At 37.9% G+C, this 72089-nt stretch overlaps 1 protein-coding gene, 1 long non-coding RNA gene and 1 pseudogene across 5 annotated transcripts; 2 read left to right on the plus strand and 1 right to left on the minus strand.

Moving 5' to 3' along the window:
• Window positions 1-29937: 29937 nt before the first annotated feature.
• LOC145632091 (LEC14B homolog) lies at window positions 29938-45322 on the minus strand. Of its 3 annotated transcripts, none has more exons than XM_081684370.1 (10): window positions 45153-45322; window positions 44217-44587; window positions 43990-44109; window positions 39538-39615; window positions 37783-37965; window positions 35304-35381; window positions 33542-33717; window positions 33152-33310; window positions 32449-32509; window positions 29938-30294 (listed from the first exon to the last, which is right to left on the minus strand). In XM_081684370.1, the coding sequence occupies exons 2-10, from the start codon at window positions 44574-44576 to the stop codon at window positions 30106-30108; spliced, it is 1404 nt and encodes a 467-aa protein (XP_081540496.1). In that variant the 5' UTR covers window positions 44577-44587; window positions 45153-45322; the 3' UTR covers window positions 29938-30105. The 3 variants fall into 3 exon arrangements, with proteins under 3 accessions (XP_081540496.1, XP_081540495.1, XP_081540494.1); XM_081684369.1 differs by having other exon boundaries at window positions 44217-44806; window positions 45153-45321; XM_081684368.1 differs by having other exon boundaries at window positions 45218-45279.
• Window positions 41677-43672, plus strand: LOC145631257 (uncharacterized; annotated as a pseudogene).
• A 6400-nt stretch (window positions 45323-51722) lies between the features above and the next one.
• On the plus strand, window positions 51723-54761 carry LOC145630722 (uncharacterized). Of its 2 annotated transcripts, XR_014112210.1 has the most exons (7): window positions 51723-51853; window positions 52166-52234; window positions 52331-52425; window positions 52623-52697; window positions 52806-52941; window positions 53723-53871; window positions 54490-54761. It is a non-coding gene; the product is annotated as an uncharacterized LOC145630722 (long non-coding RNA). The 2 variants fall into 2 exon arrangements; XR_014112209.1 differs by having other exon boundaries at window positions 51727-52234.
• The last annotated feature ends 17328 nt before the right edge of the window (window positions 54762-72089 follow it).

Consider the following 72089-nt stretch of genomic DNA (forward strand, 5'->3'; position numbering starts at 1 on the left):
TATGTATACCAAGTCACATGCTTCTCCTTCACATTAGAATTCACCCTATCTTTCTCCTTCTCCGGATGCACTAAGTATAGATAGTACCCACCATCACTTCCAGGTGCATCTAAGAACTCAGGTGCATCAGCATCTCCCTTAAATTGTTTCCTTCCATGGTCTAAGCTACAACCATGTCTCCTAAACCAAATTTCACCCACCTCTTTGTATTTTAACTCATTCGTTATCTAGTTAAGAAACTCAAAATGACATACTTCCGTAACATTAGGATGTAGAGAAAGTCCAAAGAAATCACTACTTCCCCTTTCATATGTGGTTTTCTTTCTTTCTTTCTTTTTTTTTTTTTTTTTTGTCACAAATTACCCACCATAATACAACCCCATGTTTATAGCCTCCATCAGCTTAATCAAAGTGTATTTACCATTAAACCTGATTAATCAATGCAAAACATAAAAATAGCTTGCTTTAGGTACATTAATTCACATTGGGTCTGACAATTTATGGTTTTAAAATTAGGGTTTCACAGCAAAAACACATAAACAATTCTCAATTACATACTTAAACCAATAATTTATGTTACACTAGAGTAATTAAACGTCATCAAAAGCATAATCAACGAAATTAAATACTTAAAACTGGACATGCACGAAAAACAAAGACCTGCTTTTTTCCACCCAAATTAATCAAAAATTAAAAATTGGAGTTGTATGGGTACCTCTTTTTGTCGATAATGACGTAATTACTCCCCCTCTTCTTCCTTCGTCCCGACGTAGCTTGTTTTCTATGTTTACCCATGGCTGAATACCCAGTTAAAAATTGAAGCAAAACCTACCTAAAAAAGGAAAGCTTTCCTCTTTCAAACAAAAAAACAAAAATAAAACTTACTACTTGGTGGTTGAGGAATAAATAAGGTCTTCAATTAATTGGGGGAACAAGGAATAAATAAGGTATGGCAGAAAATTAGTGGAGAGTAGGAGAGAGAGAGAGATAGCGAGTTCAATTGAAGAAGAAAATGGGTTTTTTAAGTGAAAAAATTGGAGGGGAAAGGGGTGCAAATAGGAGAAATAAAGATCATGTGCAAGTCACGTACGAGTCAACGCCAGATTCCGGTGGTCAATGGCCTAAAAGTGGGGGTTGATCGTCCTTAACAAAAAAAATTTAATTAAGGTCTAACTTTGTCAAAAAAAAAATTAATTAGGGTCTAACCTTGTCAAAAAAAAATTTAAAAGGTTGTCCTAGATAAAAAAATCAATACTATATACTAAAAGACACACCAGCAATGACACGTGTTATCTCATGGTGTGTTCTTAATTATTATTATTTTTTTATATTAAAAAAATCTATTAATATATTAACTATTACTAAAACAAAAGTTCATGAAATCACCCTTGTCCTCGTGTCACTTTCTCAATAAAAAAATTTCCGCCTAATTGCAATGATTATGTCATCTTTCTTTTTTATTTATTTTATTTATTTTTTTTGGAAAGCTATCATATTTAACATTTTTAAAAGTTAAATATTGGAAGCTTCTACATTACAACTAAAATTATGAAACTGAAACAATTTTAAATAACACACTAATTAATGGACCTCCTACATTGAACTATGAATTAGACAACGTTGAACAGATACTATATCATAATTTTGATTTAAATAAAAAAATTTTAAATTACAAAATATACGTAATTTTTATTTATATTCATGTATAATAGCGATTTATAAACAAAAGTTGCTGACACCCATAAACCGTGTGTTTAGGGTAAAAATACCCTAGACACGTGGACCAATGAGAGGAGGCCCCGTGTCGAGTTCAGGATTGCCCACGTGGCCCAATATCCCCTTGACACATGGCCCCCTTGGATAAACCTCTGAAATGGCGGCCTTCAAGGGCCCAAATCCCAAGAAGCGCCGTAAAACGGCGCAGCCCACTAGGTCAAGTGACCTAGATAGGGGCACATTCTCCAATTACCCTATAAATAGGGAGATATTTCCCCACTTTAGGGACACATTCAATCATTTATTACACCTACATTCTCTCTCATTAGAGAAGCACCTGAGCTTGGAATCCAAGCAGATCCCCACCTAAATTTATGTACTCTTTATTCCCTTTCAAGTTACTAACTTGATCTTCGGAGGCGGAGCTCCAACCACCCTGAGTTTCCGTTATTTTGCAGGTACAACTCAGCCGGACCAGTCTTTGTGACGTAACTCTCCCGAGGGACAAAAACACCCAAAATATTTGGCGCCGTCTGTGGGGAGAGTACCTCAAAGATGGTTCAAGAGTCTGTACCACCCCCTAAGCATCTAGGCGATGACCCGGAAATTTTCACAGACCAGGAGGATGAAGATCCTCGGGTTGAAACCTATACACTCGATGATGGCTCTCTGATAACCAAGCGCATCCGGCCTAGAGACACTCTGGAGCGGGGTGCCACCCAGGCGGGTACAAATGGACCTCCTGGGCAGCCAGAAGGGGAAACCCACACGGCAGCTGGATCAGCTCCTGTCACCCGAGACAAACTCATGAGGTTCATGACAAGTTTCAAGGGTGAAATTAAAGATCTGATCACTAAGAGCCGGGCTGGCCCAAGTAGGGGTCAGTCGGTAAAGAAGACTCCTCTGGAAAAGGGGAAGTCGGTCAGAGATCGGCAGCCAACTCCTCATCCAAAGGATAAGGCAGCCGGGACCATTGATTAGTCCAAAATCCTTCGTCTAAGAGGAACACCAACAATCCGCGCCGGACTCAACAGCCGGTGGGAAGCAAAACATCAACTCTTGATGCTCGGGAGATCATCACCCGCAAGAGGAATCAACAGTTGTCTGAGTTGGTCTCTACGTCGAATTTTCCAGACAACTTCAACAACACTTCTGCAGGGAATGCACTTTCCTTGCATGAGAGCTAGACAGGCGGTAATACCGTCCACTCTGGCCCTCAGATGATTGGGACTGCACCGTATGTACCTTCTCAGGTCTACTGTCAGTATCCTCCTTATTTCATGCAGTCGGCCTTCTTCGGAGGTTAGGCGGCATACAACAATGTCCAGCCGCTGGACTGGCAGCTCCGTCTGCTCCGCCTGGGTGAACAACCTTCTACGTTCACCCGGGAGATAACCGAGGGGGCACAGCCGGCCAAGGTTAAAAATGTGTTAATAGGTACCTATGACGGTACCACCAACCCGGAAGATCACCTCATGGCATACACCAACCTCATGTACTTGCAAGGGTTGGATGATGCCACTTGGTGTCGATGCTTCCCGGCTACATTAAAGGGCATCGCCCAACAATGGTTTCGCAACCTGCCAGCCGGGTCCATCGATAGTTTCCGGAAGCTTGCCTTCCTGTTTGCTTCCAACTTCTCAATGAACATCCCTGCTAAGAAAACAAGTCTTGACTTGAGCACCATTAAGTAGGGGGAGAGAAAAGGGATGCGCTCCTATGTCAGGCGGTTCAATCTGATTAGAATTCAGATCCAAGGACTGTCTGATGAGGTAGCTTTTACAGACATTTTCAAGGGTCTGAGAGACGGGTCGACTTTTAAGTTCGACCTAGTCAGAAAATGGGCTTTCACTTTACAGGCGACCCTGAGGGAGGCGGAAAGCTATATTCAAGCAACCGACCTCTGCTCGCCATGTAATCAGTCGGACTCCAAGAATTCTGACAAATAGAAAGACAGCCGGCCTGCTCAGCCGGCCAAGAAGAAAGAAGAGAGCAAGAAAAGAAAGAAAGTCTGGACGGTTAGTGATTCTGACCAGCCGTCTCAGAAGAAGAAGAAAGAATTTAAATCGTACGTTCCTAAGTACGAGTTTAATAAGGACTACAACTCCATCCTCATGAAAATTAAGGATCGGTTGTCCCTAGAGAAGCCAAATCCAATGAAAAGTTCCATTCAATCAAGGAACAAAAACAAATTCTGCCAATACCATGAGGAAGTTGGACATGACACCAACGACTGCTTCAGCCTTCAACGGGCGTTGGACCGTCTGGATGACAAGGGGATGTTAAAGTCCTACATTTTCTATGTCCAAAGGGACTAATAAGAAGAATCCGGGGTAGTTGTCTAAGACACCCCAGCCTGCTAGTAGTTGGGACACTGACAAGGAGCCGATCTACACAATAGCAAGCAGGTTCTCATGCGGTGGCCCTACCATCCGGGGCACCAAGAGCCATCTTCGAAAGATGGACAAAGATGATGATGAGAAGGCGTCTGCTAGCTCCTCCTTCCCAGACGTCTTGATCATTGAGAAGGACAGGGGCAGCGTCCGCCGTTCGCATGACGACCCGGTCGTCATTGAATGTAAGGTTGCCAACCAGCTGGTTGGACGGATCCTTATTGACACCGGCAGCTCATCAGACATCATCAGCCTCCGGTGCCTGCAAAAGCTAAAATACAATGTCAGTAGCATGCATCCGGTTACCCACCCCTTGGTTGGTTTTGGGGGTGGAATGGTTTACCCAGTCGGAAGGGTTGATTTACCAATCCAGCTGGGTGAGAAAGGAAAAGGGCGACACCTGGTCGTCAAGTTCTTGGTCATTGAGGAGCTGACCGCCTACAACATTATTTGGGGCCGGCCAACCCTCAACGAAGCCAAGGTTGTAATCATCCCTTCCCTCATGCTCATCAAGTATGAGAGGGATGACGGCTCTGTTGGTTCCTTAAATGGGGATCAGAAGACGGGCCGGGAGTGCTATCTCTCAGTCGTCAAAGATACTATGACCCCAGACGGCCAGGAACCAATAGACCTTGACAATGTCAAGGATTCCGACCAAGCCCCAGCCCCACCACCAGCCGGAAAGAAAAGAAATGCACCGCTCCTAGTGGAGGTGAAAAAAGAAAAGAAATAGCAATCACTGACCGGGGAGCGGTCAGCAGAGCTCCGTCCCCAACCGGCTGGAGACCATATGGATATACCTCTGGACGACAGTCGTCCAGAGCGTACGGTTAAGGTTGGGACGGCTGCTCATGCTAAATTAGGTGCAGATCTGCACCTCCTACCGAAGGAATTCAAAGACATCTTTGCCTTTGAAGTGGAAGAGATAACAGGCGTCAGCCCGGATCTTGCTGTCCAAAAACTCGCCGTGGATCCTAAAAAGAAGCCCATCCGGCAAAAGAAACGAAATCACAGCAAGGAAAGAAGTCAGGCGGCAGCTGCCGAAGTTAAAAAGCTATTGGACGCTGTAGACACCCATTTGTGTCTCCACAAAACCAAACCCAGTGATGAGTGCCTTTCACGTTGAATCATAATCGAATGAAACGAAAGTGTGGAAAGGTCTAGTGTTGCGGAAAGTTTTATTTCTTTTCTTTTCTTTTCTCTTCTCCCTGTTTTTGAAAACTTTATTTTAAGGAAACAGTCAATCCAGTTTGGTTGGTCCATGATATGAGTCCAATAGTGGTGTAGTTGGATAGGGCTTGCAAAGACCTTTCCAACAACTCTCTCTCCTAAATACGCAACCGCTCCGTAGGTCCCCAGAAAGTAACGGCGCTCAGCAGAGTACTGTGCAGCTAATCCAGGGACTGTCCAACCACCCCATGGCCGGTATACTACCTCAGGTCCCTATAAAAATACCAATCGGGTAAGAACATGTATAAAACGTCGCAGAAGAGCAAGATAAGCACCAAAAATCGTACCGAGATGATCCGACTCCGGACACGTGCAGTAGACTGGTCCACATGGTGGCCGCCCCAAGAGGCGCTCACCGGATACCCCCTCGGCGATGGTCTCGCCGGCGCAATGGAAGGAAAGTACTCATAGAACCAGATCTACAAAAAGCTAAAGCATGAGTAAATGCTAACTAAGCATATAGGGCTAAACTTTACAGGGAATAATGTTTACCTCTACAACATTCCAGAAAGCAGACAAAGCGACATTCGTCCTAAGAGACCGGTGGCGACACGAGTCCCTCAGTGCGCGAACGAAGTCAGTATAGGCCAAGCTGGCCCAGTCATAAGTCCCGATCCGCCGGAGATCGCGAACAGCAGGGAGATAGTAAAGCAACGCCCTACTACCCCTATCAGGGGAGAATGTCCCTGACAACAACATCAGCACAAAGATGCGCACCCGCTGCTCTCGGGTGGTCGCATCGTCATCAAGAGTCGCTGCCAGCGTCGAGCGGCGAATCCCTCTAGCACTAAACTGAGTCGTCTCGACCTCAGCTCGTGCCCGAACAGCAATCGGCCCCAGTAGTTCCTCGACCTCTGGAGAAAAGACGTCGATACCGCCGTCGAATGGCAGCGGCACAGAAGAGAACTCTAGTCCTGTGATGAGACTGAAGTCTGTAGGAGTGACCATCATCTCACCCCATGGGAAATGAAAGGTGTTGGTAGTGTCCCAAAAGAACTCCACCAGAGCGCGTACTACGTGGTGACCCCCGCTTGAGGCAACCATAGCCTCGGAGGTCTCAAACAGGGCAACCAATCCGCAAGACTCCCATAGGAGTCTCGTCTCTCGATCTCTGGCGATATGCATCCTATACAAATCGCCTAGGCCATCGCAGCCAGAGCCGTGATGTCGTGTCCTTCCAGCCTCGGTTCCCCGTCTCACCCTCTCAGAAATATGGTGGACAGGGGCAAAGAACAAGGTCTGCTCATCCCACTCTGGGAACTGACAAAGTGAAGTGGACGGTGTAGTGTCGTCCTCCACGGGCTCATGCTCCCGTCTAGTGTTTCGGGACCGTGAACCTGAGCCTCGTTGTCTAGCCATGCTACATTGTGCAGAATCATCATAAATCAAGGTTCTATAGTATTTAAAGGTTTGCCTAGCCGCATGATACTATGTTCGCAAAAACAGAGTACGTAGTACTAAAACAGAGCACAACTTCGAATTGAGCATGACAACATATTTTCAAGCAATCAAACAAATTCTTGCAACACTATAGTGATTATTGTGACAACTTGAACAAGAATTGCTAGAAAAAACATCAAGAATGAGCCACATTGTTTTTCACGACCTTAGGAGGTCCAACAATGGCGGATTGCTCATTTCTTCGCCAAATTGAGTCAAACAAGTCTCAAATTACTCCCAAAGCAATATACAAACATAAACAAGCAATTTCATGGCATAAAGTTTGATAAACAAAGCAAATTGAGCATTATAAGTTTCGAATTCTCATGAAATTTGTGAATGAATATGCCAAAAATTCATAAAAACCGGTGTGAGTTGGAAGGAAACTTACATAGATCGGGAATATGGATGAAAAGAGCTTTGATTTGCAACAAATTTGAGCGAATTCGGTTGAGAAATGAATGAGCAACGATCAATTGAAGTTCCGACTTCTTTCGAGCAGCGTTCGCAACAAACCAGAGCACGAGATGAACTGAAAACGGGAATTTAAAGTGATTCTCGTGCTGGCGCCAGTCCCTAGGCATTGGCGTCACATTCTGTGCTTGGCGCCAGACGCCAATTTCAGCGCATGGCGCTAATGCCATAAAACTGGCGCTGATTGATTTTCAGCGACGCCAAAGCAGCCAGCCACCTTCTGGGGTTGTGCTAGTCTTCTACAATATATTTTGGGTTCCTTGGTACGCCAGTTAGCCCCTCTGAGCAATTTGACATGATTAGGTAATCGGCTTGATTACATAAAGTGATCGACCTGATGAAAAGATCGTCTCACTAAGCTTAAAGCGCCTAAGCATTGGCTCATTAGCAAAAGGCACCGACATACAGGTTCATTAGCAAAAGGCACCGACATACAGGTTCATTAGCAAAAGGCACCGACATACAGGTTCAAGAGCAAAGAGCGCCGACGTACAGGCATAGCAAAAAAAAGCAAAGTTCAGGCGAACTTTTAAAGATCGACGGGCGTGGATCTTCGGTATTTTCCTTTAGGAGATTATCGCATCAAATGAGGATGACTTCAAGAGAAGGTGTCTTCGACATCATTCCCTAGCTTGCGGAAAGTTGTCACAAACAACTGAAGGTAATTTCGGGCGAAATTGTCTTCGATCATAGTTCCTGAGGCATGGAACGTGATCATAATGCGGATGAGAATTATTTCAAGAGAATTGAAATAATTCTCGATGATATTCCCTTGGACGTGGAATATTATCATTGCGGAGAAGGTAGTTTCAGTCGAAGCAATCTTCTAATTTGGAAGCAGTTACAAGGCGTAGCGGTTTTCAAGCGGGATGACATTCTCTAGCTTGCAGGAGGTCATCAAAACAACAGCATCAAAACAATCGGTTACTTTCAGAGACGTGTGCTCGACGGTGCAAGATACGCGTTTCTTAACTCTTTTATCTGTTTAACTAATGCTAGTTTTGCAGGTATCGGCGTTACAAGATTGATTTAGGATCGGAGAACGTTCTGAATCATTCTCCGTCCCTATCGTTACTTTGACTTTCGTTTTTCGAAACTTGCGTTTCTCCAAACTCGGTCAAAGTGGGGGCTTCTATAGACACCCATTTGTGTCTCCCCAAAACCAAACCCAGTGATGAGTGCCTTTCACGTCGAATCATAATCGAATGAAACGAAAGTGTGGTAAGGTCTAGTGTTGCGGAAAGTTTTATTTCTTTTCTTTTCTTTTCTCTTCTCCCTGTTTTTGAAAACTTTATTTTAAGGAAACAGCCAATCCAGTTTGGTTGGTCCATGAAATGGGTCCAATAGTGGTGTAGTTGGATAGGGCTTGCAAAGACCTTTCCAACGATATATTATAAGCCCAATTCCGATGAATATTGAGGAAGTTATGGCCAATTTACTAAACTGGGCCCGGTTTGAGTTTTAAGTACGGCCCAATGATCTAGGGGAGGGCCTAATCTGATTTATCATTCCTAATGCAATTAGGAATGGTTTTGGTCTTCTAGAACATTCTATAAGGTTCTCATCATTCTTAATTCAATTAGGATTCTTTAGAGTTTTAATTAGATCAAATAGCATTTTCGACTGAAATTATATTATTTTATCTTCCAGTACGGGAATTTTTATCAGAATTTCGAAAACGCGTTAAAAGCCGGTTTGGCGTCCAACCCCAGGCCTTGGCGCCTGGAACCAGGATTGGCGCCAGACGCCAACCATTGGCGCCTGGCGCTAGCCACTGGTCCTGGCGCCAATGAGCCAGGGCTGGCGCCAAGGTGGTTTTGTGGTCTTCAGACTCTGTTTTGATAAATTATCTTTTTTGGCTGATTTTCTCTATAAATGTCGTATCAAAACTTCGTTTTCATAGACGGATTGTCAACACCAATTATCAACTATCTTCATCATCTACATCTATTAATCAATCTTCATCAATTCTTTTCATTCATCATCTTTCGTTCATCAATCATCAATAACATTGATTCTTTAGTATTCTTTTCTATTTTGCTTTTTAATACAAAATTCCGCATTCACAAGATCTTGATACACCTAGCCATATTCGAAGTTGCCTTCGCCCTAGACGTGAAAGGTTTTAATTTCTGAGGGTTTGGTCCCTAATCTCTATTTCAATTATTTAATTTAGTTGCTTTGATTACTATTTTCCTTGAAGTTACTAACGTGTGTATTTTGTAATTAGAAAGAGGTACGAGGCATCCAAGTAAGTACTTTAATGGTTTAATTGATTTCATGATGTAGATATCATGCTTAAATTGTTATTTTGATGATTCCTAGTATCATGTCTAGGGTATTTTTGATTTAAAGTATGATGCTTCCTATGTTCTTTCTAACATTTATGATTATGATTGATGATGATTATTTATTATGTTGCTTGGTATGCATATTATTATATATTGTTATTGCTTGATCACCTTTATTGTATGTTTAAAGGGAATTGGTATTTGCAATCACGCCTAATAAGATATTAATAATCTTGTTAGGGTTAATTGTGATTATAATTTCAAGTGATCGCCAATAATAGATTTATTTGTGCATTAAATTCAACCAGCATAGATTAAACAGGTTTAGGTTTAAATCTATTGATTGTATGTTAATCATAAAGCGCACATGAATACGATCAGAATAAAGTAGAGGCCTATTATTAGGGCAGGTTCAATCTCTTTTAGGTTGGATTTGTACCTTCATCCCCAAACCCTTATTTGGTTCATGACCTTATGGAGTTGACGATCTCTTGGATCGTTAAGGGGTGTAACCTTCACCTCGTGAACGGTTTACAAGTTCCTTAAAAACTTGTTGGCGACTCTTTTGCTCTATCTTTTTCCCTTTTGGACGCCACCGTACTTTAGTGTATGATCACAGTGGGGTTCAAGCTAGTGGAATTTTAAAGGCTTGAAATTATTCCCTACAGACGCTAGGTTCATTCGGCCATGTAATTTCCCCGACTGGGTGGCGAATGTTGTGCTTGTAAAGAAGCCGAATGGTACCTAGCGTATGTGTGTTGATTACGCATACCTCAACAAGGCATGTCCTAAGGACGGCTATTCGCTTCCTAAGATCGACAGTCTGGTCGACTCGACAGCCGGGCATGCCTTGATGAGTTTCATGGATGCCTACTCCGGCTTCCATCAGATACCCCTGTGGAAGAAAGATCAAGAGAAGACGGCCTTCGTCACTGATCAGGGGTTATTCTGTTACACTGTTATGTCGTTTAGCTTGAAAAATGCGCCGGCTACATTCCAACGGATGATTAATACGGTCTTCATTAATCAAATTGGGAGGAATGTGGAGGCGTACATTGATGACATGATAGTCAAATCCAAGCAGCAGGCGGATCACCTTGCTGATCTCCGAGAAACTTTCACCACACTCAGGCGGCATAGGGTTATGTTAAATCCTAAGAAATGCATCTTTGGTGTTGAGTCTGGGAAGTTTCTCGGATTTCTGATTGATCAAAGGGGGATAGAGGCTAACCCTGAGAAGATACAGGCGGTAATTGACATGAAGTCACCCCGCACTGTCAAGGAAGCTCAAAGACTAACCGGTTACCTTGCGACCTTGGGGAGGTTCCTTAGCCAGTCAGGTGACAAATGCTTTTACTTCTTCCAAGAAATCAGGAAGAAGACCAGATTTGAATGGGGGGATGATGCTGAGGCGGCCTTTCAACGGCTGAAAGAACACTTGCACTCTTTGCCAAGGCTTATTAGTCCACTGCCTAAAGAGGTGTTATACATGTACCTAGCCGTTTCAGATCATGCCCTCAGTGTTGTTCTCCTTGCTGAGAGAGACGACATTCAGCTCTCGGTCTATTTCATTAGCCATGTTCTAAAAACTGCTGAGCTCCGGTATCCCATGGTTGAAAATTTTGGCCTTGCCTAGTATATGGCTTTTAAGAAATTGAAACCGTATTTTCTGGCCCATCCGGTGGTAATTTACACCGACCAGCCCCTCAAGCGGCCAATGTCTACCTTGGAATCATCCGGCATAATGTTGAAATGGGCTATTGAAATGCAAAGTCTTGAAATCACTTTTGAACCTAGAAAGGCAGTGAAAGGTCAGGCGTTTTCCGACTTCATTGTTGAAATGACACGACCGGTGCAACCGAATAACATTGACCAGGTTTGGAAAGTGTATGTAGACGGGAACTCGACGAAAAACGGCTGCGGTGCAGGAATTATATATGAGTTCCCTGAGGGGGACAGATTTGAATATGCACTGCGGTTTAAGTTTCAAGCCTCAAATAACGAGGCGGAGTATGAAGCCCTGCTAGCCGGAATTTGCATGTGTAAGGCAGCAGGGGCAACTAAAATAGACGCCTACTCTGATTCACAGTTGGTCGTTAGCCAGTATGAGGGAAAATATGAGGCAACTCATCCGGCTATGATCAAATACCTTCAGGCAGTCAAAGAAGAGGTTGGGGCACTTAAGGAATTCCGTCTGAATCAAGTTCCCAGGTCGGATAACAATTAGGCAAATGCGTTGTCCAAATTGGCTTCATCCGCCTGCTGTGATACGCCTCGGTCGGTCTTTTGGGAAGTTCTTGAAAAGAGAAGCATATATGAAGAGCCCATTGGAATTCTGGACCGAAGCTCTACCTGGATGGATGGCATCCGGGCATATTTAGCGGACGGCATACTTCCTGATTCACCACAGGAAGCAGCCGTCATGAAGAAGCGAGCAGTAAACTTCGAGTTGAGAAACAGAGAGCTCTTCAAGGCGGGTTTCCTTAAACCTCTATTGAAATGTGTTACCCCAGAAAAGGGGAAAGAAGTTCTCGAAGAATTGCATGCTGGGTACTGTGCCTCTCATATAGGCAGCAGGTCCCTAGCCGTCAGAGCCAGGCGGCATTACTTTTGGCCTACTCTTGAAGCAGACGCTAAAGAGTTGGTGAAGAGATGTGACAAATGCCAGAGGTTTGGCAAACTTATTCACCGCCCGGCTACTGACCTGACGGCAATCCACAACCCAGTCCCGTTTGCTAAATGGGGCATGAATATCTTGGGTCCTTATGCACCTGCTCCAGGCATAAAGCGCTACATTTTGGTGGCTGTGGATTATTTTACCAAATGGGTAGAAGCTGAGCCGGTCAAGAACATCAAGACAAAGGATGTCATCTCTTTCATTTGGAAGAACATCATCACCCAGTTTGGGGTACCTATGTACATGGTGTTTGATAATGGTCCTCAATTTGAAATCCCTCATCTTAAGACTTGGTTGGGAGATCAGGGTATCTGACATTGTTTTGCATCAGTCGGCCGACGCCAAGCAAACGGCCAAGTCGAAGCCTTCAACAAACTCATCTCAGATGGCATAAAAAAGAAAATTGAAAGAGCCGGTGGCTTATGGGCAGAAGAGCTAATCCATGTCCTATGGGCCATCCGGACTACTGCCAAAGGGGCAACCGGTGAAACCCCATTTCTAATGGTATACGGTGCTAAAGTCGTCCTTCCCATTGAACATTACGAGCCGACTCTACGAGTCATGCTTTATAACGAAGAGGCAAACTGGGATTTTGTGCAATGGCTATGTGGTAACCCCAGACGGAATATAACCGCCTGGGTAAGAAGCTCAAAGCACCCGCTCTAATGGCCGGTTGTGCACTTGGTTTGGGGCAATCACCATTGTGATTGATTGGCCTAAAAACACTCCATACTTCTCCTAGTATCATGTGTTTTCAAGCCAATCAATCAATTTGAAATAAAACCAACCACACAGCCGCCCAGGGGCAAGAGCACCCGGATTGCAAATTGCCGCATGCTTTTTTAAGTTAGGCAAAATATTAAAGAATTGCAAACATACGCGAAATTCAAATTGAAAAATTCAAACACAAACATATATAAACACCGACTGAGTCGGAATACTTCATTAAAATTAATAATGGCACAAAGGCCAGAATAAGTGTTAACTGGAGTCACATCCGGTGAAGAGAGAAAGAAATAAAATGTTAACCCAACTCCATAGTTGGTAAAGATACAACACTACTCGGCATACAAGCCGGCAAAGAAACAAGTTGGCATACTGCCACAGAAGGTGGGGAGGCCCGCCTAGGCCTGAGGTGGAGGCCCGCCTAGGCCTGAGGTGGAGGCTGCTGCTCCGACTGATCTTGGCCAGTTGGGCCTTCATTTTGCTCATCCGTCGCCGGCTCCTCATTATCAGAGACTTCATATCCCTGCTCGGCAGCCCAATCCTTGAAGCAAGGCGGAGGAGCCTCACCCAACACTTGGGCCTCATACACCTCAGTGGCGTAATCATACCTGAGTTTATAGACCTCAAATTCTATATCTGGGTAGAGGAGGCTCCAAGTGATCTTCATCCGGGCTAAATTATCTCGCTCATTCTCCTCCATCAGCCGCTTTTTCTCTTGGGCGAGCTCGTCTGACTGCTTGTTTCGCAGAGTGACAATCTCAACCCCCAGGCGGGAAACGTCTGCTCAGAGTTGGGCATTTTCCTTATCACCATCCTCTAATGCCTTGAGCTCAAATTTGGCATCCTTCAGCTTTTGCTCAAGGTCATCAGACCGGCTGGTGGCTTCATCGTTCGCAGCCGTCAAGCTCCGAATCAGCTCCTCCTGTTTCAACTCTACTGCTTTAATCTTTAAATCACACATATAATTAGCATATACAACAGAGTTGAGGTTTTCAAGGGCCCTCCGTTTGGCGTCATTTACCTCTTCTTGTTTCCACCTGAAAGGGGCCCCAGAGGCCATCCACTCTTAGCATTACATGAGAAAAGAGCAGCCGGATTATGATATACTTAGTTAAAATAAAGAAAAAGTATTGGGGTTATGGGATTTTTTACCTCAGCTAGTTGGCCCATTATCCGGTCAAAGTCCACCACCTGCAGGTCAGGTATGGAGTTCTTCTCGGACCAGGTGAGGGTCCTCACTATCCGTTTTGCGAAACCTACAAGATCCGGCTCGTCGAATGTCGGATCTGCACCAAAAGTAGTACTCTGTGTGTAAGAGGCAGCATAGTTGGCACTCATCCGTTGCCGGCTGCTGACTGAACCCCCAAAGGGGTCTACCTTAGTCTTGACTCTCATGAAGTCAAGTGGCCAAGGTATTTCAATCCTTCCCTTACCTTGGGTATCCGGATGAGTTCCGGCGCTTTCAGCTGTGAGCGTTCTTAGCTTTCGCTCAAAATCTTCATCGCAGCCGGAGATTTGCCTCCGGTCGTTGGACGATCGGATTTGGCAGCAGAGTTTGTCTGGGGAGGGGGTCCTTTCTGGCGGCCTTCGCAGCCGGAGCTTTCTCCAGATCCTCTCCTTGCCTTTTCAGAAGCTTGGAGAAGGATCGTGGCACTCGCTTTGCAAAGTCCTGAGAAATGAACAAGGTTAAGTATACCCAACCGGCAAATTTCCTTAAAAAATGTATATATACACATATAAAGTCAGGCGGTCTTACCCCACCTTCTTAGACTCTTTTGCATCGACGGCTGCTTTCTTGGCAAGTGCAGCCTCTTTGCGTAGCAGCGCCGCCGATTTAGCCGGAGTCTTCGCCGGATCAACCATCTTCAAGGCGTCGGCTGCATGAATAGAATTCAAGGTTAGAAGAAACTGTGGCAAGTTTGTAATAAAAATAAAATAACAAACACTCCGGATGTAAGGTGATCTACCCTTGGGAAACATGGGACTTAACTCGCAGGCGGACAAGAAGCATTCGTCCTTGAAGAAGTCTGGATGGGGGATCCAGTTTTTGGGAACTATAATGTGAGTCCCATCCCCCATAGGCTCGGTTATGATCCATTATTTGTTCCCGGGCCTTAGTAGATAGCTCCAGGAGAGGGCATTTCCTGCCCAGAAGAGCCGGCTCTGTGTTGTACTGGCGTAGTGTCCGGTTATGTCTCAGAGTTGGGGAAGAAATCAGATAAAACTTGTCCTTCCACCCGGACCACTTGGACACTTTGTCCAAACTCATCAAATATTGGGGCAAGGTAGTAAGAGTATACCATGCCCCATGGCCGCCTGGGGCCTTACTCAAATAATGCATATGAGCGAAGGCGGAGAAACTGAGATTTATATTCTAGAGCTCGCAGGCGGCGATGTAACTTAGAATATTCACCCACAAGTTGGGGGTGAGCTGCCAAACTCCTAAATCGTACCCCTTCAGGATTTTCCTAATCCCGGTGTGGAGGGGGAACCGGAGGCCGGCTTCGATGACCGCCTCGTAGCAGACAAAGTAATGGTCTGCATTATTAATGTCATCGCTCCAGGCCATTACTACGTCAGCCGGCGGAACGGTGATGTCCCAGCCCCTTCCAAAGGGGTGCTTCTCTTTAAAAGCCCTAAAGCCGCTCTTTAGTAGGGCAATGTTACCCGGAAGCATCCTAGTCCGTTTGGGGTTGGGGTTGTCGGCGACCTTAGGCGGCTGCTGATAGTCAGCCGCAAAGTTATCTTGGTCAGAGCCGGAAGATTCGGCCCTTGACCCTTCGCCGGCCTCAGCATCGCCGGTTCCGTTAGAGGAGGTGGCTTCCTCGCCGCCTAGCTCTCGTACCCCCGAGCTCCAGGAAGTAGACGGAGCCTCTTCATCAAACCTACTCTCCTCCAAATCCCTATGTTTCCCGTCTGGGACAACCTCATCGGCTGGCACTGATATAGTGCGCCGGCTCCTAGACCTTCTGGCCGTCTGTTTCGTTCTGGCCATTGTGTCCTGCACAGACACAGAGAGGGAGGAATTCGGGGATGAGCACATCGGTTCTGACAGTCCAGAAAAGGCACCCCCTGTTCTAGACTCAGCCGTTCCAGGGGACCAGCTGAGTGTCCTAGGCAGTGCTGAGTGTGTGGATTGAGAACTCATTTTTATTTTCTAAAACTATGTATACAGGCGGAGAAAGAATGTATACAAGTTGGAAAAGAGAAAAGCTAAAATGGTACAGGCGGTTACCTTACTTTAACTCTGAATAATCTGAAAACCGCTACAGCCGGTAAACTGGGTGTTGAATTGCTAGCACACGGAAACTCGAAAATACTTTGATGCAGACAGAGGCAGAGAATCTCTCTCTACAAAACTCTCTCTTTCTTTATCTAAAAAGTCAAATGAGGATAAAGTGAGGGAAAAAGGGAGAGGTAAACTTCTATTTATAGAAGGTGAAAATGGGGGAAATTCCTGTTTGTAATTTAAAATTTTACTATCCGTTACTGTTCACCTTTGATAGGTGGACACGTGTCACAGGCCCCACGTGATACGCACGTGAGCCCTGTGAGGGGCAAATGTTTAGGGTAAAAATACCCTAGACACGTGGACCAATGAGAGGAGGCCACGTGTCGAGTTCATAATTGTCCACGTGGCCTAATATCCCCTTGACACATGGCCCCCTTGGATAAACCTCTGAAATGGCGGTCTTCAAGGGCCCAAATCCCAAGAAGCGTCGTAAAACGGCGCAGCCCACTAAAATCTAGGTCAAATTACCTAGATAGGGGCACATTCTCCAATGACCCTATAAATAGGGAGATATTTCCCCACTTTAGGGACACATTCAATCATTTATTACACCTACATTCTCTCTCATCAGAGAAGCACCTGAGCTTGGAATCCAAGCAGATGCCCACCTAAATTTTCGTACTCTTTATTCCCTTTCAAGTTACTAACTTGATCTTCGGAGGCGGAGCTCCAACCACCCGGAGTCTCCGTTGTTTTGCAGGTACAACTCAGCCGGACCAGTCTTTGTGACGTAACTCTTCCGAGGGAGAAAAACACCCAAAACACCGTGCATCGCACGGGTTCTAACCTAGTTAAGGAAACAAATCAATTTCAAAAATAATATTATTTGTTGTACTTATTCCATGTAAATGTAGTACATTTAAAATAAAAAGATTTCACAAATAATTTTTCTAAAATGGAAAATCAAGTAAACAAATCAATTTTAAAAATAATATTATTTGTTGTACGTATTCCATATAAATGTAGTACATTTAAAATAAAAAGATTTCACAAATAATTTTTCTAAAACAGAAAATTGGACAACTATAAACCAAAAATTATATTCTTAAAAATATTTTGTGATCTGTTTTACAACAAAAAAAAAATATTGCTCGGATTTTTTGCCTACTTTTATTTTTAATTGTGTATTAGAAGCTACAATTAAAATTTAACATATCACATGGTTTTATTATTCCTCGATTAATTTATGATTATAATATTTATCTATTAATAATATATAATGATCACCGTGCATGGCACGGGATCTAACCTAGTGTCTTTTAAAAGATTGTGTTATACAAATTTTTCATTATTTTAAGGTAGTGTTTTGACTAAGTCTAAAAGTTTGCCGAAAAGGCCCTAGATATAATTTAATGTTGGGGATTAGTCATTAGATATATGATTATCTATTTTTTAAGATAGATAAAATATAGCAATTTATAGAAAATTACCTATTATAGTGACTATTTAAAATATACTAGGGTGTATTGGTGCATTATATATCACATAGTAAGTTATTAAAATAAATACAATTTATAAATTTATTTTTAAAAAAAAAATAAAATAGTGGAACTTATGCTGCGTGTTTTCTATGCGCTGCAACACCGTAGGGTCAGTGGTAGAAAAATGGAGTAACCTGTATTATATTGAAATGGTAAACACTTATTATATTTTTTGAGTAACCCTGAAATAACAAAGTAACCCGTAAAACATTGACAACATAACCCCTATATTATTAACTAAGCTCTATATCCGTAACGGAATAACCCTTATAATACTAACCAAGTAATTTAATAAAGTAGCCAGCTAAAAGTTAGTGAACTCATGGGGGGCTATATTATTTTCAAAAATAAATAAAATGCCTACAATTTTAAGATTGAAGTTTGTAAGAGTTGTGATAATACAAAATTTTAAAATGAAACGTGCAATTATAATATAAATTCCTTCCAATATTGTGTTATAAAAAATTAGTGTGTATATTTGTAATATTAAGTAAAGTGGGTAGTCCCCTCAAAAATAAAAAAAAATTAAAGTGGGTAGTTTATATATAACTTTTTCATAACATGAAAAAATATAATAAATATGCTTGTAGTTGAATGTTGTTAAAAATGTGCAATTATATATGGAGATACATATTGTATTGTAAAATGTAAAAGTGAAAGTGAAAGTGTTTTATTTATTTATTTACTTTTTTGAAAACATTTATTTATTTATTTATTTATTTCATCTAAAATTTAGAGAAGGGGAAGTTATTGACAAAAAAGAAAAAAAAAAGAAGAAAAAAGAAGATCGCACCAAATTGTAAGATTGGGGTTTTGGAGTGATGCGGTGAAAAGTTGGGAAAACATCGTGCTAAAGCACAGGATATATTAATCGTATGTATTAAGTTTTTTTATTACTACTCCAAACAATGTTATTAATTTATTTGTGTAAATATGATAGTGGAAGTTATTGAATTTGTTTAGTAGAAGTTATGATAGATGGAAATTAATATATATAAGAACAGGAGCTATTTTAAATTACTTTAGAGATGATTTTTGAATTACTTTTTAATTTCTCTATTTACTTTTAAGATAGTTTGATTTACATTATGGTTTTTTTTATTTACTTTTGAATGTTATTTAGACAATATTTCTAACTAGCAAATACCTTTTTTATGCATCATTTATTTGTGATATTAGAGAAAGCTGAGATTGTTAGAAGTTGAAATAGAGCTTAGATCTTGACATGTAGCTTATTTACTAGTACATAAACTTCTACTATTTTGATAGTTACTTTTTTTTTATTACTTTTAATATATTTTGAATAAATTTAAAGTGTTCTCATTTTACTTTTAGAAAACCTATGTAGGAATCGAACCTACACCTCTATGCATCCGCATAGTGCTCTACCTTTTAAGCTAATAGGTTTAGTTTAATGTCTTTTTTATTCACTTTATATTGATTTACAGAATTGGTTTTTTTTTATTAAAAAAAAAAAAAAATATCTTTTGAATTTATTTATTTACCTTAGAGTAATTTTTATTTACTTTTATACACTCATTCCTCAAGCATATAATTTTTTTTTTTTATTAAGGTTGCTACCCTGCCCTGCCAAGGCTGCTGCTGTAGTTGCTGGCCCTGTTGCGGCTGCTAGCCCTGCCTGCCAAGGGTGCTGCTGCAGCTGGTGCCCTGCCCCGATAAGGTGTATTGGACAGGCCCAACTAGGTTCAAAGTTACACGCATCACAATTTAAATCCAATGTATGATACAAATTCTTGATCTAGGGGCGCTAACTGTCTACCATGATATAGTGCACAACCATTCTTATGATACAGAAAATACAATTTCTGATTGTAGTCCTGAGAATGTTTAACTAATCAAGGATTGATTTAAGTCTGCAAATCAGCAAACTGAAAAATAGGAAATTGAGACAGCAAAGCAGTAGCATCCACCTAAGTTGCTTCATATTCAAGAAACCCCTTCCAATGCACCAAAAACTGAACTTGATCTTGTCCATCCACCTGAATCACCCCCTTTTTTTTTTTAGGGGCACCTGAATCACCCTTTTCTGAAGCACAGCAGTAGGATATTGTTCAGCGGGTAAAGGTTGTTGAGCCCAATCTGGTATTGTACCAATACTTGGGACAACTCCCCTATACTCCTTGAGCTGAGACACATAAAATACATTGTGTGTTTTTGCTGATGAGGGTAGCTGCAAACTAATTGAGCAAAGAAGAGACTTACAATCAAGCGATGAGCATGCATAAACCGTGAAATTTCCCAAAACTCAGATTTCAGCAAGAACCCATTGGACAACAGGATCACCCTGAACCGTTCGATGCCCTGCACCACAGAACAACACTAAACCGAGCCATTATAGTCACGTAACACTGCCCCCAGCCCCCAACTCCTCTACAACTCCAGCATCAACATTCATCTTTCCCCACCCCTCATCAGGTGACGTGTTGGTGACCAAACTATAGGAAATGGCATACCAGCACCTTGTTTTTTATTTACTCTTATCATATTTCTATCTGCTTATTACAATGGGGATAAAATCCCCAACCATAAATTCATTGATTATCTACTTTTTGAGTAATTTAATTTACTATTAAAAATATTTAGTTTACTTTTAGTGGAATTATATTCAAGTCCACTTATAATTTTACAAATTCTAGAATAAAAAATCAGCCTACACAAAAATCCACACTCTCCTCTCATCAATCTTGCTGCCAGCTTATCCACATTATAACAACAAAACAAAGTTGTCCACAAGCAGCTATCTTCCTACTTTCTGGTCTCCTCAAAACTAACACAACAGCAACAACGTCTACCATAATGGCTTAAACAAAATTTGTTTTATAAGCAGGCAAATTAACACTATAGTTCAACCAAATTTATTTGAAGCGAAAAGTTTATTAGCCTGATCAAACTAGAAAAAATTATCTACTTTAGGAGTGATTTCATATACTTTAAAAGGTATTTAGTTTACTTTTAGAAGAGTTTAGTTTACTTATTAAAGGCCATTGCAATTACTTTTTTTAATTTAATCACAGCAAAAGGTGGCATCTAGGAACTCCTAGCAGCTGCCCCATGTAGGAGTTTATAGGTACTACGCAGCGGAAATAATATGAATCATATTCAATTAAGTACCAATCCCAAGAATCACATGCATAACACACAAGACACATAATCATACCTTTGACGCGTGAATTCCACGAAGCTATTCGACAGGAAAATCAGGGAGAGAATAGAGCCCCAAGCGTTGCTCTTCTACTTAGTCCACGAGATTCGAACGAGCCGTCCACCAATACTAGATTGGTCGAGTGATTGAGGAAAACCGCGATCACCACCTTTATGGACAACTGACCACCGCACGAACCACCACCACCACAAGACACCACCATGCGCCGAGGAGGAGGAGAGAGCCGTGTGAGAGAGGACTATGAGAGGGGTTAGGTTTCGTGTTTGCTAATTAGGGTTTGATCACACTTATTAGTTAATTGCTTCTTCTCATTGCAAACCTAGGCACCTAGTCTAATTATAATCTCATTATAATTAGACTAGGGCACGAAGCCCAAAACCACTTCTAATCCCCATATGGCCGGCCACCTAGAGTGATGAGGCCCATGATGGGCCTCGTCCTCTAATGCTCGATCTAGCTCCTTTGTGTGACCTTATAGGATCTGTCCAATTGGGCTTTGGGCTATTTTACTAGTCCAAAGATCGTTAGTACCTCTAGCTATGGCAAAACGACGACCCAAATGTACGAACTTAATTATCTTCATAATTTGATCCATTTATATACCTAGTAATTGCACAAGACGAAGACATAACTCCTTCACCCCATTCATACTCCTCCCCACCTATCCTAGATTTCATAGCAATATCATGATTTCAAAATCATATAGAATTAACTTTTAGATATATTGGACTTACTTTAACTTATTTTGTATCTACTTTTATTACTTGAAAACTAATGCAGCTATCTTACCCAACAATTATAGAAAAAAAGAGACAAGGTATTTCAATCTTAAATTCAAGCTAAAAAATAAATTGTTCACAGTTCTAATAGAGGAATCGAACAAAACCAAAAAGAACATCCAACCTCATCACCTTTTAACCATTTAAAGAGTTTCAGCATCAAATTAGATGAAAAAATTCATTTAAATAGATAAATTTCACATATAATCATATTAAATTTAATCAAATAACAATCAAAGAACCGAATCAAACAAAACAACAGCATCAAATCGCACAATTCTCTATTAAAAACATCTATAAACATCTCTTTGAAAATCAAATATATAAAATTAATTTGCAATGATTTGTTGAATTTAGACCTAATTATAGCTAAAATTACAAACGACTACAGAAATTGTGACAAAAATTCTAATTATACCTTTTACGAGCTCGATTTTGCATGCTCGAGTGAAATTTTAAGCATTTTTTTTGGAGATATTTGAATCAAATTCACCAAATTGAACAATTAACCTTCATTTTCCAGTAAGCCGCTTCAATGGAGTAGTGAAAACACGAAATTCGCTTCAATGGAGTAGATAAAGCTTGTAGGTCGCTTTAATGGAGAATTTTAGAGCCTCTTTGTAATGGAGGAGAGAGAAAATCCTTGAGGAGAGATAAGTGTGCTTGCTTTTTTGAAAATCAGTGGAATTTGTGTGATTTAATCTAGGTCGTTGATTGAGCGCCTATTTTTGTTAGATTATATATATATACTAGTTTTGTGCCCGTGCGATGCACGGGTTGTTTATTAATTTTAACATAAATTTTTAATCTATATGTCAAATTTTAAAACATATCATTGATACAAAATTAGTTAGGAATTGATGAGTTTTTGTGATGATTTAAACTATATATTAGGCATGTAATGACTAATAATAATAACATTGGCGAAAAACATTTCTTGACTCGTAACCTGAAATAATGACCCTGTTCGAAATGACTCGTGACCCGACTCGATTGACAGGTCTACACACAGTAATAAAATTATATTAGATTGTAAAGTATATTGTTTTAATTGATTAGAATATATTATAAATAATGGATGTGGTGCATTTTGAGCTAATTCCTTAGCTCCAAAAAAATACTATGATAAAAAAAATAAATTTATATGATAATTTATGAGTGTCATAATTTTTTTTTTAATAAAATTATAATTTAATTTATACATACGAAATATTAGTACTTTATTGAAAATAAAACTCTAAATTAACAATTTTATCCTAAAATTCTATCCAAATTTGATTGAAAATAGAATTCTAAATTAACTTTTTTATCCTACAAATTGAATTTTATATAACTTTATCCTACGTGGCGCGACACTTGGCGAAAAGTTGGAACGCCAAGTGTCGCTATTTCGTGCCCGTGCGATGCCCAGGTTGTTTATTGAATTTTAAGATAAATTTTTAATCCATATGTCAAATTTTAAAACATATCATTGATACAAAATTAGTTAGAAATTGGTGTGTTTTTATGATGATTTAAACATTTCTTGACCCGTAACCTGAAATAATGACCCTGTCCGAAATGACTCGTGGCCCGACCCAATTGAAAGGTCTACATAGAGTAATAAAATTATATTAGATTGTAAAGTATATTGTTTAAATTGATTAGAATATATTATAAATAATGGATGTGGTGCTAATTCCTTCGCTCCAAAAAAAATACTATGATACAAAAAATAAATTTATATGATAATTTATGAGTGTTATAATTTTTTTTTAATAAAATTATAATTTAATTTGTACATATGAAATATTGGTACTTTATCAAAAATAAAACTCTAAATTAACAATTTTATCCTAAAATTCTATCCAAATTTGATTGAAAATAGAATTCTAAATTAACTTTTTTTATCCTACAAATTGAATTCTATATAACTCTATCCTATGTGGCGCGACACTTGGCGAAAAGTTGGAACGCCAAGTGTCGCTATTTCGTGCCCGTGCGATGCCCAGGTTGTTTATTGAATTTTAAGATAAATTTTTAATCTATATGTCAAATTTTAAAACATATCATTGATACAAAATTAGTTAGAAATTGATGTGTTTTTATGATGATTTAAACATTTCTTGACCCGTAACCTGAAATAATGACCCTGTCCGAAATGACTCGTGACCCGACCCGATTGAAAGGTCTACATAGAGTAATAAAATTATATTAGATTGTAAAGTATATTGTTTAAATTGATTATAATATATTATAAATAATGGATGTGGTGCTAATTCCTTCGCTCCAAAAAAAATACTATGATACAAAAAATAAATTTATATGATAATTTATGAGTGTTATAATTTTTTTTTAATAAAATTATAATTTAATTTGTACATATGAAATATTGGTACTTTATCAAAAATAAAACTCTAAATTAACAATTTTATCCTAAAATTCTATCCAAATTTGATTGAAAATAGAATTCTAAATTAACTTTTTTTATCCTACAAATTGAATTCTATATAACTCTATCCTATGTGGCGCGACACTTGGCGAAAAGTTGGAACGCCAAGTGTCGATATCTCGTCGCCTAGCTAAAAGTTTAGCTTTATATATTAGTTATATGATATGATATATATATATATATATATAATTGATATCATGTGAGAACCAAGGTGAATAATAGAAACTAGGAACCAATCTCAGCCTTTAATCAAGCTATATCCGACAGCACACATCTCACCCGCATTCATTAATGGCATTTTTGTAATTTTGCAAATTTTAAAACTTTTTTTTTTCCAGTTTTTTAACTTTTAAGGCACTTTCATTTACTTTATTGACAAGGAATAAACGCGTCGTCAATTGTCTATCCCTAGATCAAATACAATTTATACAACCTAAACAAACCTAATACGAGTATAAGGCAAGCATAGGGGTCGAACCACAGGGAACGAATAAACACCACCAAATGTTATCGACAATTAAGCTAGTCCGGAATAAGAGATAAATAGACTAAATTCTAAAGATGCTAAAACAAGAAATAAAACATTAAGGGAAATGGTTTAGGTATAGCATTCACTTGAACATAAACAAAGACATAGAAATTGAATTAATTATGAACTAAACATGCTCGAATATCGAAGTAAAAGATCCAATCTAGCCGCCTTCTGGGGTCAATTGACTTCTCCTAACATAGCCTTTATGTTTCCACACTGGAACCATATATTGGGAGGTGCAATCAAAGAACAATCGATAGTAATGAATCTTAACTAAGTCAACTTCCGTTCCTTGTTAGCAAAGATTCACCTTTAATAAACTAACAATGTGCACTTGCAAGAAGATTTAAGAATATCAAGCATATAAAGACTTTAATCACAAATAAATCAATTCTAAACCCTAGAACATGCTCAAGATCCAATTACACCACAACCATCCCCTTAATGGGGAAATTACTCACTAATCATGCTAATAACAAGATTAATTAACAAATAATCAAGAATAAACATGATTAACAAGCAATACCAACAACTAAAATAATAATCAAAAGAAAGCAAATAAAATAGAGGAGAGAGACTTAGAGATTCTCATTAATTGAATGTGAAAATCTACAAACAAGATGATCAATCTTCTTCTTCAATATCCAAGCTCAACAATGGTGAAACCCTCACTTTCTCTCTCTAAACTACTCTAATCCTAACCTAAACCTAGAGAGAGAAGCTCTCCTAAAACTAATTAGAGAGTTGAATAAATGGTAATTGTTCTATTTCATCCTCCACTAATTACCCCAAAAATGGGTATATATACCAAGCTAATAAAATACTAAGTAAATAACAGAAAAGAAAATAAAGTAAAAAGGAAAAAATAAAATAAGAACCTAATTCTTAAAATAAAAGAAAGAAATAAGAAAAAGGGAAAAGAAAAGAAATAAATTAAAAGAAAAATAAAAATAAAACCCACAATTCCAATTCCCACAAAACCAAAAGACGTTTTTTTTTCTTTTTCTTCGATTTTATGGCTCCTCTGAACTCCATCACCACCGTTCATCAACCATCATCATCGGCTATCCTCGCTTCGGACTTCAATATCAACCGTTCGATTTTATTAAAATCATGTGCGAGTCTCGTGAAATGGTTCAATCGAACCGATGGTTGGTTCGACTGAACTACAGGGTTGGTTCGGTCAAACCATGGGTGTGTTCGACCACTCCTCTTCGAATAACAAAACCTCCAAAGTTTCTGACTCTTTTGACATTTTTTTTCATTTCGATCGAACTCCTATGCGGTTTGCCCGAACTTGATTGAAATCAAAATTTACTCTAATATTTGCTTAATTGAGGGGCCGAATCGCAGTAGGTGTGGAGATTGGTGGTGGTTAGAGAATTTGAGATACGGGCTGCTCTGGTTTTGCTGTTGCGGGATGGTTGGTGTGAGGGATGTTGTGGGGTGCTGGTTGTGTGGGAGTGGAATTGAGGTGCTGGTGTTGTTGTGTTTGTTGTTGTTGCTGTTGCAGGTGGTTTGTGATGGTTGGTAGATGCGGAGGTTGTGGTGGTTGCAGCTCGTGTTGGTGTTTTGTTGTGGCTGGAATTTGGTGGTTGATTGTGGGTGAAGGGCTGGTGGTTGCGCGAAGATGCGGGTGGTTGGTAATTGGGTTGCACGGTGCTGCTCCGGTTTTGGTGGACTGTTGTGTGGTGAAGTTGATTGGGTAATTGTGGTGGCAGTAGTTGCGTGGGAGCTGGAGTGGTGAGCTGGTGGTTGGTTGGGTTAGTGAGTGAGGGAGCAGGGGAAACGTTGGTGTGGTGGAGTTGTGAGCTGGTGGTTGGTTGGTTTAGGCGTCGCTCGAAGTGCGCCTACGTTAAAGCATGTGCTGAATATGCTTGGCACTCTTAGGAAGTGGGAATTGACATTACGATTAGGGACAAAATAAAGTAAGGAGCCGCCAACAAGTTTTTAAGGAACTTGTAAACCGTTCACGGATCATAAAAGGCAACCACGATAAAGGGACAACGATAGGCAACAACGATTGACCCGTGAAGGTTACACCCCATTCATAATCCATGAGATTACTAACTCCATATGGTTCGGAACCACGAAAAGAGGATCGGGGATGATGGTACGAAGTGAGTCATGGAGTCACATTCGCCCGTATTGGCCTCTACTCGATTCTTATAGTGAAAATTGATTCCTGCGATCTCAAAGGCATATAAACAACAGGGAAAAGAAAATAACAGAAAGAAAATAAAGTAAAAAGGAAAAAATAAAATAAGAAACTAATTCTTAAAATAAAAGAAAGAAATAAGAAAAAGGGAAAAGAAAAGAAATAAATTAAAAGAAAAAGAAAATAAAACCCACAATTCCAATTCCGACAAAACCAACAGACGTTTTTTTTTTCTTTTTCTTCGATTTTATGGCTCCTCTGAACTCCATCACCACCGTTCATCAACCATCATCATCGGCTATCCTCGCTTCGGCCTTCAATATCAACCGTTCGATTTTATTAAACATCATGTGCGAGTCTCGTGAAATGGTTCGATCGAACCGATGGTTGGTTCGACCGAAGGGGTTGGTTCGGTCGAACCATGGGTGTGTTCGACCACTCCTCTTCGAATAACAAAACCTCCAAAGTTTCTGACTCTTTTGACATTTTTTTGCATTTAAATCGAACTCCTATGCGGTTTGCCCGAACTTGATTGAAATCAAAATTTACTCTGATATTTGCTTAATTGAGGAGCCGAATTGCAGTAGGTGTGGAGATTGGTGGTGGTTGGAGAATTGGAGATGCGGGTTGCTCTGGTTTTGCTGTTGCACGATGGTTGGTGTGAGGGATGTTGCGGGGTGCTGGTTGCGTGGAAGTGGAATTGAGGTGCTGGTGTTGTTGTGTTTGTTGATGTTGCTGTTGCAGGTGGTTTGTGATGGTTGGTAGATGCGGAGGTTATGGTGGTTGCAGCTCGTGTTGGTGTTTTGTTGTGGCTGGAATTTGGTTGTTGATTGTGGGTGAAGGGCTGGTGGTTGCTCGAAGATGCGGGTGGCTGGTAATTGGGTTGCACGGTGCTGCTCCGATTTTGGTGGACTGCTGTGTGGTGGAGTTGATTGGGTTGTGGTGGCAGCAGTTGTGTGGGAGCTGGAGTGGTGAGCTGGTGGTTGGTTGGTTGAGTGAGGGAGCAGGGGAAACGTTGGTGTGATAGAAAATAAAAGAAATAACACTAAACTAATAAAAATTAAATAAAACTATACAAGTAAATAAAATCAAATAAATAACAAAATAAACTTAAAACTAATAAAAACTATGAATGTAACAAAGAAAAGGAACGAAATAAAATAAATCGAACGCAAATAAAATACGAAAATAAACTAGAACTAATTAAATAAAGAAATTAAATTAAAACATACTAAAAATAAGAAATAAACTAGAAACTTTATTTAAAAGAAAACAAGAGAATAAAAGGGAAAATAAGGTAAAATGAACACGAAAATGACTCTAAAAATGCTTCCTAAGATGTCACTCATCATTTATGGCTGATTTCATTTACTTTTACTAACTTTTCATTTATTTTTTAGAAATGAATCTGAAAACCATTTTGTAAAGTTGAAATATTACGACAATGCCAATAATGATACGGGAAGCATGTTGACCGTCCGATTAACATGATCTAAGGGCCTAGATTAGTTCCTAGTACTTATTATAGCCTTGGTTCTCATTATAACCTGGTCCTATATATATATATATATATGAAAAATGTTTAATCGTTGTATATAACGTGTAACGGAAGTAGTATGTGGATTAGTTATTATGTGCACAAATAAAGCCATAATGCAAAGTTTGTTTAACAAAACATATTTACTTATTTAGACATATAATCCAAAAACATTACTCCGTATAAGAAGAATCTACCAAACCGAACAAACCACTAATAAGAGGAAGTAAATTTCAAGGGTTGTGAGACAAAATAAAATGTCTCACAACATAAAATAATGTAGTAAATGTACTTGGAAGAGGGAGAAAGGAAGAGAGAGATAGAGAGAATGAAAAAAAGGTGAGGTAGGGCCCACCTTTGGAGTCAGAAATGGTTTCACGTGCAAAAACGACAAAAAAAATTGGGACCACAACTACTGAGAGTATATTTTATACCACTAAGGATTTTTATAAGTACCACTAAAATCGCATTGAGTACCACTGGGAGTGTATTTTGTACCACTGAGATGTAATAGTATTATTTGACAGCCTAATTAGACATTTGAATCTTTTTTTAAATACCACTAAAATTATATTATGTACCACTGAGAGTGTATTTTGTACCAATGAATCTAAAATGGCAAAATTTAAATTCCGCATGAAATGACTAACTTACCCCTGTAAGACAATTCTAAATCTCTCTCAACCCTCCGTTTATATAACCTCCACTAATAAAGTTATAATGCTTCTAATACTGTACACGACGGAAGATAGTATGTCACGTAAAAATAACCCAAGGAAGTAGTTAGTTTTGGATCATATTCTCTGGATGGTTCCTGGATTACATTTACAATAGGCTTTCAAGACAATAGAAGGAACATACAAGTCAAGATAAATGACTTTAGTGCCCTAAAAAATAAACAATATACACGTAAAATGATACTCCCTCCGTGTTTTTTTAAGTAACACACTTTTCTTAAACGGCTAATTTTTTTAAGTGACACACTTCCTCTTTTAGAAATTTCTTACATTTTAATAATATATTTTCACCCTACTATCTCTTACTTTATCATTTCTCACTTCTTTCATAGTCCCCACTTTCTCTCACATTCTTTTACTTTATCATTTCTCACTCCTCCAACCTACCCCACCACTAACATCTAAAATCAATAACATCTCCTAAAATTACGTGTCGGTCAAACTGTGTCACTTAAAAAACATGGATGGAGTAGAATATATTACTACGTAACAAAGTTCTTTAATTATGACCTTTTTTAACAAAAATCCCAACTTACCCTCATTTAAATAGCATTGTTGTGAGGTTGCTCTTTGATGCTGCACGAATTTGTGAGATTGCTGCATTTTAAAAAGACACAAGGACGTCATCAATGGTTTACAGCCTGTTCTTTAGTGGAGAAGTTAATAAATTTGGAGAAGAATATGTTTTTGATGTGAGATTTGTTCTTTATAGTCTTTACTTGATTTCTGTAAGTATTGTTCGGCTTGTTTAAATAGTGGTTTCGTGCATTTTTTTTACAAGAAAACAGCCTTTTATCTTTTTTGTTTTGTGCATTTTGCTTACATGGACGAGGCTGGGATTTAGTTAAGAATGTCATAATTAAGGAATTACGATATCTTCTAACATCTTCCATGGAAATCGTTGAACAGAAGAAAAAGAACCGGCATACGTTACAACGCAATTTCTATAATCTACAAACCAGTGTCATCGGAATTTACAACTCTTGTTATAAAAGTCAGCGCGCTTAATCCACGGCCAATGCTAAGTTTATATCAAGTATCTTCTACGACGTCTTCGCTTAAGAGGAGGCGGATTTACTTCATCGCCTCGAAATTCACATCTGATAACCATCCCATCCCATGATGAGCTTATGACTATTGGGAGATAAGGGTGCCAGCAACAATCTCTCACTGTAGTTTCATGATGACTGAGTTTGGAAACCAACGCTCCAGTTACCTAGTTAAGCAGAAAAGAGATAAGTTTAAGTAAAGCAAATCTGTTAACACAGAAGAAATATGTAAAAGGACAGGACTTATACAATCCACAATATTGTCATCCCAATTCCCAATGCAATGAGTTCCCCCTTCTATTTTGTTAGGACAACTAGATTAGTACCTGTATTGTACGGTGGTTTTAGTAATTTTTATATATTTTATCTCTTGTTGTTGATAACTTTCTAATATGATTTGGCTCGTTATTTTTTAAAAAAAAAAATAATTGTTATATAAATATTTATTAAAAAAAAATGTACATAAAAAAATGGTTATTATTTAATGTTGTATCATAATGTAATGTTTACTATGTTATTAATTATATATAAAAATGATGGTTAGATTAAATATACTTCATATTAATGTTGTATAAATGTATAATTCAATAAGCTTATACGTTTAGAGTGGAAGATAAATAAATGTGCATTTACTATTAAAAAAAATGTACATAAAAAAATATTTATTAAAAAAATGTAATATTTATTAATGTTGTATAAATGTATAAATAAATGTGCATTTATATTGTTATATAAATATTTATTATAAAAAATTTTCATAAAAAAATGGTTATTATTTAATGCTGTATCATAATGTAATATTTGCTATGTTATTAATTATATATAAAAATGATGGTTAGATTAAATATACTTCATATTAATGTTGTATAAATGTATAATTCAATAAGCTTATACGTTTAGAGTGGAAGATAAATAAATGTGCATTTACTATTAAAAAAAATCTTAAAAAATGTGTATTATTGATTTGTTCAAAAAAAAAAATATATAATTAGCAACCAATATCTATGTCTATTTAACATTGTTGTATTATAAATATCAAAAGTAGTGTGGAGTATATACAACAATATTGATGTCAAATTCAAGTTTCACACCTAATTAGTCCTACTTTCTAGCAAAACAAAAAATAAAAATATTAATGACATCATATGTTAAATTTTGAGGTAAATTTTTTTTTTTTTTGTGAAAGTTTGACATGGTAAGCACTTTAAGAAATTGATGACATCATCTACATTTTGTTTTAGTACTCCCTTCGTTTTTAAATACTTGCTCCATTTCTCCATGCGCGGAGTTTTAAAAGAAATTGGATAAAGTAATAAAATATGAAGGTAGTAGGTTAGTTAGAAAATAAAAAATTGTAAAAAAACAAAAGTAGTGGAAGAATAGGAGGAGAAAGAGTATTATGTTGGATCCACCAAGTATGACAAATGAATTAAATATTGTAAAAGCTTTTCAAAAATAGAAATGGAGCAAGTATTTAAAAACGGCCGGGAGAGGAAAGTGAAGCAAGTATTTAAAAACGGAGGGAGTAATAGTTAATAGATACTGCGAGTCCAAAAACGTGGGATCTTAATATAACTGGAGTTTTTTTTTTTAATTGGAGTTATACTTTGAATCATTGTCAAGAGATGTAAATTTTTCAGTCCCGTAAAAAAAAAAAAGGTTTTTCTATATAGTAATTCTGTTAATTTCGCTTCTCTACGTTGTGCCCCTATATATATCACTTTCTACATTGTAACCCCAATATACATTTTGTTTCCATGCGGTAACCTTGCCGTTATCCCTTCGTTAAAAATACCGTTAGTGGGGCCTACTCTCAATTTATTAATATTTTGTAATCGATTTACGTGTTGGAAAATGTTCCATTAAATCCCGAAGGATCCAAATTGAACTCAGATTTCACAAAAAAAAAAAAAAAAAAAAATAAAAAAACATAAATGCCTCGTTTTAAGTATTAAAACGTAAACACGTAAATCGAGACATTACTTAATAAGAAAAACGAGGCATTTAAGTTATTTTTTTGCCAAATCTGAGCTCAATTTAGACCCTTAAGAGCCAAAATAGCCCCCAAAACCTTCAACGGAACATTTTTCACGCGCAAATCGATTAAAACATATTATTCCCTTCGTCCCCGAAAGAATGACCTTTTTGGGCTGATTTCGCGGGTATTAAGAAAGTTAATTAAAAAATAGTAAAAGTATATTTTATTTTTTTATTAGAACACCACTCTTGTTCATGGGAGTGCAAATTGTTTTATGAAGGTTATAATATGTTAGACCCAAAACAAATTTCATTAAGCACAAGAGGTATAAATCACTACTTACCAAATCATAGATATAGACAGTCCCATCATTTGATCCAGTGTAAATGTATTTTTGACCAGTGCTGCAACAAGAAAACACAAGCATTAGAATCTAAAGCAAAGAGATGCTACTTGACCAACACCAAAAAACAAGTAAAATGGCAACCACTAGGTGAAAATAAAAATCCCTACTACAATTATTTTGGAGTATTTTCACCAATGTACCATCGAATAATTCCCATGAATAGCATAGATGCAAGGAGAAATTCACCAAGTGAAATCACAAGCTATGTGTATAATGTTCATGATACAGAATTTTGAAAAATCCTTAGATGTTAAAATCAGTCATTTTAATATCACAACAAACTTAGTTAGAAATATTCAATTTTAGACTTCTGCTGATATGAAATGAGTGTGTTCCTGATATAGGAAATTTAGAACTTTCAATAATATAGAAGCTTAGGTGCTTTTGTGGCAGCAATAGAGCAGTTATTTCAGCGGGCACTAGTACCTCAAGCTCTAACTGACCCCTATCATCTTGAGAAGGATAATTAGAGTCAATTACAGAATATCTTCAACCAAAAATTAAAATTTTGATTTCTAGCCAAAGCATTTAATATACTCAAAATGTTTCAAACAAAACTCATTGACTACGCAACAAATTGTTGTAACGCAAAACTGTTGCAGATCTCTTAAATCATGACAAGATAGAAGAAAATAATTGCCTGTATTCCGAGGAGAAGTGGCAACGTATTAGAGTGCGAAGGACTGAATGACCTCTATATGTAGCCAGAGATTGGTCATTTGGGTGTCTTAACTTCTTAAGCTCTTCAGGGTAATCCATCCATCTGTAATCCCAATCATAGTTTCTTGGTGTAGTAGCACTGAAAGAATCACAAAGAAAAAAATTGTTATGCTCAACAAGCACGTAGACTATAAACAGTAACACAACATAAGAACTGACTGACAAAGATCTCTTAGTACAATATCAATGATGGTTCAAGTTTTACTTTCAATACTCTACAATCTACATATTAGGAGGTCTGTACCAATTAAAGATTAAAGCTTTGCATAAGAAAGGATGTATCATGTTATTTAATGGTTATAAAATTTACCATTCAGAGTTAGAAGACATTTTACGAATATCCCACAGTTTGATAGTCTGATCTTTCCCATTGGATATAAAATAACGTCCATCACCACGGCTGTCAATAAATGTAATGCCTTCCAGATGACCAATTAATGTTCCAGCAGGTTGACATGTTGATGTGAGGCAACGCCTATCCCACACCTAAAAGAAATATGCACTTTATTTTGGTTAAGATTGCAAATAAGTAGAACAGTATCAGACAAAGACATGAAAATGGCAGTACAAGACATGATATTCATTAAATTTTTGCATGACCAAAAGCATCCATACTTGGACACAAATTTGGAACTGGTCATAACATGAAATAGAAAGGCCAGAACTTCAGCTTAACATACATGACTAGTAACCAAGTAACAAACACGAGAATTATTGACAGAATTGTTTAAATGACAGGTTTGTAATTTTCAGGTGCTGCTTCTTTGAACAGAATATTATAGTAATTGAGAAATAAATTCTTTTAGTTCAAAAAAGATAAAGAGTTTACAAAAATAGACTCAAAGCTTTACATTTTGAGGTGCCTTGTCGTTTGGAAAATGCTTACAAATATACCCCAGATAGAATTTTACAATCATTTAAATCAATTGATAAGATTAAAAAATGAAACAATTAATTACCCACAGATCTAATCAGTTTCTTAGATTATCTCTTAGAAAGTAAGTTCCCCCACTATCTCTCGAAAAGTAAGCCCCCCCTCCCCATCAACACTCACCTACAAGTCACTGCTCTCACCCAGCATCAGCAAGCCACCAATGACTTTTTATCAAGCAGGAGTAAAGTTATTTCATTCACCAGATTTCATACACCTAGAAACATTGGCCTAAACTAAACACAGCAATTTTTCAAATTAGGAGAAAGAATCTAATTCAAATACATTATCGCTTTGTTTGGATAAAAAATAAGGAAAGGAAGGGGAGGGAAATATGAGGAAGAGAAGGGGAAAGAAAGGGAGGGGGAAGTGAACTCCATTTTCCCTCCAAATCTCTCCAATTTTGGAGGGATTATACTTATTAAAGAGAGAGGGAAAATGGATCCCTCCCTCTCCTTTCCCTTCCTTCCCTCAATCCTTTACCCAAACAAGAAAGTTTGTCCCCCTCTCTTTCTCTTCCCTTCTTTTCCTTCCATTTTCTTCTATCCAAACAATGTGTAAGAGATAACCTCACTTTTTTGAAACAAGGCCTGAACCGCACTTTAAATCTCTCTAGCCACTCAGTACAGTTTTACCAACATAATTTTAGGATAGTGAACACTGAAAAGCATTAAAGAAGAAAATACCAGGGAATTGGAATCTGAATGAAAATGAATCAGCAATACAAATTCCGATAGTCATATTTTCTGCAATTCTGCTTTAAACCAATAGAAAATTCAAAAGGTTGCTAGGTTCCTTCCTTTGGATTACTTGCTATTGAAGTTCAAAGATACCCAGGCTCTGCTTGTAGTTTGTTTTGGTTGATTAGATTTTGAAAAGGGCTACATTAGTCGAGGGCTGTAGTTTTCCTTCATTGTCATTAATAAGCAATTGGAACATACATAATTTACTATCTCGAGCACCAAAATAAAAAAAATATATTATAAAAAATACTGTGAAGACTGGTGCAAGTATTCACGTCATATTGAAAAAGGTATGGAGTATGTGAAATTTTCCAAAGAATAGAACCAAATATTCGACTTGCTTCTTGAAACGAATATGGATGCCGAATTATCTAAGCAAAAACAATTAAACGACTTACTTTGCAGAGGTTATCATCACTTCCAGAATATATCAGATGACCAGATTCATCAGCAAAGCACACAGTATTAACATCTTCCTGAAACAGACAATCCACAACACACTTGTAACAGTAATACAAGAGATAAAATCAAACAATCTACAAGAAAACTATGAGGCTAAACTCACACATTCTGCTTATGTTTAAAGAAGCCAAACCTTGTTTTACAAAATGGGAGAGTTGATGAAGCTTAAAGTAAATAAGAACTTTAGCAACAAAAAACTAACATAAACCCGCAGCGCAATATCCAGACCAAGGGAAGAAGTCTCCATTCAGCCTTTTCACAGTATTAAAAAAAAAATCCCTTATAAAAAGAAATTTGCCTAATTTGTTGTTCAACCACCACAATAACACAAATAAGAAAATAACACAGCTCATATAACTTAATTGAACACACGCGACACACACGCGAATGGATGATAAACTTAAGTTGTTAGAAGTTTCCCAAGCCTTAACTAGAGGTTTAGGCTTCTAGAGCTGTTACCACCTTGTTTGTTAAGAGTAATTAAGCGATGCCATATTGCCATCAGAGAGGATAGCACTGCAAAAGACATTAACTAATCTTTTGAGCTATAGGTCAATGGTTTCTATACCCTATGAGTTGGCAATTCAGGGGTATGGCATGTTATGTATTGACCAAATCCTGAAAAAGAACAGAATAGTACGGAGAACAATTTCTATTTTATGATATGGATCTAGGGAAAAAGCTCAAGGAACAGATTCTAGAACAAAATTATCAGACTGTGGGACTGACTCAGAAACAGTAACAGGAACAATGAGGTCAGTACTGGATCGGAGACCTCTAAACTCTTTAAAAGAGCTAGCAAGTTGGTGAATATTTTTCTTCGCTTTGGAATTTAGTTCTAAGGGACTACTGTTTTTTTTTTTTTTCTTTTCAATCCTATATTTTAAGAGCTTGCATGCAGTTGAGCTAAAGGAAATCAAAACAAGGAGTTCCCTTTTGTCCATCATTTTACAATATCTCAAATCCATCCGACCAGCTATGCAAGAAGTAACTTTATTTTCAAGAATTCCTATCATTTTTTTTTTTTTTATTTTTTTTTTAACACACTCCATTCAGCATAATCCTAATCTAGGATAGTCTAAAAATGTAAAAAGTTAGAACAAGCATGGATATACTCCCATGCAATTAATGGCATACTTAAAGTTAATATAAGGAAGGACAATTTGCTAGGTAGCATTTGTTTTAGTTTAATATTTTGACTTATTACGTATTATAAATTTGTATTCAGCGGAATCAATAAATAAAAAGGACCTTTAGTTTATACCCTTCTCGCCTTCAAAACTTCATATACAATGAATAACCTGGAAGAATAAAAGTGGAAATCCAAGGGATGACAACCATAACAAATAACCTCCAGTAACGAGACACTGCCATGTGACAATATAACAGCAGTCATGTCACTAAAACAATGTTTTCCAACGCCAAAATACCAAAACCTAACCACCATCCTCTATTGAAATGCAAACATAGGCCTGTCTAACAAGGAGATACCACTTACCCTCACGACCACACCTACCCCCCAAACCACGAAACATCTTTCATAAGTCTCTCCAGCCAGCTACACCCATCAGAAGCTTGACGAGGAAGGAAAATACAAGAGAAGGTTACAACAATGTGTAAGTCATGAAAGCTAAGCCTTTCCCACCCGCCCAACTGCACAGAGACCTTTTCTACAACCACGTTCCAGGAACAAAGAGGAGAGCCAATTTAAGTTAGTAGGATAGATATCAAAGCAGGTCACACTACACTTTAAAAAAGAATCTCAAGACCAAGAGAAATTCAGAAACCTGACACTTGACAGTTTCTTCTAAAGTACGCGAGTTTCAATCACTTTTTGTAAGGATTTATCAATCACATTAAAAATTACAAATAAAGTGGGTAAGAGATCTGGTTTTCTAATACATAATGCTAAGAATGAGTGAATTCTAAATCATGGGCCTCTTACTTACAAAATTAGTTTAGGAACAAAAATGTGACGTACCCTCTTATTCCTGCATACTAAAACTATTCTTTCTAAGAAAAACCCACCTTTAAAAGGGTCACATTATGATCTTGTATTTTACTACTAGTAAATAGTTACTGGGCACCAAAAATTATCCTATCTAATACTTGAGTTCGAATTAAACATAAAAGACTAGAGATATCATTTTCTAACAAGTATCATCTTTACATAGAAGGGTGAATCAGGAAGTTTAAAAGTTTACTGCATGCACATTCAGAAGTGGAAATTTTCTGGACATAACATAACCGAAGATACAATAACTTAGGATGAAGGCCAATGTATAACCAATGTATTAACCAGGAAAACAAATATACTTCATAAGAATTCGAAGCTTCCTCAAGACATAATTGGAAAAGGTGCACACAGTGACAAAGCATAGGTAAATAATATGACTTTTATAGAAGCCGAAATACCTCATGTGCATGTATTCGGAGAGTTCGCTTGTTTGCTACAAGATCATAGACATATATAGAGTTATCACTGCTTGCAGCCACAATCTCTCGACCATCTGTTGAGAACTTTACAGAGAAGACACTAAAGCTATCCCCATTGTCTTCACCATCGACTATTGATAAGTTCAGACCTTCATGAATTTCCTAAAGCAGTATTACATTTAAAAATTAATGATTAATTATATCTGTATAGCATAAGCCAATAGTATTAGCACTGAAAACAAAAGAACTGAAATTATACAGGTTGGAATATAGCTTTGGTATAGAAAGAAAGAAGATAAGGATAAGACTTTGAACAAGTTGATGATGATCATTGACATAAATTACTTGTCAACTTAGAATCTACAGTTTGCTACTCCAGGATAAAGACTTAACTGTACAGCTGTATTCATCGATAGCATACTTTTTTTATTTTTTTTTACTGAGAATCTTTAAGTTTATGCTTAATACATCTATCAGAGTTAACGTTCATATAACGACTTAGCTATTTGGGAGTTTAAACAAGTAATAATGAGAATAATTAATCTAGAAATTATTGCTGCAGCATACATAATGCACAATGTTATGGACTGGGTCAACAACCCCAGTCAACCACCTCTTTTTGTGTATACAAGGCGCAAAAAGGGGGAAGCAGCAGCTAGGGTTGACAGCAGCAAATCGCTAGGGGCGGCAGCAGGGGAATGCAACAAGACAAGTTTAATTAAGAAAGAGTTAGGGAAGGAAAGCCATCAGTTTCTTTTATGTCTGTTTATGGTCTTTCTATTTTAGCTAAGTACCACATGTATTCAATTAAGGTCAGCTTGACCATTAGGGGTCCTTAGTATAAGTAAGGTAGTTTGTGTATCAAGAAGTTTGTCCAGAAAATTGAGTGAAACTTGGTGAGACTTGTGACCTCAAGTCACTTGAGAGAGATTGATAGCCTAAAGCTATTATTATATCCCCTTAAATCATTAGCAATCAATCAATTCAAGCTTTCCTCGTTTAATTCTCTTGCAACTTTCTTTCCTAGAGCGTGTAGTACATAACACACAACTTTGTTTATCTTAGCAGTCCCTAGCTACTACTTCCCAGTTTCACAGAAATTGTAAACAAGTTGATATTTGCCAAAATGAACATGTACAAAATAGAAAATATCAGAAAATAAAATTTGTAATATTCATCTTTCTAACGAAATATTATTTACAATGTGAAGCAGTTCAACCAAAGAGAAGAAGGTATCCTCTAAGAGGAATAGCTGAAATTTACTTACAATGACAAAATTTAAGCCGTTCAAAGGTGGGATTGTTTTGGAATAATTGAAAGGTGAGATTGGTTTCGGAAGAGCGAGCAAAGGTAAGATTAATTTTTACTTCCATTTTTCCAAAAAAAAAGAAGGGGGGGGGGGGGGGGGAGGGAATGTGTCAGTTAGCTTCTGCCAAATTCCAACCCTCTCTCTGACACTCTTGCCATCACTCTAAAAATTTGTTGAGCATGACTGACGTCCATGTTCAGAAATTAAAAAGGGATGAAAACACAATGGGCCGAACAAGACTCGGAAATAATAGGGTTATGATTAATAAATAAATAAAAACCCCACCAAATTGGGAAACTCATCTATCCACATATCAGTAAACAAAATATAAATTAGTAATCTTATTAATCTGTTTTATGAAAGAGGAACATATCATGAATGAACCAAAACTCCAAAAGCCACTTCTGACTTAATTTGAGACATACCGTAACATTTGCAAGAGACTCCATAACTGAAGATCCCACGTCAACAATATGAACAATGGGTGACATACTTGAATAAACCTGCACTTGCAAATACCAAACCTATGTTAGCTAGATGGATGACATGAACAAGAATTAGCACAGAATGGTAATAGCCAATATGTAATGACAATATTTTTACACCATAGTGAATCTATTAGAATCTAGATGATTTAGTAATCATGGTAACATGAGCATCAACTCAATGAAGATAACAAATCACGAATATTAGCTTTATAGTTCCTTTATCCCACAATAGCTAACTATTTACATAATTAGGGGGTGTTTGGTATGGGGTAATGATCAATGGGAAAGAGAATGAACTAGGCTATTTCCCGTTGTTTTTTGTAACAACATTTCAATTATTCCCCTCACCCTCTCCATTCTCCCTATAGTCCTCTACTTTGATTCCCCCACCTCCCATGCTATTTCCATTCCCTTTCTTGAAATACCTTACACCACTGCCAAGCGCACTACTCATCGCCTCATTGGCACCACCCAACACTGCCTTTTACAGTACCGCCCAACCATCACAACACCCAAACTTGCACTGGCATTGCCGTCCCTGCCCCTGCCGGTTCCCACCTCATACCCACTCAAAACCCCACCATAACCACCCACTACTCGAACCACCCCATCTATCCCCAAAACCACCTCTCATCCACCCATAAAGCTACCAACCCACCCGAAACCCATCCACACTCAACCACCCGAAACCCATCCACACTCAACCCACCGACTCATAAACCAGCCCACTGGCCCCTGAAACCCCCAAAACCCACCAGAACTAAACAATTTCATTAAAAAAAGAGATAAAGAGGAACATTGATGATGGCGGGGGCATCAAGAGGGCAGCGACAACTAGGGAAGCCAGTAATGATACAGTATAATATCTATAGCCAAAGATGATATAGCACATAGTTAAACTATCATCTATTCATTTGATCTTTACATAGCCTAACACTACTACACTAGGTTACTGTCCATGTTCTTCCAATAAATTAAGCTGCAACAAGGTTCAAGTACAAATAAAGTTTAACCATACCAGAGTAGTCTAGTTACTTTCAATGCATATATCAACACAAAATAAGACCAACCACAACATGGGTAGCTGAGAAGAGTCACAGTCAAGTTTATCTAGCATTATTCAAAATGGAGATTGAATAAACAACCAAACAATAATAGTTTGATCTGAAGTGCATAAAAAGGAAGTGGTAGATCATGATTCATTAGAGTGACTAATGGCATAGTAGACACAAAAAAAAAAAAATAAAATAAAATAAAAATAAAAAAAAATAAAAAAAAAAAGAGTTGCTGGTAGTAAAAGCTAACATGAATTAACAAGAAAGCATTAATAAGTAATAACTACCTCGAATCAAGGATTAGCAAAGCATTGAGCATTAGAAGAGATGTTTACCAAAAGCAAATAAATTACTTTTCAGCATATACAATATGCAAATCATGTATAAGACATTCAACATCCATAGCATTAGTATCTAACAGATTTAGTCAAAATACAGATAAAGTAATTTGCCACTCAAGCATGCAAATGATTATCCTCCATTTATATAAGATCAAAAGGACATAATTCTAACATTTGGGATCAAACCTTGTCTAACTTTGAATTTTTTAAAAGGAAATTTTAATGATTATGCAATTTTTCTTAATCATTATATATTTATAAATGTAGGAAAATTTGTCGTTAACAACTTAAAATATTCTAAGTTAATCAAAAGATGGTTTTATCATGATTTTCCATATCAAAACAGTTGAATTAACAGTTTTACCCTTCCAAATCTGGTGGTTACAATAACTGTGCAAGGAATCTACGCCTCTAAAGGATCAAAACAATCAATTTAGATAATCATAAGGTTTAAGGGTTCCTCTTAGAGAAGTAAAATGATTGTCGTATAAGTAACAAATACCTTAAGGGTTTTTTTAATTAAAGGAATCAGAATTAGAAATGTGGCTAAAATTCATTGACAGTTGCTGCACTTGAGACGTATTCATCTTTCATTTGAGGTTAGGATGAGGTAACAAATATTATTGAAATTTATAATACATTATTATAAGTTCTAACCATTGATTTATAAAGATACTTGAAAGAGCTTGTGCTTTATATCTATTTGATCTAAAGTATGGAGTATGCATAATGTTACTGATATGACCAAATTGAGGGTTGTATAAGGTCATATCACTAGTACAATACATTTCTAATAATTAAATATACGGAGACAGTAAGTTCAAGCTAAGAGAAATACATTTCTAATAACTGTCCTACTTTACCTAAATGTGCTGCTTGCCTTGCTGTTTATACAAAGTAACTCAAAAGAACAACAGGGCCTTGTTGTATTAATAGGCAGGGTATTGGACAACTATTAAAATGTGCTACGTAAATAATAATTTCAAACCATACATGTTCCTAATTTCTTAAAATCTATAAATTTTTCACATGGGAAGTATAATGTGACAGCATGATTATTATAAAGTATGGAGTATAATAAGTGAAGATAGCACAAGAAGGAATTTTGTGCTACTTGCCTCTCCGTTCAAGTGTGTGCCTCTTTCATTTTGTTTACTTGATTTGCTTGAGTTGTTTGAAATTTGGCTTCACTAGATAAACTCAGTTTAGTTAAATTTGGCTTGAATGTTTTAGGATGTCTGATTTGAATATACAAGAGTCACGTAAGCGCCCAAGGGATGATGATGATGAAATGGACTTAGTTGTGATGGTTTTAGGTTTTATTATGGTAGTAGTAGGAGCATGGTATGGTAAGAAATATAGATTAAAGGAGATAACATGGAATGAATCCGAGCGTGCTAGAACAAGAGCTACATGGATGAACACTTTGAGGAATGATAGGATATGTCGAGAGCAATTACGTCTCGATATACGTTGTTTTGAGAAGCTATGTCATGTATTACAAACTAAAGGTGGGCTAAAGACCACGAGAAATGTCACGATAAAAGAAATTGTGGCTTTATTTCTTCATACCCTTGCCCATGATTTGAAAAATAGAACAATGCAAGCCCTCTTTGCACGATCCGGAGAGACTATTAGTCGTCAATTTCATGTAGTTCTTGCATCCATGCTCAAGTAAGGGAAATATTACATCAAACAAGCCAATCACACTACTAGTTATGCTGATGATAATAAATGGAAGTGGTTCGAAGGTGTTATAGGAGCTCTTGATGGGACACATATTGATATGACTGTGCCAATTGAGGATCGACCTCGCTATCGAGATAGGAAAGGGAACCTTAGCACTAATGTACTAGCCACTTGTGATCCTAACCTTCGATTCACGTATGTGCTACCTGGTTGGGAAGGATCCGCATCGGATCCTCGTGTCCTTCGGGATGCTCTTCGTAGGCCTAATGGTCTTAAAGTGCCTAAAAGTAAGAATATATATATTTTTTTTATTATTTTGTATAAAGATTGGGTTATGTGAGTTTGAATGTATAATTAAAATGTTAACATTCTCTGATTGCAGATAAGCATCTTCTTGTTGATTTAGGATATTCTAATGCCGAAGGTTTATTTCATATTTTAATGCTTGATTTGTTGTTGTATGTTACTGCTATACTTCCCTGTTACTGCAATACTTAGAATATGGCATTTGTAATCTGAATTTGTATGATCTTCTTTTGTTAACAGGATACGCCTGCTGCATCTGCGTATCAAAACAAATGCATCGAGAATTGGGATGACATTTGTACCTTGTTTGCACCTAATAGAGCAATAGGAGATGGTGCTGAGCAACATGAAGAAGCTGCTGCAGCAATGGAGAATGAAAATGATAATGCAAGTACATCAGAAACGGCTTCCGGAGATTCAAACAAAAGGTTAAAAAGGGATCGTCTTGCAGATGCCGTGAGTAGCTTTGCTGAATCTTTCAAGGAGTACGTGAGTAAATCAACAAGGCCAACTAGTCAAGAAATCTACAAGGAAGTGTCTAGTGTACTTGGAATATCTCGACACCAAGCTTTGAGGGCGGTTAAGAGATTCTTAAATGGTACATTCGAGGAATTTGACATGCTGAAAAATTTACCCGATGATCAAAAATTAGATTGGATCATTTTGTGTATTGACGAGTAGTAGTGTTGTAAGTTAAGAGATAATTAGAGTTAAGTTGGAACTTAGGTATTGAAATTTAGAATTTGGAATTCCATTGTTTCCCAAACAACAACTAGAATTTGAAATTCTAGAATTGAAATTCTCTTGTTTCCCAAACAAGTATTTGAATTTGAAATCCTAAATTTGAAATTATCATATTTCCCAAACAAATGATTTGAATTTGAAATGTAGAATTTCAATTTCGGAATTTGAATTTTATTTTTTGAAATGAAATCCGCATATCCAAACGCAACCTAAGGTTTTTTTTACACCAAATCACATAAATTTCACAAACTTACAAGATAGCGTTTATCAGGAGATAGGGATGTATCAGTGACCGTCCAACGCAAGCTCCTAGCCAATATATCCTTCTGAACCTTCCACCCTTTTTCAACATTGTATACCCTAATGTGACTTCCCTATGTCCAAAAAAAACATGATTAGAAGATCAAAACTCAATACGTATAAACTGATAAACCATATTGGCAAGCCTCAGCCACGTTTGTACAAGTAACTAAAAGAATACCTGATATCCTGCAACTAACAATGAACCGTCAGATGAAAATTGCGAGACATATGCACAGCTTTCCATTTGGTCCACCAAGTAAGGTCCATTAACAGGCAAATATCTACTAAGCATATGACAACCATCTGCCATTGAGAATTTTGATTTTCGAAAAAAATTACTCTCGCGGGCAGCCAACATTTTCACTGGCGAAATCCAATCCTTGTTCTTCCCACCAAACAATTTACTAATATACTCATTAGGTCCTGATCTAAGTTTTGTGAGCTGGGCAATTTCATGATCAAAATGTTCACTGCTAGTACCAGCAGAACTACCACTTGCTTCATCACAAAACTTGGTGTTTCTCCTAGAACTTGTCATTGTGCAATAACCTAATTTTTTATACGAATTCAATTAATTCAACAAACTTCATCCGTAACTTTATAATAAATAATACTTCAATTAATTCACCAATTCTTCTACAAGAATGACATCAACGACGGCACCAAAATGTTATTTCAAAAAAGATATTGTCGGCTACATGAATCAAAAACTTATTCGATCTTATTCCCCGTGATCATCCACAAAAATCCTCTTCATCCAAACCATTTCTACAAGAATAATCAAATTAATTAAAAAAAATAAAATAAAATAAAATAAATATGCAATTTCAGACTCTGATATTACATAATCACCCAATTCAATATTCAAACAAGTGATCAATTCGACTAAAGCATCAATTCAAATCCTCTTCATCCAAACCATTTCTACAAGAATAATCAAATTAAAAAATGCAATTTCAGACTCTGGTAACATAATCACCCGATTCATTATTCAAACAAGTGATCGATTCGACTAAAACATCAATTATGTTGCTGAATAATTCAATCAACTCAAAAATTTCAAAAACAGGAATTTAGTAAATATTATAAACACTCAAAGTTTTGTTGAACTTACTATGGCAAATGAGCAGGAGTTTGGTGGTTTTGAAGACAAAGAAGTTGCAGAGAGTGTGCGCTTACTTAAAAAAATGTTGAACAGAAGCAGAAGAGCGAGACACGTCACAAGCTTGCTAACCATCCAAAATGTTCATCTTGTCCCAATGTAACACTATCCGACGATGGGGAATGATGGACCGCTAGTCCGCTACCCTCTATAGGTCACCTAGTCCAATACCACCAAGTGATATCAATTTTTTTTTAACATATTTTATTTAACTTAATAAATCAATAACAGTACTAGATAAATTAATAATAGCACCTTAATTTAAAATAGCAGTTTTTAATACTCCGTAATACACTAATTATTACTATAATTTGATTTGATAATCACTTATATGACTTTTATTGGTATTAGTTATCACTACTTTACTACTTATATCTTAAACAGATTAACGTTTATATTTTATAGTCCTCTATGCTTCGCAATATAATATGTTTTACTTAGAGAGTTTTGACCAATACCTGACTTAGTTGACAATGGAACCTCCGACATTTTGAGCTTTCCGCTTTATCAAGGTAGCTAACCCCAACCATGTCTTCTTTAAATCAAGCACAGCACAATCTAATTCGTTTCCTACATGAGATCGTATTCTCTACTCAAACAATCTCTATTGTATTTGTGATGGTACTTTTAAACATAAAAATAACTCTTCTGTGACATAAGTTTTGAAAGAATAATGTTCCTTTTTGAAATTAAATTTTTATTTAATTTGAAAAGATTACAACACTCATTTCTTACAAAATTAAAAACAGAAAGTCTAAACAGACATGACAAGCAATAGAGTTTTTCTCTAGTTTAAGAGAGATGTAGAACCAATCTATCTCTTAAGGTGAGGATTTTCTCTAGAGAATTTTCTTGTTTTTAGAAATGCTTTAGCCAACTCACTTCAAGCCTGCCTTGACTTCTTTGCCTAATGTCCTTTATATAGGGGAAGGCTCACAAAGGCCACCGACACTTTCTATGGTTTACAGAAAACCACGACTCAGCAAGTGAATATCGTTCATTGCTTTTCCAAAGATAAATAAAACGTGCTATAATAGTAAAAGTAGAATACGTACATAATTGCTGGTGTGGGCTTAGGACTCCATCATATCTTGTAGACCACCTTTATTGTCCTTACCGTCTTCATCATGGACATACATTTGGCTATCTTCTTCTATACTGAGATCCATCACACATTTGGCAGCATAGGATTCATCCCATGTGACAAAGATCTTCAATAAGTGCTCTTTTCCTTCTAAGGATAAATATCTCCTAGCTTCAACTTGTTCAAGATAATCATACACTGATTCGCCATATAATACTCCTTCTTCTAAATAATTTCTTAACCATTCAAGTGCTACTATTGTGGTATTTCCCACATGTATTATGACCGGTGGTTCTTCCTTTATCGTTATGAAATGGTTAAAATATTGAGTAATATAGAAAAATCCATAAGCTCTTGCCTCCGTAGGATCTTTTATTCGTCTGTGCTTGATACAGATTGGATATTGATTTTGCGATGAACATCTTCAAACATGATCAGGAAATGTAGAGAGCTAACTTTTCCTTCAACCATTTCAATGTTTTCACTTTGCACTTAGACCTTTTCAATTCTTCCTTTGTATTTTGTTGCATCATAAATTCTACTAAATATGTACCTCTGAAATTTTGTGAACTTCTCAAAGAAAGTAGTATTATTATTAGGAAATGGTACAATGTTATGAACCATTCCATAATCCCAAGCTTTGTAGTGTTCCGCCACATATGGTGCCCTCCATTCCAGAGAATGTGGATGAATTGACACAATACCCACACTGAATTGGTGTTGAACATTATTCTACTTTCCCATATATCATAAACATCATACAACTTGTATGACCTTAATACAACTATATCGTACCAGAATCTAAATTCATTATCTTTTATTTTATTTAGTGTTATATTCTGAATATCTAGAATGAGTCGCAGGATCATGAACATTACTTCGTACATTATGAACCTTCAAATGCTACATGACAACTTTTAATCAAACCATCTCGAGATCTCTTTTTTGATGAAAAAATCATGTCCTCCATCAAGGCCCATTTGGAGGATGAAACCACTCCATCGCTTAATTAGTTTCTTCAATAAGAGTTTTTCTCTCTGCCTCCATCTTTTCTAGTTGATGGGCAAGAGGTTTTTCTGATGTCTTGTGCTTCTTTTCAATTGGCTAATTCTCTAGTCAAACTATCTGCCAAAGAATTCTTCGATCCTTGTATATGTTCAACGGTAAAAGAGAATTGGTTAAGCCATAATTGCCAGCACATGAGTCTTCCTTGCGCTTGCATAGTAGACAAATTCTTTTTAACAAAACCAAGTATGCCTTTGCAATATGTTCTTATTAAGAACTGCATAGGGGCTAAGAAAATTAAGAACTTCTCGATCCCTCTAATGACTGCAAGGATTTCCTTTTGTATGGTTGGATAATTTAACTCAACTTTATTAAAACTTTCATTGTTATATCTACTGTATGGTTGGATAATTTAACTCAACTTTATTAAAACTTTCATTGTTATATCTACAGAGTCTTTCTCCTTCTTTGATTTTTAACACAGCACTCTAGTGCTCATTACTAGTACTTGTTTCAAGAATTAAATCATCTTTACTAGTAGGTAGTGCTAGTACAAGAAGATCTTTACACATAGCTTTTAAATCTTGAACAATTTTGGAATCACTTTACTTCCAGTTCCAAGTTATTTCTTTTTTGAGTTTTTGTTGTAATGGTTTTCTTAACAGAGCAAGATTTTCTATGAAATCAGAAGCATAAGTTAAACATCCTAGAAATCTTTCTAGTTGCTTTCCATCTTTAATTTTGTTTGGGAATTTTTCAATCTTTTCCAGAATATGATTTTGCAATATTATTTGTCATACTTTAATCTCTAATCTTAGAAACTCAATTTCTTGTACTGTTTAGCATAAACACATTTAGCTTTTCCAGGGATTATACCATGCTCAGCACATTTTTGGGTTACAGCTTTAAGATCATTCCTATGTTGTTCTAAATCTTTTGAGAATATTAAAATATCATCTATGTAAACCAAACAACAATGATTAAGTTCTCTAAAAATATAATCCATTCTTCTCTGAAATACTTGTGGAGCATTTTTTAATCCAAAAGACATTACTAACTATAGGCATCGTTCGAAGTGCGCCTATGTTAAGCATGTGGTGAATATACTTGACACTCATAGGAAGTGGGAATTGACATATACAGTTAGGGACAAGGAAAGTAGGGAACCGCCAACAAGTTTTTAAGGAACTTGTAAACCGTTTACGGATCATAAAAAGGCAACCACGATAAGGGACAACGATATGCAACAACGATTGACCCGTGAAGGTTACACCCCATTCATAATCCATGAGATTACTAACTCCATATGGTTCAGAACCACAAAAGGGGGATCGGGGATGATGGTACGAAGTGAGTCATGGAGTCACATTCGCCCGTATTGGCTTCTACTCGATTCTTATTGTTAAAAGTGATTCATGCGATCTCAAAGGCATGCAAACAAAATATTCAATTTTCTCCAACCTATTATTAGGCTACATTGGTTGAATATTAATGCAACACATTATTCTAAAATATTGTGATCACTTCAATTAATAACAAGATTAAAAAGGATCTTAAACCGGTTGTCCAAATTATCTTATTAGGCGTAATTTTCAATTACATATTTTCTTTAACATGCAATATGGTGATCAATAAATATAATAGAATAAAAATTAATATTGGAAGCAATTTAACAATAATAGCATTAGTCAAATCAAATATAAATTAACCTAAACATGATACTAGAAATATTAAAATAAAATAAGTAATTAAATTAATTAACTACTCACATTCCGCGCGTTCCTTTAAATTATTACATCATGAATAAATTGTTAGTAACTTCAACAAAAAAATATAAATCAAATGGAAATTAAATTAAATAAATGTAGAGTTGATTTGGTCTAAACCCTCGTTTATTGGTACCTTTCACGCCTTGGTTTAAGGATGGAACCTCGAGTGTTGTATGGACTCCTTGGAGTGCTTAAGGGAAGAATGGTTTAATTAGAAATATAGGTTTAAGGCTTATAATATGAGAGAGAGTGAGAGAAGAGAATGTTTTTTTGTGTAAAAGAGAGGAAGAGAGAATGATTAGATGCCCCGAACTGTAGAAAGGAGGGGGTAGGTATTTATAGGGATAATGAGTAGGGGGAACACACGGAACCCTAAAAGATAAAAACCCTAAAAATAATGCCGCGACATAGCAAAATGCGTCGTGACACGGCAAGAATTCCCGTGACGCGGGGAACTTTGGTGTGACGCGGGACAGAAGACCAATAGAGGATAAAACACGTTAGGTTTAACGTGGAGAAAACACGGTAAATTCCCGTGACACAGAACATGTACCGTGTCACAGTATATCACACCGCGACGCGACAGTGTCCACCATGGCACGGTACAGTACACCGTGTCACGGTAAAAAAGTGCGTGAGAATAACGCATAAAAGACACAGAAAAAGCACGAAAAAGCACCGTGAAATGTGAAGAATATCGTGTCACGGTCTAAGGAACTGTGCCACGTCATCAAGCGCCGTGACACGCCAAATTTGCTTAATGCGTGGTAATTCCAGTTTTTAACACGTTTTTAAAACTATGATAACTTTTGATCTGTAACTTGGAATAAGACATAATATATCATTGGAAAGCTTATCAAGTATACTTTCCATTTGAATTGAAATCAGGTCAAAATCATTTGTAGATTTTATGATATGACCGTTTTAGTAGAAGGGTTTTGGTTTTGGGCCGAGTTTAGTGTTTGGCTCATATCTTCTTCGTTTTAAATCGGAATTGGGCTTATGATATATTTTTGGAAATCTTATTGAAGGGATATCCAACCAGATAATAATTGGATCAAAGTTATAAGGCCAAAAAACTAGTTTCTCTCGATTTTGCGATGTGGATATGAAAAGAGGAAAACAAGTTATGACGTAGGGAAATGAGCTAGGAAATGGATTGGTTTATGAAATGTATTGAATGAAAACATGGAGTTAAGCAATCCAAAGATTAAATACTCAACTCGACCAATACTGGCGGTGAAAGTTTGTTCATCACCGGGTTTGGTTTTAGGGAGACATTTTTAGGTGTCTACACTAACCATTCATAATGCCCTTGAGGGGCACTAAATGCAGTTAATAGAATGCTTTCTTCTTCCATTTTAATTTTCCAATAGCTACTCTTACAATCCATCTTAGAAAACCATGTGATTCCTTGTATTCTATTAAATAACACGGTTTTATTAGGAATGAAATAGCCATCAAAGACAGTATTGTCATTTTGCTGTTTATAATTAATTACCATTCTAGCTTTACCTCTTTTTTCATCTGCATGATTCCTTACCATCAATGCTGGACTATTGTTAGGACTTTTGCTATTCTTAATCAACTTTTTATTCAACAATTCTTTTATTTGTTCGTCAAATTCCAATATATCTTGGTAGCTAGATATAAACCATTTGTCTTACTCTAATAATCTTATTAGGATTTATTAGAGTTATCTTAGCAAATGTCTTATCCCTTTCCCAATATTCTAATGGATTTGTTGAATATAGTTTTTCACATTATTTTTTTTTTACTACTTATTCATCTAATCTATTAATGATAAATCACACTCAGATTTTGTAAGTGCAACCTCTCGCTGTGTAGGTGTAACCTTATCACCACGCTAGCTGCGCACAAATTCCATAGTCTGATGAGTATAAGCCTTTGTTATTTTTTGTGTAGGAACATAATGACCATTAATAGTAAAGATTATTTGATCAATGGTTTGATTGCAGGGAGAGTATAACCTTCACTAGTAGAAAAATATAAAAAGGCACCGAGCCATGCCTACCGGTTTTTAAAAACCGGTGGGGAAAAATGGGCGGGATTAGGCTTTTTTTAATTGCCACCGGTTTAAACTGAACCGTTGGCATATGTTTTAAAGGCCACCGGTTCAAACCGGTGGCAATATAATTAAAAAAAAAAAATCGCCCCTATATTTTCTTTCACTTTGCGCGTTCTCTCTCTCTTTCCTCCATCTCGTGTTCTCTCTCCTCTCTCCTCACTCCTCAACTAGATCTCCCTCTTCTCTCTCTCTCTCTTTCCTCTCTCCACCGTGCCGCCGTCCATTCCTCCCGCTTCCCTCTGTTCATGTTCACGGTGCGTCAGTCGGACGGTCCTAGCAACGGCGGCAGTGGCGCAAGGAGCTGATACAAACCCACCTCTCGTCGTTTCCCCCCTCGCGAAATGATTTTCCCTGAAGGTTCGTGCTTTTTTCTTCTTTTCTCTTTAATTAATTTCTTTATTTCGTGATTTTTGAGTTTTTATTTTTCTCAAATTTACAATTTCATGTTTTCGGAAACCAAGGGTTTTCTGATTTTCGATTTTAATTATATATTACTCCATAGAAATTGTTCCTTTCTCAATTACATGCAGCCGCAATTACTGAATTTTGACAACATTTCATTGTCAGATTCTTGAAATCATATAGATCTGTGTTTTTGAGCTTTCAAATTACTAATGTGTAGTGGAGCGAACTTGGGTACGGGATTTAACCCGGGTATTGTGGCCATGTGAAGGTTGGGTATGGTGATGAGTTTGATGATGATGAGGTAAAGGATGTCTCTTGATAATTTTTCTGCATTTTTGTGATAATCTGACCCTAATTACAGAAAAAATTGAACTTGATATGGGGCTTATCGATTTTGTCTTTGATATGTATATTCACGTAGGTTTGTTATGTTGAGATTTGATTTATATTTGTGATCAATGTTGAATTTTGGTTTTGTCTATAAATCACTTAATTCTTAAGAAATAGGTATGTAGGAACTCAATTTTGGTCGAACAATTTAATTTTGAAGTACTGCTTTTTGCTCGTGAGATTTGTCAATATTTTGTGTGTATAGTAATTGTTTCTCGCATAGGTTTGCTGTGATGGCTGTGATGTTTGGGAGCATGCTGAGTGTGCTGAAATCTGTGGCAAAAATCTCAAGGTTGGTTCACTCTTTGTTTTTGTTTTATTGACAAGACCTGGTGCTTGTAAAGACTGTTTTTAGAGGATTTATTTGTACATTCTGTTTCTATCTAAGGATTTGGAAGATGCGGCATATTACTACCCTGATTGCAAGCCAAAGTTTGCATTTGAGCCATCATACTCTGTAGCTCTACCTGAAGTCAACCCAAAGTACGTGTTTACTTCTGTTTGTTGTTACTGTTGCTTTACTTTCATTGCTATCATCATTATTAATATTGTTATGGATAATTTATTATAGATTTACAGCAAATACTTTTATTATTATTACTATTATTGTTGTTTCTGGCATTTATACAACCGATTTTGAGCTCAAACAATTTAGTAAGAGTTACTATTGTATGATACAGACAACCTGTGCCATCCGATGAGGTAACTGTTGCGTGCAATGGTATGGAGGCATCATATATCCCAAGCCTTCACTTGTAAGTTCTAAAGGTTACAAAAATTATATATTATGCTCTTTTAAATTCTTTTTTTACATTTTGCAAATAATCTGCTATTAATTTGATTACCTGTGCTCTTCTTTTTAGGGTTGTGTGTAAGTGTGGTAAATGTGGGACAAGGAATTAGTCATTAAGTGAATGGGAAAAGCACACTGGTTGTAGAGCCAAGAAATGGAAGCATAGCGTCAAAGTCAAAGGCTCAATGATCCCCTCGCATCAGTGGGTAAGGCAGTCCTTTCTGCTTTAATTTGAATATGTCAAAACATTATGATTATCTTGGATTTATCTAGCATAGTTGTCGTTTGGTGGTCTCCTTGTACAGTGTGATCATACTCAATACTCACGCTGTCGGATTTCTGAATCACTTATGATGAAGGATATGAGATCATTTAAGTGAAAGACTCTTGATAGTTTTTCATAGTATTTGTTTAAGCAAGGATATGTTTAGTGCAAAATTTTAATGAGATAGATGATATTTATGCAACCTTTGATGAATCTTTGTATTAGAAACACCAAGATCTATCATATATGGATAATATATTAGTAGGAATGATCAGTTGGGAAATGCTATATATGCATATTAATGCATTAATTGAAGTAAAGTACTCAGATTTTGTATGTTGGTTATAACCGAGTCTAGCAGTAGGTTTGCTGAATTTAAATGACATTTCCAGGTGTTGATACAAAGGACTAGTGTTTTGTAGTCTATTTTTAATATGACTAGAAATAATAGACATTCATTTATTCATTTGCATAGAAACAGAAGATAATCTTTGTGCATGGCTCTCTGCATTTTTTATGTAATGTATTTAGTGGAAACAAAGAAAATCTTTGCTAGTGTATTTACATGAGAGAATGTGTATATGTAAATATGAGGCACACTTAATATATGACTTCGATTTTTTTCTTTATTCTATGTTATATAAGCCCATTTTCAATGTACAATTAGAAAAGCTCCATTTTTCATATCATGACTTATTATTTACATTTTATAATTCTCTCAGGTAGTTGCATCACATATCTATGCTGATAATCGGGCCCCTATTGAGAAATTAAAAGATGGTGAAGCTCCCCTTTTGACAACTTGCAATCAAAAGCTGCTTATAACTGTACGATGATGGTTGTAGCTCTTATTGGTGCTCACCCTGCGTAAGTATCATGAAAGATTCTATAGAATGTATACACTAAATTTGATCAGAGCAGTAGTTCTATAGAGTGTATAAGTATACACTAAATTTGATCAGGTGTCTAGTCATCAAATGATCATAGAATGTTACTTGGACTCCTCACATAAATCAGACTATAAGTTTCTGAGTTACCATACATTTTTAATTCCTGAGGCATGTGCATATATTGTGAATTCTGAGTGCAATTCTTTTCTTTCTTTGAGTTTTTTTTTTTTGTTCTAAGTTGGCTGGAAGTGGCCTGGTCCTGCCTGAGAGACTCTTGGCACTTGTCCTGTGCTACATTTCTGAAAATCAGCATAGCAACTTGGTCCTGCCGACTGAGATGCTGCACTATATGATGTGCTAGAGCTACTGTCACTTGTCACTTATGCTCTGCCCTACCGAGGCTGTTGTAAATTATTTATTCCAAATAGTGGTTTGATTTGTTTATCTGATTTATGATTTGTTTACTCTGATTTGTGTAGGTTCTTGTTCAAAACGCTATAAGTTGATTGATTGATTGATTGTATTGTCTGGAATTTTACTTCTTCCGTAATAATGAACTTGTAATTTGGTGAAAATATACTGAAGTCTGTCAATTTCAGGAAGAATTAGTCTGGCCAGAATTAGATCAGTTGCTTCGGGATGAGGATGATGAAGTTGGAGGAAGTGGAAAATAACCAAGCAAAGAATTCACCAAATACTACTGTAAGGGCTCACAGTGAAGAAGGTACTAGACAACCTGATAACGGGCTTAATGCTGGTTGAGAATTTGCCTAAAAATTCATGTCGTTCATGCCACTTTGTTTTTCGAGGAATATTGTAATTTTACAGCTTTTTTTATGAAAAACAATGTAAGTTAATATATATGTAAGTGTTTATATATCATTTTAAGTGACAAAAATGCAAAAAAAAAAAAAAAAATTTATTTTTTTTGGCCATTATTGCCACCGGTTTTGACCAGGAACCGGTGCCAATAACCTCTTTAAAAAAAGAGGGAAGGGTTATTGCCACCGGTTAACCGGTGGCAAAAATATATATTGCCACCGGTTAACCGGTGGCAATACTTGTTCTTGCCACCGGTTTTGAACCGGTGGCTTTTTATACGATTATTGCCACCCCCCAAATGCCCAGCGGTTCAAAACCGGTGGCATAGGGGGGTTTTGAACCGGTGGCCAATTTATATTTTCGTCTAGTGCTTTGAAAGTTATTTTGTATTATCATATCATGACTAGGTTGATCAATAGCCCACAAAATAGGAATAACACATTGAACTCTTTTAATTTCTATTGGTAATTCTTCAATTATTTCCGTAGGCATCATGACACTATTATTAGGAATTCTAACTTGCATATGATTTTATCCTTTTTCCACAAGAATTCTGGAAATAATGACTTTTTCCCAAAACGTTTAAAACAACCACTATTATATCAATATATGCACATAATTTATATTTATTATAATCTTTAATGCATATACCAATTGGAATATAAATGCTATTAGGATTACTACTGGATATTTCATTACATGCTTTCATTTTTATATTAACTTCATCTTCATATACTGGTTCACTCATAGTTTTGGTTTTATATCCAATTACCTTTCTTTTATCAACAATAGAATTATTTGGATCTTCATGCACTTCTAAATTAGAACATGAACCAATATCTATACTATGTCTTGCTGGTTGCTTTAAGGCTCTTAGCTTCATTTTTTTCACTTAACTTTTTTTATTAAAGCCAATATTTATTCTTCATCTTCTTCGTGTTTCTCATTGACTTGTTTTTTAATCCTTATTATAGTTGAATTTTATCTAATTAGACTTGGTTTACTAAGACTCATACTTCTTTTCATTTTAGGATTAGTAGTTAACTCTATATGAAGTAATCCTGATTCATCAATTAACATCTTACTTGACCTATTTTTACTAAAGGATTTATGAAGGATTCTTCCCAAGGTTTTTCAATTTCAATCTCATTAGGATTTACTTTTATAGGTGTGATTTTCTTCTTAGGGCCTCCTCCTTGCTCATATTTCTGAGCATCTACGATTTGTTTCTCGAAAGATGAATCTATAGTGTTAACTAACTTATAGACTATCTTCCATGTTTATTGTATAGGTCAAGTTCCCTTATGCATGTTTACTCCATCAGTTAATAACTTGATTGCTAGAAACTTTGGAGCATATGAATCTTCTAAGCTCACATAGTATCTAGGTTCACATATATAACTTACAGTTCCTTGACTTAAGCTACAAGTGATACCACTAATAATCTTTTCATAGAACTCTTTATGTCTAATATCAAACAAATAAAGCTTAAACATTTAACATTTTAACCAAAATCTTGTAAAGGAGTTATGCATATACTTGCACTGCACCAATACAAATATAGCTATAATTTTCATTTTCTTTTTCTTTATGGTTTATAACGCTTTTCCAGTTTATGATATTAATTTATGCTGCTTTCTTTTCATAATCCTCAATTACTATACTTCCTTCCATTTCTTCACATACATATTTAGTTCCAGTTTTAAAGAAAGAAGTTTTTAAATATTTTATCTTTAGTAATCTGGGGTAAATTCCAACTTTCTTTGTTCATATGATCCAGGTCTTTATCGTTAATAGAATACTCAGCTCTTTTTAGTTGACCTATAGTCATTTTACTTTTATCATCATCGTTTGATTCCGAGTTTTCTAACACTCCCCTTTCCATCATGTTATTTATTTCTTCATAATTTTCATCTTCAAACTCATTGTCTTAAGGTTCTTCATTATACTCGTTTTCTTCTTCTATTATTTCTACTATTCCTTTATTATTACTCAAAGCCAATTCTAAAGCTTCGTCTTCTGATATTTATATGTAGTCCCAACTACCTAAGGCTTCCATTAATTTGTGATTAGCTTTGTTACATTCATTAACATAATGTCCTAATTCTCCACAAGACCAACACTTGCATGTTTTTTTTTTTTTTTTTTTTTTTTTTTTTTTTTTTTTTTTTTTTTTCTCGGGGTAATATGTTGTCTTTCTGAAAAACCTACTTTGTTTTCTATATATTTGTGTTTATAATACTTCTTCTTATAGGTTTTTCCTCTTGACCTGTCAAATTTATTTTTCTTATAATTCCTTTTCTTATTATAGTTTTTTCTTTCACATCCATAATTATTTAGGAAATCCCAACAAGTGAGAAATTGTCTCTTCATTTGTTGAGTTCCTACAACCTCTCTACATTTCTTTTCAATCCATTTCCTTAGGAAAGCAATTCTATTCACTAAAGCATCCCTAGCTAAAAATATTTCTTTCCATTATTGGTATTTTTAACTAATTTCCTCGTTAAGAGGACTTGGTAATTTATCGTGAAACATTCCAAGATTTGTTTCATTTTCACCAATTTTATAGTAATATGTTCCAAATTCTGTAATATAGTCCTCTTCATATTTCATATTATAGATGGACAAATTACTTAACTTTCTTTGATACTCCATCCGTTTTTCATTAGGATCAACTCTAAGACCAATGAATTCTAACTCAATGTATTGACATAACTGTCTAAACATTCTAGTAGGAGATTCACTAGCTCTTAACGTAGTTTTGACTTCTTCATCTATACCATCATACCAGTCTTCTACACAGTCATAAAAATTATGTTTAATGTAGTTTAAGAAACTTTCTGATGTCCATTCAGTGTTTAAATTGAGTGCTACTCATGCTCTTTTTCCACTGATCTAAAACATCTTGTCTATCTCTTACACCATCTAACTTAAGCTTATAACCAGTTTGACTTATAAGTTCAATATTCACTTCTTCTTGTTTAGGTATTTGGTTAGGCATGACCTTCACACTAAACCGGGTAGTCTTCCTGGTATGTATCTGTAACACCCCAATAATTCTCCCTATTTCAAACAACTTAATTTAAATAAAAATAGAGGAGAACCATTGGCATGTTACCGCCACGTGCTAAAAAATTAAGGCTTTATCAAAGTATCACAGCGGAAATCCAACTTACAACTTAAATTAATATGATTTAGAAAAACAATAAGTCAAAACTTACAAATTGGAACCATAAAGACCCTTGTTAAAACCAAACCAATTTTTAAAAAACCAAAACATAATTGAAATAGTAAAACATAAATAAGTTCAACACAAAGAACGAATACTCTCAATCACACCAATCCCTTGACAATGCGTATATCAAATCCCCGACTTCACATCATCAAGCTAACATGTGCAATATTGCTCCCCAATAATACAAGTGTAATAATTGAATCATCACAGAGTCATTGAAAGGCGAAGGCCATGACCATAAGAAAACACACACAAAAGCACGCAATCAACAAAGCTGAGTACATACAAGCTACAACACACCAAACCTATCATGCTCAATCAATTAAAATAAATAAACATACAACACGAACTCATTAATCAAAACTCTACACTTAAAGAATACAATTGACTCAACATACTTACTAATCAATTCCAAACACTTGACTCTTTATATTTAATTTAATTAATTTAATTTGGAGTAAGCAATAGACGAGGTTGTCCAACCCACTAAATCATTTTGGTCCCAAATGACCATTTAAAATAAAAGTTTAGCGCAATGGAAAATTTTGGACTTTGGAATATCAGCAGTGGAAAATTTTTCAGGGAGTTTCTCTCTTATGGACGAGGAAGTGACAGGCTGTTCCACATAAGTGAACTCTTCTGAAATCTTACTCATCTGTTCCTTGATCTTGTCCATCGCAGCAACAGTAACACTGTTTTGCTTGTCTTGCTCTACAGTGCTGACTCTAGTAGTGAGTGTCTGCATCATGTCAGACAACCTTTCGATTGTCCTGTTGAGGTTCTCGATGTCTTCCTTAGTGGCCATTGGTTGAAAGTAGACTGGAGACGGATCTTGTGGAGATGACTGAGGTGGTTTCTTTGTACGCCTCTTTGGTACAAGAGGTTGTTGAGGTATGGACTCGAACCGTAACAATCTACCCTTGCTTCTTGCCCAAGTGCTGTGACACCGAAACAAATACACCTTTAATGACCAAACTTGATCTTAACCTATCCGGATTAAAAAAATTTTTTTTTTTTATTGAAGCTCTACTAAAAAAAAAGAAAACATAGGAGGATACCATCCGACTTACTCCGAAAAAAAACGACACGAAAAAAAAACAAAACGTCCCTAAAATACGGTCAAAAGTGGTGCATGACTAAAAAATGTGTGTGGAAAAAAAACGTGAATGATTAGGTGAGGTTATAGACGTGTGTTTTGACCGTATAGCTAGACACGACTCAATACTGGACACAAAAATCGAGAAAAAAGACTGACGGGACACTTTCCTGGGCACCGTGTCACGGTGCAGACTGGCGTGACACGGTTAAGACTAACCGTCAGACGGTAGTTTTTACCGTGTCACGGCACTGTTCACCGTGACACGGCAGAAAATGCCGTGACAGGTGCACAGTTCCAGGTCAGTTTTGTGACTTTTTTTTTTTAATCGATTTTAAGTCCGTACTAATTACTATGTGAGAAAAAAAAAAACCCTCGGTCATGGGTCAAAAAAGCAAACACATTAGGGTTAGCACCGAACAAACACATAGCATGTAGGCACGATGATGTAAAAAAAGTTCGCAACCTAAAGTCAAGGTCTATGTTCAACTATTGGTCAAGCTTTGGGTGTCAAAAGGGTACCATGGTTAAGAGTTTGGACGCGTTAGCAAGGCAGCCTCCCTTGAGGGTGTATGCCAACGGGCGGCTCCGCGAGTTCGTGATGAAATCGAACTCGACTCCATGGTTTGGGTGGATTTAATAACTCGGATGAACCCTTATTGCCATGAGCGTTTTTGGGTTGATAGAGCTTAAATTCCCCGGGGCTAAGACGCATGTAGAACACATACGTTTTTTCAGAAAAATCGAAGGAAGTCGACTGTGGAAAAAGAAAACAGGTCACCGGACAGATTTTAGGACTGCCGTGACACGGCAGAACTTCCCGTGTCACGGTACAGTCTACCGTCAGACGGTACTCTGTACCGTGACACGGCAGACTCTGCCGTGACACGGCAGTCAGAAAATCTGACTGGTGCCCTGTTTGCTTTTGCGCGCAACCGAGTTATCCAATTTTTCCTACGGGACAGACCTGAATGTGACGTTAAAACGTCTATGCAGATGCAAAAAATGCCAAATTAATCACAGGAATATTTTTTCAAGAATCTTTCAAGTCTCATCCACTCATCTTAATTAAATACCGATCACTCAAATCGATAAATAATTAAGAATCCTCCCCAGTGGAGTCGCCAAATTGTAGGCGTCGCTCGAAGTGCGCCTACGTTAAAAGCATGTGGTGAATATGCTTGGCACTCATAGGAAGTGGGAATTGACATATACGATTAGGGACAGCGATTAGGGACAAATAAAGTAGGGAGCCGCCAACAAGTTTTTAAGGAACTTGTAAACCGTCCACGGATCATAAAAAGGCAACCACGATAAGGGACAACGATAGGCAACAACGATTGACCCGTGAAGGTTACACCCCATTCATAATCCATGAGATTACTAACTCCATATGGTTCGGAACCACGAAAGGAGGATCGGGGATGATAGTACGAAGTGAGTCATGGAGTCACATTCGCCCGTATTGGCCTCTACTCGATTCTTATAGTGAAAAGTGATTCCTGCGATCTCAAAGGCATACAAACAAAATATTCAATTTGCTCCAAACTATTATTAAGCTAAATTGGTTCAAAATTAATGCACACATAATTCTAAAATATTTGTGATCACTTGATTAAATAACAAGATTAAAAAGGAACCTAAACCGGTTGTCCAAATTATCTTATTAGTCGTGATTTTCAATTACATATTCCCTTTAACATGCAATATGGTGATCAAAATAAATAATAGGATCAATATAAACATAAAAAGAACCAATTTAATCATAATTCTAACAACAGAAAAAAAAAATCGTTAGAAAAATAATAATAAAAAGAGCATAACTCTTACTTTGAATCTGTTTGCTTGCAACTACAAAATAATAAAACAAGTTAGTAACTTCAAGGAAATAATAAAACAACAATTAAATTAAATTAAATAAAAACAAGGTTAATTTTGGGGCCAAACCCTCAAACGATTCTACCTTTCACGCCTTGGTTTAAGGATAGAACCTCGAGTAAAATATGGACTCCTTTGAGTGCTTGAAGAAGGAATTTTGAAGTGAAAAGGGTAGGCTAGTGTTTAGGTTAAGAGCATAGAAGAGAGAAAAAATAAGAATAATAGAATTCTCGTTGCCCCGTTCATCAGAAATGAGGGGGTATTTATAGGGAAATGTGCTGAGGGAGCACTCGGAACCCTAAAATGATAAAAAAACCCTAAAAAATATCCCGTGACACGGTCAGACTGTACCGTGACACGGTTAAACTGTACCGTCAGACGGTACAAGTTCCCGTGACACGGTCAAGCTTTGGAGTGTCGCGGGAAATTTTCAGAAAACGGAACGGAAAACGCGTTAAGGGTTTACGCGGAAAGGACACGGAACTCCCCGTGTCACGGCAGACCTCCCGTGTCACGGGAAGTCCCACCGTCAGACGGAAGAGTTCCCGTGACACGGTCAAGCATGACCGTGACACGGTCAACTCCAGTCCACTTTTCCGTCTAAATTCATTTTTAACCCTAATTTCTTTCGGCTTTTTGAGTGCCGATTGATAATTACGGGCTTTTTTCTGACTTTTAATATTCGGGCTAAAATAAGAAAATAATAAATAAAAATAAAATATTTGGGCCAAAAATAATAATAAAATAAAAAAGGTTTGGGCTTAAATTAAAACTATGCTTTTACCAAACACCAAGACTGATCCATGGACCTTTCAAAAATATGAATTTAATAAAATACGATTTTTTAAGCACTCTCGGGATTAAATACTAAACCCGACCAACAGTGGCGATGAAAGGTTATTTATCATCGGACTTGGTTTTGGGGAGACATTTTTAGGTGTCTACAGAAGCCCCCACTTTGACTGAGTTTGTAGAAACGTCAGTTTCGAAAACGATAGTCAAAGTTGTCGATAGGGACGGAGAATGATTTAAGACGTTCTGCGATCCTAAATCACTCTGTATACGCCGATACCTGCAGGAAAATGTTAGTTCTACAGATAAAAGAGTAAAGGGATAGAATGCGTATCTGACACCAGTGTGTCGGTGACAAACGAGTTTGGTATTTTCCTATGCTTGAAGGAATCTACCGAGTGACATTGGTTGAAACGCTTTCCATGCTTGAGGAAAGCCGACTGAAGAGTTTGGTACTTTTCTAAGCCTGAAGAAAGCTACCGGATAATACTTTCCATGCCTGAGGAAAGTCGACAAACGAATTTGGTGTCATTCTATGCTTGAAGAATTCCACCGATAATGCCTTCCATACTTGAGGAAAGCCGACAAAGGAATTTCGTGGTTTTCTATACTTGAAGAAAAATCCACGGATGATGCTTTCCATGCCTGAGGAAAGCCGACTTGGCGGTTTTCTATACTTGAAGAAAAATCCACCGATAACGCTTTCCAAGCCTGAGGAAAGCCGACTTGGCGGTTTTCTATACTTGAAGAAAAATCCACCGATAACGCTTTCCATACTTGAGGAAAACCGACGGTTGCTGAAAATTGATAAATGTATGGTGGTTTGATTATCCCCGAACATGGGCTATAAGTGATTCACAATTTGAAACCGATTGTCCGACCATATAAAATGCCGCAAAATAGGCTTTGACGCTTGCCAGGGGTGAAATGGTAATTTTAGTCCCCCTTAAACATCAGTTGGAATTTTCCGCGTAACTGTAGCGAAAAAATAATCTCCCAATAAACCCGGAAAGTCAGCCAAACTGGTCAAAAAACTAGGAATATTCCCTGACCAGACTCAGATTTGCCGCGCCACGTCAGCAGGTTCCCGTGACACGGTCAGGGATTCCCGTCTGACGGGACTAGTATCCCGTGTCACGGGACACGTTCTTTTTTTTTTTACTTTTTTGTTGTTTGAATCAGTCAGCAACGGTTACTTTTGCTCCTTTTTGTCCTTTTCTGCCTTTAAATCCGCATGCTTGCTTTCACCATTTCACATTTCACATTTCACATTTCTTCTTCATACTTGTTTTCACACTTCACCATTTTTGCTTCTTTCTTACTAAAAACTGCCGCGCCACGTCTGAGGTTAACCGCCGGCCGGTCAAAGCTCGCCGTGACACGGTAAATGGCAACCGTGACACGGTTGTTCTGATTTTCATTTTATTTTTTTTTATTTTCTTTTGTCGCGTTTTGCTGCTGCCGTTGTTTGCTGCTGTTGTTGCTGTGTCCTCCGGAACTGCCGCCTAAATCATCGGAGCTCCGTCGGCTTTGAAGCTCGCCGTGACACGGGACTGCTTCGCCGTGTCACGGTTGTTGTTGACCGTGTCGCGGCAGTCGTGCTGGTGGCCGGAAATTTGTTCTTGAATTTTGGAGTTCGATCTCACCAATTTGCTGTAATTCCTCGATCTTCTCCTTATTTTCGACTTTTTACACACATCCATGTAAGTTCCCTTTGATTTTTGCTTTGAACTTGCTTCACATTAACAATTTCATGACAAACCCTAAAAAAAATCAATTTGGGGGTTTTTTATTTTGAAGCTTTATGTTGAAATTCTTGCCATGATTTTATTTGTATATGTGTACATATGTGTTTGTGAGAAATTCGAGATAAAAATTGCATGATTAGATGGAGAATTGAGCAAATCACCCATTTTTGGGTGCTACTTTGTGAGATAATGTTCATGCTTTGAAATGGTGAAAAAATAGTGATGAATCTTGTGAAATGATGTGTTGATGTATATGTACTATATTGTCATGGAGAACATAGTATCATGCGACTAGGAGCACTGTAGTATTAGTTTGTCATGAAGGAACTAAATACTATAATTTTTGCCAATTTTTAGCCTTGAGGTAAAAATTTAGCGTATAATTCAATGAACAATTAAATAACTCAGGAAATGATGCCGAGTATTTAGATTATTATTTTGCAATTTAAAATGTTTAGGAAATGATGCTAAATATTTAGATTTTGATAAAATTCAATAAACAACTAAATAGCTTAGGAAATGATGCTAAGTATTTAGATTTTATTATAAATATGCAATTTGAATTAAATGTTTAGGAAATGATGCTAAACATTTAGATTTTGACAAATAGCATGCCTAGACGACGAGATTGCGACATTTCTACCCGCGGTCGGCGTCGGGCTTTTCGGGAGGACACTCCCACTGTGCCTGAGGGCGTGGACGACGACGTCTTGGAGTCCGAGCCTCGGACTTCTACGAGTAGGGGTAGGTGGGTTCCACCTCCCTGGACTCCAGACCAGTTGGTTTTCTGCCGTGAAAACCACGTTTCTCATCGTGCACTCTCCGGCATAGTCGATGGCACACTTCGCCAACATGGTTCCGGGGCCGGTGATTTGATCCCTCGACTTCACCAGGTCATTACGGAGGATCCTGCTACGAGCGCCCTATGGGAGTCGTCTGGCTTGGTCGATTTCTATGCGGCGATTGTAGGGTTTCGCAGCCCCCGGGGTTGCGGCGCGACGGTTGTTCGTGCATTGTTGGAGTATTTTTGGGATACTACCAACACGTTTCACTTCGCCTGGGGGGAGATGACGGTGACCCCTTTAGACTTCAGCATGATCAGCGGGCTGCGCTTTACCGACCGGGCAGTAGGCCAGATGTCTGATCTATCCTGGACATCGGCTGAGGTAGCTGATTTGTTAGGTCCGATCGTTCAGCACATCAGGACTCGTCCGGTGTCACGAGGTGGTCCTAGGAGTGGACGATCGGAGTCGGCTTCAGTTCTTGCTCGCGGCTTCGATATGGAGGACACGACGGCCGAGCAGCGGGTGCGGATCTTCATCTTGATCCTGATCTCTATGACCCTCTCTCCTGACAGGAGTTCACGCGTGCTCCTCTGTTACCTCCCTTCTTTGGCCAGGATTCCCGAGATAGGATCCTACAGCTGGGCCAGTCTTGGATACGCGAATCTTCTTCTATCTCTACGTCATGGCTGCCGTCAGCTGAATGACGAGTCCCCTGTCACTGTTTACGGCCTGTGGAGAGTCGTAGAGGTGATGATCTTTTCCCTTTCTTGTTCCATTTCGGCTTTTCGATTCGTTTGCTGAATGTTATTTTTGTTGCAGTTATGGTTCTATGAGTACTTCCCAGGCTTGGCTCCTCGCCGGCGTCGGGGAGTGGTCCATGACTTCCCCGTCGGGGCCAGCTGGCGTGACCGAGGAGAGTCACGGGTGGAGTCTGTTCCGGCGCTTCGTGGGGTACTACGCCGAGGCACCTCTTCCGTTGGCGTAAGGATTAGCTTTGTTGCGTTTTTTCCTTCTGATGTTGTTTCTGTCGTTTCACGCCTAACATTTTATGGTTTTCAGGTTCCCATTGATGTTCAGTATCGTCCTTGGGCCGGGATGACTGATCTGCCCGAGGCCCTACGTCTTTCAGTGTATCGTACCATTTTGGTTGGTACTGGGCGTTTCGTCTGGTATTTGGGGGAGCGAGTCGTCCGTCAGCATAGCGGCGATCGCTTTGTGGTGCCTTCTTCCCCGCCAGAGTCGATGCTGGACTCCCGCTTGATCAGAGGGTTGATCAACAGGGGAGAGCGCTACACTTTTCCGTGGCAGGAGCTTGTTCACATGGAGAGTGACTACGCGCGGGATTTGCTTCCCTCTCTGGCTCCTCCACCCCGTCTTCCCGAGGTATGATTTCGAGAATCTTCTTTACTAGTCTCTGTTTTAAATAGTCGAATAACTTGATTATTCGATCATATTTTCAGACGACCATTCACCCTGTGGGGAGGATTCAGATTCCTCCTCAGTCTGTCCGCTACCCTAGGCCGATCGGTATCACGGAGGACCATATTGCTGACGCGCCGGAGGGTTATAGACAGGCGCAGGAGTCAGTGCCTGAGGCTTTTGAGCCGGTGAGTTTTCTTCGACGTATTATCCACTCTTTTAATGCTGCTTATTACTGATTTTTCTTTGTTTTGTCCTCAGCCTAACCGCCCGGAGGTGATGGGAATTATGAAGCTGGTGGACGCGCTGAAGTATTGCATCATCAAGCTTCGGCGTGGTGCGAGTTGTCGGAGCTCTAGCGACGTCCTTGAGGTATCACTTATTACTTTTTCATTTCCACCATTTGTTTTGTTTTGCATCATTGACACCTTTTGATTTTGTGTTTTTTCAGGAGCGACAGAGGTCCCGCTCGCGCTCGAGGCCCAGAGGCTCGGACGAGGAGGAGCTTGGTCGTAGTAGACGATCTCCTGAGGCTCACCGACGTTCTCAACGAGAGCCGCGGACTACTCAGCCGTTCCAGGAGGCTCAGCAGGGGCAGTCTTCTCAGCGTCCGTCATTTTCACAGCCTCCAGTTCCTGAGTTTGGGTCTCCTTTGGATCCTGGTTCATTCTCGGCCCCATTATCCGGGGTTCCTCCACCACTGTTGGGCCTATTCTCAGTTCCGCTATATGGGACGATGCCTTCGCCGACGATTCCAGTATCTTTGGGCCAGTCTACTCCGCTTTCCGGCTGGACGGGTCCTGCTTTGAGCTTGACTACTACTGGGCCTGCGGGGACTAGTAGGGACGCTACTCCCCGTACTCGGATGGTCGAGGGACTCTTTGGTTCGCCGTTTCCATACACACAGGGAGGTCCACATGCACAGGGACAAGATGAGACTGATTCTGATTTTAGAGATTTTTGACCGAGGGTTTATGTGCATACTGTGATGACACTTGATACATTTATGTATTACGACTCTTTGTACATTATTTACAGTTTATATATCTACTATTGTGTGTGTTAGTGTGTGTTTGAGACTCTTTGTGTGTGATTGTGTACTTAGTGATGACACGATGAAAGAAGACATAAGTGGAGTAATGGAGAAGACATAAGTGGAGTAATGGAGGGTACCGACCTTCCCCAAAATAAAAGAAATAAAATTACCTTCCCCAAAAGAAAAGAAAAGAAAAGAAATAAAGATAAAATGATGAATAAATGACTAAAAAAAAAATCTTCCCCAAAAAGAAAAATAAAAAATAAAAACCATCGTAAAATAAAGATAAAAATAAAAAATAAAAAGCATCGTAAAATAAAGATAAAATAAAAAAAAGTGAGAATTTTATTAGGAATAGAACTCTCAGAAAAGACTGAAAAAAAAAGCAAACGTTAAAGATAAGAAAATACAAAAAATCCGGATAGATACGGAAAAGATGAAACAAAAGCAGGCGCGTAAGGTTCCGTGACACGGCAAAGGTTCCCGTGACACGGTGGAATTTCCCGTGTCACGGGAAGCTTATTATTCAGCAGATTGTTTCACGCGTGCGAAAAGATAAATTCTGGGCAGTTTCGAGCGCTTTTGCTATAAAATAAGACCAGGTTATTCATGATATGCATAATTACGAAACACAAAATAATTTATAATTTCATATTTCAATAATCATGTCTCAGAACTTTGATAATACATTGCGCGACTGGTCTTATTCTTTGACCAATGCTGAAAAAAGAGAGTTAGAATTGTTTCATGTCAGGGGTTTGCTAGCCCTGCGACATGTAGCTATTGAACATGATTTTCTTAGGGCAGCATTAGATTATTGGAGTCCAGAAACGCACTGTTTCAAATTTGATTATGATGAAATTTGTCCTCTGCCGGAGGAATTTGGCGCAATTTTTGGATTTCCTGCTAGGAATCTTATAGCCATGCCTACCTTACGTGAATACTATTACCAAGACTTTGAACGCCATCTGAATCTAACAGATCCAGATTTAAATAGAATTGTGTGTGGTAATGAAGTAGACATAGAAAAACTTGCGAACTTATATTTTAATCGCCCTGTCTCTGAGTCTTATCATGTGTATCGTAGAAGGGCATATATTTTTTGCATGTTTAGCAAGCTACTTTTTGCAAACGGTAGGGTAGGACATGCTTGTCTAGCGTCTGTGCTTGAGCATGTGGAATCTGGAAGATCTCCTATGCCGACGTGCCTTGGAGAAACATTTCGTGGATTAGACGAGGCAAAATCTGATCGGAAAGCCATCAGGAAGGGCTCTCTGGTACTATTACAGGTAAGAATACGCTCTGAATAGCCCCCGTGACACAAAACAGTCACCGTGTCACGGTCAGGTTCTGCCGTGTCACGGGAATCTGAATTTTTTTTTTTTTTTTTTTTTTTTTTTTTTTTTTTTTTTGCGATTAATGGTCTTTTTGTTTTCTTGTTTTGCAGATTTGGTTGATGGAGCGTTTGGAATTATTTGAAGCCCCCGATGACATTGAAAAATATGGCCCTAACGACTTAGTCCGTAGGAAGAAGAATTATTCTGCGAACATGTCGTATGAAGATTGGAAAAATTTCTTTGCAAAGAGAGAATTTTCCATTCGTTGGGTGGTGCCTTGGTGGAGGCTTACTAGAATGGTTGGCACGAATGAAACACCATATTGCCGTGTTCCTAGTATCTCCAAATTGACCTTTTACTGTCCCTCTCGACTGATGCGGCAGTATGGGCTTGAACAAGTAATTCCACGCTATAACGATAGTCCTCGTGAAGTATCGTTGCATGAAAGTAACGTTCACAAGTACGAGACTTATTGGATTGGAAGACCTTTGTGGACCGTTTCTGCAAGTGACCAAGCTCCTCCTCCCTTATCTAGTGCATACAAGGCATGGTTGAACCCTAGAAGCAAGAGGGAACGATTCGGATCACGCACGTCTGATGTGAAGAGTCGTCTTGGAGAGAAGAAAGCGCCTAGGTCCGAGAACACAAGGAATTGAGTTTAAGACTCCTAAGATGCCAAGGAAGAAGACCTATGTGAAAGGAAAGGGTAAAGAAAAGATGGTGTATAGGGAGAAACAACCAAAAAAGTTCAAGAAAGGTGAAAGGGGCGAAAGCTCGACTAGGGGTGTGACGGTTCGGGCTACAAAAGACACACTAATGGTGAGGGCCGACCTAATTGAGCAAGAGAAGGATGTTCCTAAAGAAAAGAGAGATTAGATCAATAGTGCTTTGCATTTTATTATTTAATTTTTATTTAAAATAAGGCGTATGATGCCAATATTGTAGTCGCATTTATTTTAATAATAGCGCATTTATTTCTTAAATAAAAATTACAATGACTTTTATATATTATCCGAGTCAAGGAGTCGGACGCAATGGAAGAACAAAGCTAGTACCGGAAATTCGCAACGAATGCGCCAACGGGAAACTAAAAAAACTGCCGTGTCACGGTCAAAAGGTCCCGTGACACGGTTGAAGTTCCCGCGTCACGGCAAAACCCTTTTTTTTTTTTTTTTTTTTTCAGATTTTGCCGTGACACGGGATTTTTTCCCGTCAGACGGGAATTCTTCCCGTGTCGCGGCAAATGTACCCCCTTTTTTTTTTCAGATTTTGCCGTGACACGGGATTTTTTCCGTCAGACGGGAATTCTTCCCGTGTCGCGGCATATGTACCCCCAAATACCAATTGTGCCGCTCCGCCGGACAGAATGGCTTTAACAATGTACGGTCCTGACCAGTTTGGTCTGAATTTTCCTCTTGGATCTAACACATTTTTGCGGAGGGCCTTAAGCACTAGGTCACCCTCCTTGATGTTCCTGGTCTTGACTTTTTTATTAAAATGTCGTGCCATACGCTGTTGGTAGGTTTGGACATGATGCAAAGCTGCCAGGCGTTTTTCATCAAGCAAGACCAGTTCGTCGTATCTTGCTCTAATCCAGTCGACTTCATCTAGTTGGCTTTCCAATGCAATTCGGAGAGAAGGTATCTCGAGCTCGATTGGTTGTACCGCTTCGACGCCATAGACCAAGGAAAAGGGGGTAGCCCCTATCGATGTACGGACGGAGGTTCGATAACCCCAAAGGGCGAAATGTAGCTTACTTGGCCAATCTTTATAATTTTCCGTCATCTTTTCGATGATGGTTTTCACGTTTTTGTTGGCCGATTCGACTGCTCCGTTTGTTTGTGGTCTGTAAGGTGATGATCGATGATGTTTGATGTGATATTTCTGCAACAATTCCGCGCATTCGGCTTGGAAATGTGTTCCATTGTCACTGATCATCTCATGTGGTACTCCATAGCGGCATATAATATTTTTCTCAATGAATTGAGCTACATGTTTTGCCGTCAGCTTGGCATATGAGGCTGCCTCAACCCATTTGGTGAAGTAATCGATTGCTACGAGAATGAATTCATGCCCCCCTTGTCCTGGTGGTGTGATTTTTCCAATGATGTCGATGCCCCAAGTGGAGAAAGGCCATGGAGAAGTATACGTGTAGAGAAGTGAAGGTGGAACATGCTGTAAGTTTGCATAGATTTGGCACTTCATACATTTCTTGACGTACTCGTGACAATCTCGCTCCATAGTAGTCCAATAGTAACCTTGTCGTTGAATCTTTTGGACTAACATCTTTGCATTCATGTGAGTTCCACATATACCAGCATGAAGGTTTACCATGGTTTTATGTGCTTCTTTTTTAGTTACACATAAGAGATTCCTTCCTGTTGCGGTTCTCTTATGGAGTTCTCCCCTGATGAGCACATACTGTGAGGCCAGGAGCCTCAAAGCACGGCGTGCCCTTTTATCAATATTAGGAGGATACTCTGCTCTTGTCACATAATTGAGGATGTCTGTATACCATGGTTCTTCATCTTCTTCTTGTTCATCATCAAGTGCATGAACATAAGCTGGTTCATATCTTCTCTCTATGGTCAGTGGCATTCTGATCGTGTCAGCTGGAATTCGCACCATTGATGCTAACTTAGCCAGTGCGTCGGCGAACTGGTTTTCTTCTCTTGGCAAATACGTATATTCCACTTCATCTAGTTGCTCCGTGAGAGTTTCCAGATGAGCTTGATACGTAGCGAGACTTTCACTCCTCACTTTCCATCTCTTAGAGATTTGGTTAATGATTAGTGAGGAGTCACCATAGATTCTGAGTTTCTTGATTCCCAAGGCGACAGCTGTTTCTAATCCCAAAATGCATGCTTCATATTCTGCGGCATTATTGGTGACATCAAAGTCGAGCTTCATGGAAATTGGGATGTGTTCTTCGTTGGGCGATACAAGCAAGACTCCCACACCACATCCCTTTTGGTTTGAGGCTCCATCGAAATAGAGTGTCCAACTATCGTCTTCGGTCATGAGTAAATCTTCGTCAGGGAAATCGTACTCATCTTCTTCTTTTTCAGCTTCTTCTAGCGGAAAATCTGCTAAGAAGTCAGAAACTGCAGAACCTTTGATGGCCTTTTGTGGTACGAATCTCAAGTCAAATTGAGCTAGATTGACTATCCACCTTGATAATCTGCCGTTGAGTGTTTCTTTCTCGAACAGATATTTGAGAGGATCCATCTTAGATACGACATGCACTGTATGAGTGAGCATGTAATGTCTCAGTTTTTGTGCGGCCCATACAAGTGCGAGACACAATTTCTCGAGTGGCGTGTATCGCGTCTCATATCCTTGGAGTTTCTTGCTCAGGTAATAGATTGCATTCTCCTTGCTTTCGATCTCTTGTGCTAGCATCGCCCCCATCGTTTCTCTTGTGACCATAAGGTAGAGTCGAAGAGGAAAGTCAGGTATTGCCGGCGCTAGCACGGGTGGGTTTGCCAAATACTCTTTGATTTTGTCGAAAGCCTTTTGGCAGTCATTATCCCATGTGACTGGGACATTCTTCTTAAGCTTCTTGAATATAGGTTCGCATATCGCTGTGAGCTTTGATATGAACCTACTTATGTACTGCAACCTTCCAATGAAGCCTCGAATCTCCTTCTCATTTTTGGGTGGTGGCATGGCCATGATCGCTTTTACTTTTGAAGGATCTATTTCAATCCCTCGAGAACTGATCACATATCCAAGTAATTTGCCTGACGTGACTCCGAATGCACATTTTGCTGGATTTAATCTCATGTTGTAATTACGGAGTCTTGCAAAAAATTTGCGAAGTGCGACAATATGACCTGGGCGATCTTTAGACTTGACAATCATATCATCGACATAAACCTCCACCTCTTTATGCATCATATCATGTAAGAGTGCTGTAGCTGCTCTTTGGTAGGTGGCACCCGCGTTTTTCAACCCGAATGGCATTACCGTATAGCAATATGTACCCCACTGTGTGATGAATGTGGTTTTCTCCATGTCTTCTTCGGCCATCAGTACTTGATTATATCCG

The sequence above is a fragment of the Chenopodium album genome, chromosome 5 (assembly GCF_948465745.1).
Source record: "Chenopodium album chromosome 5, dcCheAlbu1.1, whole genome shotgun sequence".
Taxonomy (NCBI): domain Eukaryota; kingdom Viridiplantae; phylum Streptophyta; class Magnoliopsida; order Caryophyllales; family Amaranthaceae; genus Chenopodium; species Chenopodium album.

Coding starts and splice junctions, on each gene's coding strand:
- LOC145632091 (XM_081684368.1), bottom strand. CDS start 45,275: ATGGTTAGCAAGCTTGTGACGTGTCTCGCTCTTCTGCTTCTGTTCAAC. Junction 33,311..33,541: donor ATGTCTTCTAACTCTGAATG/GTAAATTTTATA, acceptor TGATTCTTTCAG/TGCTACTACACCAAGAAACT. Junction 32,510..33,151: donor CACTTCTCCTCGGAATACAG/GCAATTATTTTC, acceptor TTCTTGTTGCAG/CACTGGTCAAAAATACATTT.